We start from the raw sequence: 60,948 nt of genomic DNA on the forward strand, positions 1-60,948 counted from the left end.
CACTTTGGTGTTGGCGAAGTAATGTCGCAAGAAAGTGATTATTGTCTGTTGTAGACGTTGCGTAAGAGTGTCAAGAGGGCAAGCCTGCACAACATATCCATAGCTGAGCATGAGAGTAGCTCGGAGCAGGACCATTTCTGTGTCTGTGTACTGGCGGATCGGCATGGCATCCTACAACGAAAAAATAAATCACAGAAACAAAGAGAGCACACCAGAAAAGAAAAAGAAGTTTCCTACAAACCACACCTTTATGAAGCCAAAGAAGCCACTGCTTCTTTTTGCATGTTCCCATTTCGAAACGTTCTCTAGCTCAACAAGAACTAGATCAGTGTGGGTCGCTGCGCATGCTCCAACTCCCCTCGCACATCCTTGTCTCTCGGTGGGGATGTTGTGTTGCGTGGATCTACAACAATACAATTTTGTAAGAAAAATCGCTTCCTAACTCATCACAAAGCTTACTTGAACATCAACATTAGATGATCAACAACAAATGACTTGAGTGCTATTTTTGACAGTGCTGTACCAAGACATCGCAAAAGAAAAGCCTAAAGTGGTGTTACTTCAAGTCCGAACAGCAACCATGACATCACGAATACCTTCTCGTCGGGATAGTCCTTGTACAAATCCAGTTGTTTTCCCATGACCGCTGCCAAACTCATTCGCCACTCTCCATCTACCACCACGGACATACAAGCTGACAACAATTCTAGGCATGCCTCATGCCATCTGAAAAAACCGAATTGGTGCTATTTTCTGCGGAAAAATAGTGCCCAGTCTCTTTAGCAGCCTTCTTCTAAGCGGCTTGATCACTTTACTGATATTCTCTCAAAAGCAGAGTTTATAGGAGTTCCAATCTCGTTCCACGTACTCGTGCCAAAATGTGGGCAGGACATATAGTTAATAAAATTCCGAAGAAACTTTAAAGACAAAATGACCTCGCTATTCTTCGACCTCGTAGTTCTACGGCAGGTGAAGACTCGCCGGTTGGACTTGGAAGAGACCCACTGCACACTTCTAGAAGCAGCAATAAATTATTGAAAGATCGTTATAGTTTTTCCGCCCCAGTTTTACAAAAGCCGCTTCACCCTGCATCAAACTGGATTGAGCATTTATTTAGTGTATTTAGAGCATTTATTGAGAATTCTGTGTGTCTTACCATCCAGTAGTGAATCTATTCGCTCAGACCACTTCTCTAGCACCTCAGTGATAGCCGGATTGAACCAAGAACTTAACGCACGCATCAAGCCGTAGCCTTCTCTGAACAATCAATATCTGGGTATGAAACTAAAGACTTTATAAGCCATCCACGGATCCATAAAACACGAAGAACCTTGCTCTTCTCGCGAGAAGCCCATTCAGCGGCGCATTACACAGGCAAACGAATAGTCTAGCAAGTACAGCGTGGTTACCAGCAACTCGAGCTGAAGAGAGAAAATGAGAAATAACAAGCAAGATGAAGATCAAGCCAACAACAATGTCATATCCACTAACCGTTGTCAAACCCTGTTTCAAAATCTAGCTCTCTTCCAGCTTCCACCTCTCTTGCTACCAAAGTTCTGAGACATTTACAGATGTCTCCAACCACTGGAAAGTAGCGCTCCATGCATATAAACTCGAATAGATACGGCCATAGTAACTGAAACGAGGTTCAAGATGTCAGCAGTAATATTTAACTGTAAAATTCGATTTGAGAGCTACCTTATTTGCACATATGCAAGTGCTAGCAATGGTACTCAGCGCCTGACCACACTGAGTTCGTAACTGGTTGGATCCAGCCACATCAGCATCGACTCGACGTCCCTGCAAAGAAGGACCAATCACTCACTGTGAGCAGGGCGATTAATATCCACTGCAATAATCACGTTACCTGAGTTTCTTGTTCAGTAGGAAGCACAAGGTTACGAACTAAAAAAGCTATAACATGATCGCCACCCTCAGCATCCACATATGCATGATCGGACAATGCCACACATAATTGAACGACAGCACGTTTCACCTACAAAAAAAACTTCTATCTCAAATCATGTTCCGCTATCGAACCTTGTTACCAATGCTAGAGTCACAAAGGAAAACCTTTACCTTTGTAGTGGCCACATTTTCCGGAGCTAATAACTTTCTCAGACCCATCATTAATAACGACTTCTTGTCCTCCATGTACTGACCTAGAGGTTCGCCATAAGTAGTGTGAAAAAGAGTGAAATAACCTCACCCAGAAACAATATATGTTGGCCATGTTCGATGTTTTTGAAATAAGTTACCTGCAGAATTAAGAAGATGACGTAACACATTTATAGCACCCAATTTCTGCATGTCAACAACGCTTTGTATTTTGTGCAGCAGGTAGTATACAATCTTGTCAGCGAAACGTGAAGCTAAACCCAAACTAGTAACCGAAACGTGAAGCTAAACCCAAACTAGTAACACAAAACACATGTAAGTAGGAAATTCAAAAACTAGAAAAAACGAAAAAGAAAATGTAAAAAATGTACCTGCAACATGGAAACACCGGAATGCTTCGCTGTGATTCTTGATGGCCATAGGGGTTAAAGCTGTAGATGTATCATCAGGATCAAGGCACGCATTTGGAAAAAGTGCATTTAACACATCTTCAACATATGGCTCAAGAGGACACGCTTCGTTAGCACATGTCGCTTCGAGAAAACGACAAACTGCCTGAAGCAAACAAAGGGTTAACTATGTAGAAAAAAATGGTCGGAAAGGTCAAAAAATACCTTAGTGATGGTGTGCTGTTCCGTATATGCTTTCTTATACAATCCCAATATAGTGTTCACAAGTTTTTTGAGATCGTCCACTACTTTTTCAGGTCGAATCATCAAACATAGTTCGCCGATACATTCACCAGCTTCAGCACGCGTCTGAGAGGACACATTGGTCAAATATGCTCTAAGTAAACGAGGCCACTTAGCCATTGATGAGGTTTGTAACTTACTTTTGGATCCTTGCTGTACATCCAGTTGAAGACAACTTCATAAATGGCTTCAGCTTGGTCTGTGTATGTAGTTCTGCTCAACATTGTATGGCGATCTATTTCGTGGTCATGATTCGGAGAGGAATTGATAACTAAAATTAAGCTAACTAAACAGTTAAGTTGCATTCTCTTTACCAGAAAGAGGGACAATCGCAACAAAAAAAAAATGAAAAAAAAAAGTTTCTAGTGGAGTACGTGAAACAGTTGGTATCAGAATTGAATCTCTGTAATAAAAATACGGCACAGTACGTGGAAAATCCACCTTCTAAATCTTGCTCATCAGCTTCCTTTGGCCTCTCTGTTTCGCATTCACGAACAGCTTCACAAAAGGCGCAAATCGCACGAGTCCAAGCCGATCTTCAAAATCAAATAAATAATAAAGAGGAAAGGAGAGAATTCCAACGATAACAACTAAGGTACCTGAGAGAATCATTGCGAACATGGCTTAACAAAGGAACAGTTCTAGACAGAATATCAGTAAGGAATGGCACTAATCCAAATGCTTAAACGAATATATCAAATGTTCTAAAGAATATGAATTTAAAAGGACAATCTGCAAAACCCACGATTGTGTTCCGCTATAGTTGCCATTGTCAGGACAATATAGCGATGAGGACTTGTGGTTAATCCTGGCGGGAACTTCTGCAGAACGGCATCTAGTACATGAGTCACAAAACGAGGAGTCTTCGCTAATGTCACAAGAACGTTCTTCGCTGCATCAGCCCAATCCGTGTCAGCATCCTGAGTGTTATAAGGGATTCACGAAAACAAGCAGAAATCTTAGTGGAAATAATGGTATGATTTAGGAAACAGGGTGAAATGCTGATTACCTTACTAGTCATCGTCATTTCTTGTGTTGCAAGATTGATGATGAGAAGTACCAACTGTTCATCGAGTTCACTGACAATTTTCGCATCCGACACAACATTGTCAATCGCAATCAAAACAAATGCCTTACATGATGGTGATAACTAAACAGAGCTGAACTAAACAGATTTCAATAAAGAGGTACGAAATGGAAAAGGCTTGCTCAAATCCCTGCTACGGATGCAAGAACTACTTGAGGACCAAAGAGGATTAACTGACCTTAGGGTTTTGTAACAAATAGTGATGACAAGCGGTGAGTAGGGTGTTCGGTTGATGAATGCCAATGGACTTCAAAGCATCACTTACCTAAAGTTTGTTTATTCAGCAGTCAATGCGCATAAGTAAAAAGATTTAGGGAAAGAGGAATAGTTTCGTTTTCTTCTACAAACTTATATGGAGGCGGTAATTGAAAAGAGATTACAATTGGAGCGATAAGTGTTGGGAAGAAAGCGAAGTGATTTAGGGTTCGCAAGTTTCGTTTCCTCGCGGCATTTTTGGAAAATTTCACCTTTTCTGATAAACAAGTTTTTCAGCCTCTTTTTGTCTTCGTCCAGTTTTTGAACCTTAACTGAACTTCTAGCTCTCCAATCTTTAATTCAAATTTCTTAGTATGAAAAAAGTGTTGGATCCGCTTGTACAAAAGAAACACATTTCGCGAACATTCTAAAACCACAGCACAACGGTTCGACTAAGCGGAGGAGGGGACATTAGAGCGTTACCACTCCTTCGGACATTCCTCTCTATCAGTTTGGTCGAAAATAACTAGAGGAAGATCACTGTACACGTGTTAATGAGAATTTAATACCAAATGCTAGTACTCAGTATTTACATAGTGAGTGAAAGACGGCAAAACAAACTAATTTCGCAACTGCATACCTCATTTTTTATTTCATCAGATCCAAAATATGTGGAAGAGCAGTCCAACAGCGAGGAGATCAAGTCTAGAAAACCGAATTCAGAGGTTGCATGAGAACATCGATTGATTTCTCCATCCACCATTGTTGGAAGAGTGAGCAGGCAACGCTTACATGATACTTTTCGTACGCATTTGTCGCATTCGCACATATTCGCATGATTTGCGACGGAATAAATTTCAGTTTAGAAATCGATCGAGATGCTTCGTGTCACAAGAAGAAACTTATGCATACGAAAATATCAACACTGTGAAAAGACAAAAGGAGAATGTCTCTCGGCTGACTCACCTCCTAAGCTCTGCACTTGCGCAACCATAACAAAAATCCGCGTTGCGAGGATGAAACTTCGATAAACTGATCACATTGACAGATGTGAACCGTCACAATGGCTTTGTGCACACACCCACACACCTTGAAATGCAACGCAGGATGTACTTTAACAAGACTTACTGCAAAATTAAGGAGCAAAAACGCCAAAAGAACACGCATGGGAGCTGCGATGTGATAAGAAAAACTACCACCTTGATACAGCGCTAGCAGTGAGACAATCTACTGTGATGGAGAACATGGGAAATTTTCATGCTTACTCACACATCTTTGTATGAATACACGAAAAGATGACATCTATAACTGGAAGTGATTTGGATGAGTTTCCATACGAATAATTCCGAAACATAAAATAAAATAATATAAAATAAAGCGAGTACATGCGGTTCCAAGCGTATTTAGTTCATGAGTAAAAGAAAGAAAGAGAAGGCGAGAATCTAAAAGAGTCATGGAGGAAGTCCGCTCCCGGGTCGATCAAAAGGTAACAAAGCGGTGACCGAAAAAAAGAGAAATGTTTGCAAAAGCAAGAAGAGGATTAAAATCATCGGAAATCCTCGGCACCTGAGTCGAATCGTCAATCTATGTGGCGCAATAAGCATCAATATTTTCCAGGGTGACCTTTTTGTTGTGAGACCCTGTAGTAAGAGAATTCCACACAATCATACGCTCTGATGACATCTCCGCGCCCCATACTCAAAATTTCTCCTCCCAGTGTTTTGCTTTGAAATAGGTTTTCTCCTGAGTTTTGTTGAACAAAATTGTATACTTTCCTATATCAAGCACCAATTTTTGAGAATAAGCGCTCATGGAGTACCTAGTCGAAGTTCTCTTTAAAGGCTTATACTTAACGAACAGTAAATCTTGAGTTTTTCTACCCTCGGACTAAGCAGTAACTGAGGGTTTTATCTAATCTGTCTGGGAATCGATCATAGAAACGTTTCGATCTCTCATCTTTTTTTCAGATCAGTCGCTGTTGTTATTTGAGCGAACTCCAGGTTGTGAGGTTTGAAAAATCTAAAAAAGGGTAAAGTAATGACGCAATCTCTTGTGTATGAATCTACTTGGGATACGCCACCGCATTTTACTGCAGTTCGTACTTGTTGGGGTTTTGAAATGCGAGTTGGCCTATACAATGACTTGTGCGCCAGTCGATGATCAAGTCAGAGTTTTTATCCTCCCAGACAGATCAGGTGCCAATTTATCGACCACGGAGGGACGAAAGGCTTGATTGGGACCAGGGCGGTTTCGAACTATGGGCTGTGTGCCTACAGAGGAACTCTATCCGACTGTGCTGCACCCGCCGTTTTGAAAAATCTACTTAAATTGAACGGATGCCTTTTGTGATAACGAGGTAGAAATCCGCTGCAGCTGTGTTATGCTCCGAAAATTTGTAGTCCGAATAAAATCTAAAAACGAGGATCCTACCGCAATGGTGGTGCATGCGTCGCGCAACTGTTTGCCTCCTCAAGCAGACAATCTGGCGAAAAGGCCGAGAAATGAGGTTGCGCATTGGGCAAACAAGAAAACAAGCCGTATTCGTTTTTCCTGTTATACTAGGCTCTCCAGTCTTGAAACAAGGATCTCCTACACTCACTGAACGACTAGCTTAAAAAAGTATACGATTAGTGGATTTATTCTAACACTAGAAATACTCCCATGGCCTCCTAGTTATAGAATTCGTTACCGATTCGGGTAGAATGTATTTGAGAGGCATTCAACACTGCTCTAATCGATTGGTGCTTTGGTACGCAAAAAGAAACGTTCTTAGATCGCAAAAATCGTCCCTGAGCGTCGAATGCGGATTGCGGAGAAGCCATGTCTCAAGCTATTTTCGGTTTCTTTCAAATTACCACATGTTATGATTTAGCTATTTACTTCCAGTAGGCATGTTTGGAGAGTTAAGTGAAGTCAAAGCATTAGTATTTCCAGTTCTACCTCCCTTTATTCTCTTAGTACCTTTAGCCTACGTATCATGGGTCTTCAAAGCCGAGTGCTTAGGTTTTAACGCATCGACCGACCTGGCTATTCAATTCCAGTGATGAACTGTCGATTGATGAACTATCGCTTTCTCAAATGGTCAAATGAGAAAGACATATGACAGTTAAGAACGGTCCTTGTGCTTCAGAAATGTTCTTTTTCTCTTTTTTTTTCTCTTGGAATGCACCACTACGTTCACTTCAGTTCACAATTGTTTGGGGTTTACGAACGTGTAACTGGCCTATGCAGTGACTTGCTGGGGTTAGCCGATATTTGAACTCAGTGTTATTTATTATCTTCCCAGACAAGTCTGGTACCAATTTATCGACTCCGGAGAGATGAAAGGCTTAGTGAGCACTAGGGGGATTCGAACCTCCGATCGATCGTGCAGGAAGTAGAACCTCTAACTACTACGCTACACTCGCCCCACACTTTACCCATCGACTATCGTTATTCCCCAAGGACGTACAAGTTCTCAAACTGTCTTCTGTTATGTTACTATTTAGTTTTAGATGATCCCGATGAAAAGCACAACATCTACAGTAGCACTCTTTCCACGATCTTCTTTTCGGCATTTGAAGAGTTGCGTGATTGGAAAGCGCCTATCCCATTTCTGAGAACTGTATCAGTCTTCTGCTCGTTTATTACACATGTGTGCACTGGGGCAAACGCGGACCGGCTGTACGGTCGGCTGGTGATATATGAACGACACAGATAAACCATAGAAACTAGTAGTAACTACGGAACGTGTATAGTACATTGGAAAAAGTGCATCGTGTCAGTCAGTACCAACCGTTAATAGGAGTGGAAGTAGGATCTTCAGATGCTGAAGTCGGGAATTAAGTTCACAGGAAGCACCGGCAAGTCTGAAGCAGAAGTAAGAAGTCCTGGGGCATTACTTTATTGGCTTCAGTATTGCACTTTAAAAGTCTAAGTGACTGCGTCAGCGTTTCGGTCCGAGCACTTTTTTCTAGCACGTTTCGAAGCGTATTCGGATTATTTTCAGAGGTTAAGGAAACGAAATAATAAACGAAGCGAAATGGTTACTCCGATGAACTTCTTGCTAGCAGTGCTTTATCATTTGGTGTAATTTCGATAATATATTACATTACGAAGAAAGACACTAACGATAGCTTTTCAGAAGAAAAAAGTCTCCAAAGGACCAATCTCTTCTAGTGGAGCAAGGAAAACGGGGCCAAATCCGTTATTCATATGCAAATCCTCGATGAACCTTGAAATTTAAGGATCATTTTTCTCCCAAGCGTCCAAATTCGAAAACGTTTGATATACGACTATAGTCTAAACGGACACGCTCACACTATACATTTCAAAGCGTTGAGCATTTTCTCGAATTCCAACGATAGAATTGACGAGACTGTGCAAATTTGTATCTTCAGACACTTTAGATTAACACATACAAAAATGGAAAGTAACAAGCGGAAAAGAAATTCGGTACGTTGGAGGAGCCTCACTGAATAGGTTGCTGGTCAGTTTACAAATGCAGTCAATGTTGTCGACGATAGAGCCTGGGCTACTAATGATGTGGCAATAAAATCGATCTGCTGCAGCTCTATCGAATACTAATAGGGGTGTCCATTCGTGACGGCTACTTGTTTGTTCAGCACTTATTTATTTATTTGACAGCATAAATAATGCGAGACTGCTTGTCGATGCCGAATCCTTGTGATACAATTAGGATGGGGAACTCCTGCAGGTTGTAAAAATCCGAAGAAATTACGTATATCAACTTCCGCAAGATGTGATATGTCGTAATCTAGAACTTCAAACGAATATAAGTAATAGAATCTATTCTATTCATGAAAAGTACTGCATTACTGGTTACTTGGTTGGAAGGTGAAACTTGAACTTGGGATGATTTCAGAAACAAAAATGAACAACTGAAGGCAACGGATGTGCCCTATTCGTTGCTGGTACAGTTATACTATTAGTATGAAGACGAATTGTTTCTCATTTACATAGTTGAATTGTGAATTCCTACATTAACACAATCTTCCAAATAAAAAAAAAAACGCTTAGAAACCACTAAATTATTGATGTAATCCCACAGCACACTGCACCATAAATCAAAGATTTCTTGACACGACTTTAAAATGAAGCAAAAAATTGTCTAATGTAGAGAATGTTTGATGAGTAATATCTGTGTTCGATAAAATGAGATTTCAACACCGGTAAACGTACACATCAGCTCGATTGTGTCAATCACCTTTAGACCTCAGATTTCCTACTCGATCGTGCAAGCCCTCATCAGTGCGCTGCATTTTATTATTAGGTTGTTCGGATATAAACGATGCTTTCGACCTTCAACTCGATAACTTTCAAACATCACAAAATTTTTCATAACAAGTCTTTATTCCAAACTCTACTCTCTTCTCCACAACTATCAACAACGCTTCGCCATCGATCATGCAGGTTGTGGATGCCGTCCTCAAGGAATTTGGTTGGCTGTGAGTCGAAGTACGATGCGACCCAAGATCGGACTTCGTCGATATTGTTGGACTTTTTCTCCGACAATCCGTGATGCATCGATCGATGATCGAATACATGGTAATCCGAAGGAGCCAAGTCCGGACTATACGGCGGATGCGGCAGAACTTTCCAGCCCAACTCTTCGATTTTTTTTTTTTTGATTTACGGACAGCTTTATTTTCATCACTCAGCTTATGAGGAACCCATTTGCCGCACCGATATGTCAATTGTCGAATTCGAACATCCGAACTCTAGGGCAAGTTTTCTTGTAATTTGTGTCGAATCAGACTCGATCGCCTTCTTCAGTAATTCGTCGTCTACCACCTGAGGACGAAGTCGGTGTTCTTCGTCTTCTAAGCACTCATTTCCATTTTCAAAGCGTTGAAACCATTTGTAGCATTGACTTCGCGAAATCACATCTTCAATAAAATAAAAATAAAAAGAAATAAATAAGCAATAAATAAAAAATAAATGAAAAATTTTATGAAAAAAATATTACAGAAATCAAAAATAAACAAAAAAGAAAATAAAATATACAGGAAAACGCCAGGAACAAAATGGAACCAAAACTGTCCAAATTGCTGTTCGAAATTCGTAAAGTTTCGAAATTCTCGTTTATATCCGAACAACCTAATAGTATTTCCCAGGCATTTCTGAACCAAAATCAGTTTGACGTGATTTTTCAGGTCTATTATTCCCACCCGGTTATTCAATCAGTACTGATAGAACATTCACCTTCATAAGCGTTCTACTTGCCAAAAATCCGAAGATATTATATAGTATTTATATATCCACTAATGTGACCACCAATGATTACGTTATGCAACATTTTTTCCATGATGTCGACCAGGAATGGCAAAATGCGACGTTATACAAAATTCTAAGTATAACTTCCTCCCATACAAGAAAAGTCAGTGTTAAATCTCATAGCAAAATAAGAACCACATCAAATTCGTGTTGGTTAGCATACCCTAACTCCACCCTATGTGTTCATTAAACCAAAAGACTATCTATTCCGACCGCAAGCAAACAACAACAGCAGAAGTCTGCAGAAAAGTCAGCAGGAACACGCCGTTGTTCCACGGCGAATGATGGTGAAACTGCTATCAGCCGTTTCACAGAATAGAAATAATGAAAGAAAAAAAAACAAGAAAATAATATTTATTAAAATTAGAGAACGAGAATGAGGTTTGATTAGAGGACAGATCAAGGCTGAAATCGCAACATTATTAGAGTGGGTCGTGTAATCACAATCATTCAAACAGACGCTTAAAACTACGTTCACAAACACGTGCGGAAATGTCTCCAAAAATTATCGTGCATTAAAGAAGATGTATGAGGAGCAATTGACCTAAATTCCTATATCACACATGCTTTTTGGAAAGAAGTTCATCACTGTGGGCAATGGGGATAGCGTGAAGACGCACTCAGAAGCCCAAGAAACATAATCACATACATAGCAAACCATATTAATTCACAAATAAAAACGTGCAAGTGGTTAAGACCGAATTTCTACACTAGAAATCGTTCCGGTAAAATCCTAAAACAAAACAAAATGAAATAAGTTAAGGAGCAAGAGCCTACGAGCAATTTCACGACTTACGAGTTACATCGCAACAAATATGTCCACGCGTATTCTTTCATGAAACCATACTACCGTACCCAAGCTCAGATAGGTAAACATGTGAAGAATGAAATGAATGAATTAGATAAAGAAATAAAGGTGATAAATGTGGAAATAAATTAAGAATAAATTTCAAAAAGTATAAAATGATTAAAAAATGTATTCTTCATCTGATGACATCGTCATGTCGATAGCCCAACGGAATTTCTCCCGCAACGTCTTATTGAAAACCTGAAATTAAAATCTCTCGTATATAATTAATTGAACTCAGCTTGAAAAGGAGAGAAATTACAATCTAAACTGAGACCAACCTTCTCTATGGGAACGTCAAACTTCTTACACCAAGCAATAGAAATACGAGGATCGAGATAATTCAACTTTGAAGTCGACAGTGCGATTTGTTTATTTTCATCCTGAAAAAATTGGCATAGAAATCAAAAATTTCAGCAATAGCAACATGGTTCATGTCTGTTTAGTTACGCATAGAGGTAATGCGTACCCTATCCGTTCTAGCTATTTTCAGTTTCTTCAGTTGCTCTTTTAATCGGTCTACTTTTTTTTTGGCTTTCTCCTTCGCAGTCCCTCTTGCTTTTTCCATCTCTGCTTTAGCTTCTTTCAATTCCTGCTTCTTATCTTTGATCTGAAAAAATTCGTCACTAGATTTTTTGATTTCTGATCAAAGCTAAACTTCACCTAACAAATACGTAAAAAACCAGCCTTTTGCTCCAAATTTCCCATTGCCTTTTCGTGCCCCTTAGGAACAGCACGCTGATGGTTACACAGTATAGCAACCATACGGTTTGCTCTATTGTACGATAGCATTTTTTGATGGACGTTATCATCGGCTGGAAAAAGCTGTGATAACACAAAAGTTTGCAATTCGCACTAGAAAAAAGGCAAGTTCAGTGGTGGTGGTTTTCTGAATAGCGTAAAAATTCACCTTTAGTGAGTTTGGCTAATTGCTGTTGCAGGGTAATGGAAGCGTTGTATGTACGAAACACCTTCACAGTGAGGCCGTCCATGAGTGAACGTAAATGTTCGTTAAGTGAAGCTGTCTGCAACACAAAGCATCACATCATTCTCAAATTTAATTATTTGAATGACGCTAGGATAAACTTTGACACGATACTAACATCAAGCCTGTCGAATAGATCATCGCCGGGGTCCTTATTGTCCATGAATAGTTGTAGATTTTTGAACACTCTTTTTTCTACTGGCACTTGGTTGAAGTATCGTATAGAGTCCTTACCGAGGAAATCAAACTCTACGACATATCTGGAATCATATGTAATTTGTTAGTATAACTTTGTTGGTGCAATTACAGTGGTGCGAATTTATATGGGCTGAAAGTATATAGCTATCTTCACATTACAGAGAAGCCACCTGAGACCTCTATAGGGGTTCTAGTCTTATAACCTAATCATACGCTCATCAGAACGAGTTTTCCCTGATAATGAACTGGTAATAAGCAATATAAGCAAGAAAGAAAAGAGGAATGAAAGAGGAAAAATATTCCATATGAAGACTTACTCTTTGTCATCAAGCTTTTCATACAGCTTTATATGCTCACATCGGAGGGAGCAGCAACCCACAGTATCAGCTGCCTCGTCAACGTCTTTCTCATTACCAGCACGAAGAGCTAACTGAATGAAGCACAACATCAAGCGTTGAGAAAATGAGGTAAAACACAGGACCAAAAAATCAGTTGGAGCAATCGGACATAGATGAACTCAAAACGAAGAGAAAAAACCGACATAAGAATAATAGAAGCTCAACAGCCTGTAATTTTTGGTTTGCTTTCAGATAAGATAGGAGTTAAGGGTGGGCGGAGGGAACACGAACGGTGTGTATCAATCATAAAGCCAAAAAAAAAAGACGAGAAAAAACGACATTTCTACCTACATACGACCTTATTATATGCAACGAAACAAAAAAATGCGGTCGTTTGGGCATTGTTATATTCATTTAAGTGATTAACAATGAAGTTATGCACCTTGTCAATAAAATATAGCGCAACAGCTCTTTGTCGCACACGCATTTCTTTCGACTTCCAATCGGCTTGGTACACAGCCCGTATATCGTCGATCCTGGTTTTCAGCCGTCGTGCTGTCTCATACTTTTCGTAATCTTTTTCACCCTAAACAGAAAAAGTTCATATAAGGCACAGAATATCAGGACGAAAAAAAAACTTGCCTTCATTTTACTACTTGGATTCAACATAATATATTTGTTTTGTCCAAGTACATTCTCTGTCCATGATACCAACCACGTAACAGTGTTGTCATGTCGTACCTCCTTCCACTTATGCCCTTCAGGTGGTACTGGTATTTCGCTATCTCTACAAAGATGTTTGTGCAAAAAGTATTGAATGCATCCTATCTCATATAGTTGTTACATATAAACTTACTTGGAGCAATTGATGATAACATCTTCGGGCTGTATTCTCTTCTTTAACATACCCATTTTTGGATGACCACCCCGTCCACGGAAAAGCCCTAGCAAGAAGGAAATTGTCTGATAAACCATTATATAAAACCGATACCTACACTGCACCTACCAGGTGGCTCTATCCTGAAGTTACCAATTTTTTGTCTATGACCGTCTATTATAGCAACTCCGTATATTTTCGCTTCAGCTTCTTTGGCTTCCTAACAAGAAGATTTCCTTTTTTTTAATCAAAGCTAAAGCAGAAAAGTAGGGAACTAAGAAGGAAAATAACCTTGATCTTTTGTTTCTCTTCCTTGCTCATAGCCTTACGAATCTCAGACTGTTCTTTAAAGTATACATCCATTTGGCGGAAATCACATTTTTTGAGATCAGTAATGAGTTCGCGTTCAGCAGGTGTCATAACCTAAAACTATGCAAATTAAAGGAGAGACACGCCGGAAAAGGGGTATCTGCCACCTTCCGCCAGTCGTGGAAGAAATTTTTATTGAAGGACTCTTTAGTGGTGTATTCGTGATCCAGCATCTTTCCATAAAACGACGCAACTTCTTCAGCCTCGTCAGAAAGTTGAACAACCTGAAAAAACGCAATGTCTCCAAATTTACACGTATTTAAAATACAAGAAATCACAGCAAATTGATGCAAAACGCATACTTTGCCATCATACTTGAACTTCACGTGTTCTGGCAATCGAACATAAGCAGGAGCAAAAAGTGGTCCTTTGTGATGTAGACTATTCCACTTCACACCGGCTGGCTTTTTCTCTTCCTTCCACCTTTAAGATGTATTTTGTACAGTAGTCGGAGAGAAAATACATGATTTTACCTACCACTCCCAAATTTCTTCCTCTTCCTCTTGCTTCTTCTTTTTCTTTGGCGCATCGCCTGCTTCCTTTTTCACTTCCTTCTTTGTTTTCCTTGAAGATGTTGGAGTCTTCTTGTCCTTGGTTTCCTTTTCCTTCTTCTTTTTCTTCTAAAGCAATTTTCAAGCAATGACGAAATTCACAGCGAATGAATGGAAACAGCTGGTGAAAACAATCTACAGCACAGCAACTACAGTACCGAACACAACACGTTATTTAAAAAAAAAGATAAGTTAACAGCTTCACTATGGAATTTGAGCTAGCTTAAAGCCAGCGTTAGTCAAACCGAGCATACCTTATCGCTGCTAGAAACCGCATAATCGTCTTCACTATCACTATAATCTTTCTTCTTCCTTTTCTCTTTCTTCACATTCACTTCTTCATAGTCTGAATCGACTTCAACCTTGGACTTTTTCTTTGTCGAATGTGATGACGACTCTCTTCTGATTCTTTCGGCCCATGGGATATCATCTTCTTCGAAAACCTATTTAAACCCAAAGACAGGAGATATTCATTAATATGAGGGGAAAAAAACGAAGAAGGGTTCCTCCACGATGGACTTTGCATCCATACGGTAACAGCTAACACTACCGGGATGAATACTCATATTGCTACTCGATAAAAACTTATAAAACTAAACATGAGCATCTCATACAAGGTACAACAAACACACAAATCATGCCACGTAAAGGGAGCATTTCAACTCTCAATAAATCAAATCACTCATTTTGTACGTATTCCATACCATGCACCCAAAAAAACCATGCGTCTTAGTCAGCCGAACAATATATTCAGTTAAACTTACCTCTGGCTTATACTCGTCCTCGCTGTCACTGCTTGCCTTTCTCTTCTTTTCTTTCTTTTTCTCAGCAGATTTTCCGCTTTTCTCTTTGGCCATACGCTCCGCCCACGGAATATCATCGTCATCCGAGTACTCCTCCTTCACCTGCAGAGAAAAGCTATATGTCATATCAGACAGGGGACCAAGAAAAACATAAAATCAACAACCTTCTTCGGCGGTGGCGCATTCTCCTTTTTTCGATGCGTTGCTCCAGCTGCAGCAGCAGCTAAAGCAGCTTCAAAGGATCCCAGCGACGGCTAAAATATAGAAAATTTTTGTTTGTTAGTGGTAGTACGTTTGACTACTTGATGTATCAAGATCATTGTAATAACTTATTAACTACATTACAAAAACTCTCGTGAACAGTTGTCATAAAAATTGAATCAGCCAGTTCGCAGAGAGGAATCTAAATAGATAGGTAGGATGGTATTCGCAGGAGTAACAAAATTCCAAATTTGGACGGAATGAAAAAACCATCAACAATTCTCACTGAGACAAAAGTGAAGATCCTTTACTGCGTTTAGATGCTACATATCTTCACTGAATATTTATAGATTTCCTAAAAGGTGTTTCTATCTCTAGAAGGGAGAATCGGGTGATTTCGATACCGTAGTCAAGTACTCCCGTCGAGCATTTACATGCAGGTAGATAGGTCTGACCTTTGCGCAACCAGTCCTGTTTTTCATTAACCTGACTTAATCAGCAGGAATAATAGATCTAAGTTCAATAACGAGGATTTAAGCATCAATACAACTTGGTACTGTTGAGCTTTGTATTGTATCGCATGATTTCCTTCCGAATCTTATGTTGTTTATTCCAAAAATCGCTTTTAATTCAAAAACACCCTTATTATTTGATGTCATCAATTATCCCCGTTACAAAAGAAAAACGTATCCGCACAACTATCGAAATATCCTATCTGTCAGAAATAGATATGAAGGAGTAGGCTTTATCCTGCTTTTAATGAGCAGAATCCATCTTATTTTTGTACTTTGAACAGTGTTGACAAGGCACATTTCGTAAAAACTACTAGGGAGAAGAAAGTTCCTGAGTTGCACATGGAAGATAATTAACCTAACCAATACTATTGTTATGAATAGAACAAGCATCACCACACCATGGCAATGGAGGAACAAAATGAATTTGAGATCACCACTTCTTTTCGATTCAAAATAAGAGCCAAATGGAAGACAAAATAAAGGATGGGCAGATTAAAAGACGGGGGTAGTAGCTACTTATATCGATGGCTAGCTTTATTCTTTGCGCTAATGCCGCTGAGTAAATACGATGATATACTCTTATAGTGCAGAGTTCCATAACATAGTTGAAAAACGTGAATCCTCACCTCTTGTTTGACATCCCTTGGCTCATCAACATCCATCTCATAACTGCCGTTCGCGTGAGGTTGACTTTCGTAGCCACTAAAGAAATTTAGTCTGAACAAGGAGACAATTCGTCATTTTTGCACTAAAAAAATGGAACAAAACAGCGTTGATTTGGAAAAAAAGGTCAACAGTTAGGGAAGAAGAAGACGTCACATAAAAATCAACAAGTCAGAGATTAGACAAGTCACGCAATACAAAGGTGAAAACCAACCTATCACCGCCACACAAATCCGATCTGTTATGGCTATCTGTCAGTACGGTAGAAGAAACCACGTCAGCCATTCGGTTTGACTAAGCAGTTTAAGCTCGACGCAAACGCGAAGACTAAAAAAGTCGGCTATAAGATCTTACATAAGCGACACCAGCACTAATGCAACGAGTTCACAAAAAAATAGCGTATGACTCTCGAATAAGCAAATAAAGAAATAAACACAATTCTAACAACAACAAAAAAAACCAGGACAGCACTGCTTCATGTTTCTACGGACATTTCTAAAATCCCCCTGCATCACCAAGTTCGTTCATCTACCAGCGAAAATACGTAGAGCAAAAACGGAAGCAAATCAATTTGCTTTTGGAACTTGGGTGTTCCAAAAGGTAGAGTGTGAACTCGAAAGGTGTATCTACATTCTACTCTTAGAGTACTTTCAAATTCCAGCACATAGCATAACATTCATAATTCTAGTATACCTTCACCGATTTGAGCAACTACAGAACCTTACATAGGCAACTACAACCTGTTATCTAATTCTATCTCAGTTCCTGTATTCCTCAGCTCAAAAACAGAGGCAGCCAACATAACGCGAAATTAATCTTCTTTTAAATAATCAAATATTGAGCCTATAACGAAAATCTAACTATTTGATATGTGTGTGTGTTTTAATGTCACTCTATGTATGAAAGGAATGTCTATCGACTTACTAACCAATAAATGGACAACCGGTAAAACATCTGTCCCAAGCGCGGCTGCCAAAGGTTAGGTGTGAATCCGTTCCTAGCACGAAACCACATTTTAAAAGCTGGTTAGGCGCGTTTAATTTTATATGATTAAGACCTTTTTCTCATAATCAATAGACAAGCTGGATATCATTTCGTAAAACAAAGGTGCCGCACAAATGTCAACAATGTCGTACAAAAAAGACCTCACTGAGGTCAGCTTCCGTAAGTTTATGCAGCTAAAAGACTCAGAGGTCTAGTTCGTTCTAGTTCGCTACATCTTCATGCTGCACTCAGCATGGATACAAGTTTCGCATTGCATGATGAACCTGATCCCGCATCCAACAGTGGCCTAAAAACCTCGTCTTGCAAGTTCGAAACGAAGGTTTTTTCTAATGGTTTGCTGGATCTGGTCATTGCGGAAGTCCGCTGTACATCCTGTGGAATGGCGCATTTTTTTTTTTGTGAGTAGGTCTTGTTCTACTCAGCTGCTAAGCAAAAGTCATACTGACCGGGAAGATGCTCCATCCTAAAGTCAATGAAGAACTTCCCCTGACCTGGAGACGCGGTCATCCCGCCATAGTTTAGTTAGAGTGATCAAGTGGCTGCCTTACCACGTGATAAAGATAAGGACTGCTGATACATCGGTGACAAATTTACCTATCTTTGCCGGTATTTCGAGGGAATTTTCCCTGTAGACGGACGCAATGTGAATTTTTTAGGTGATGTTCACGATAGATAATCATTAAAATAATCAACAGTTATTTCTTGACAATCCACCACAAATCGGTGTGAAGGTTCGTTGTCGTCACGGCAAAAGTGAAGTCACGAGCGCCCCGATCGCCCTATTTGCTCGACAAGGCTGCGCGTGTTTATTCGTATGGAAATTCTCATCTAATAAGCATAACAAGTGTAGGAACATCCCGTCACAATGTTGGAAACGGTCCATCTTTTTGCGGAATATGCTGGAACGTCCGGAAACGGCAACTCAACTAATCGATAGTGCAATTCTAGTAACAGGCACCGGGCTTCCGTGAAATTTTGTGTCACTCCAGAATTGTGCAGTGACACATACCGCTCGGCTCCAGTCACCGGCACAAGGAGCGAGGAGCGCCACGGCGAGACACGCAGCGGAGGCGCGCCCAAGCTACAAAACGAGGAATACTCAGATCAATCGAACTAAGCTAAACAAGTAAACGATCGAGAGAGAAACACAGCCACAATGAATGACGAGGATGGAAGGAAAATATTGGGAGACGGACAGTCGAAATGGTCCAACGCACAAACCACAGATATAGTAATCAGCCGGGACTTAGCCTGTGAACGGGCAGCAACGCGACGCAGAGGCAAAGTCCGAGTGAACACCCGGACTTAGAAAAAAATGTGCGTCGCTGCGGACCGCGACGCAACGACGCGTGGAATGGACGGCGGCGCGGCCGCCGTATACTGTATCCGTGGACGAATTGGCTGGAAGCCATCGCTCCACCTCCGTCAGCTGTTGGCGCTACTGGGTGGGCGTGGATTTGCCGGCATTTCGCCTCCGGTTACAGCATCCGGCTTCTTTTTCCCAGAAATGGGGTTCTATATCTGAAGTGGAGGCGAGAAGCACTGGTTTCAGTTCACGTGCATGCCGATGTCGCTATTCTTTGCTGTTGATTCTCACTATATTCATTCGCTTTTTTCCCTAATAGAGTATCGATTCCCCCTTCACTTCACGGATACCGTTGCGTATTGAATTCTTGCCATCGTTGTTTCCCTACTGATTTCTCTCCACATCCGATGAAACTATTCTCGTAGGGTTCCCGGTATGCGTTGATTATCTGGCAGAAATTTGACGCGAAAGCATAGATTCCATTCATTTTGACGAAATTGAAAAAGAAAAAGAGAATCAGAAAACGGGATTGACATTTGGATGGGAGTTATAAGGTGCTTTGTAATGCAAGTAGAGGTTAGGTCCAATAACTTTTGTTAATCTCAGCTAAATAGTGTCTTATTCCAGTACTTGAAACTAGCCATCTGAATTTTATTACCATTTCTTACCTAAGTAATAATAGTGGTCAAGAAAGCTCAGTAGGGTAGATGAACTATTTGGACTGAATAAGGGATTTTCTACGGAGACGTAGTGGACTTCTGTAGTGGATACGTTCCTCCTGAAGTGACAGTCCGCATCCTACGTTTCTCTCGTCATCTTCCACTTAAGGGACTCCTGCCCGCATGGGAATCATCACTATTTAATTGTCATATATGAGTTTCACAACTTTTCAGGTTTACTACTGTAATTGTGTGTAGGTGTGTAGCATTGAAATGGAAATTAGTGGAACTAGAACGAAAAATCCATGTTTCATCAATAAGTGCTCACAACTTATGAGACTGCCTGCTAACCGGTTGGAGCGCTGCGAGGTGTATTGAAAAACGATTGCTTTTAGTGTACAACATGATAATATAACATAACATAATATTACAACGACAGAAAGATGATAACCTAGATTTCTTAACGAACCCCAAACACATGAGTGCATAGAATTTAAAGTCAAATATGTTTATAATGATTAGCCGAATAAAAAAAGAAGAAAGTGAAATTCAGTGTTTTGCACGCAGAAAGTATATTAAATACAACTGACTGGGTAACTGGGTCAGCATCGTAATGTAATGTTAGGGAGGGTTTAAACTTGAAAAACAAACGTAACCTGTCCCACTATTGCAAAACGTTGTGTAATACAAGGTCTGAACGCAGCATGATTGGGTTAGTGTCGTTGTTGAGTTTTTCCTTTTAATTACTGTTGCTTTAGGTGGTAAAGCCACTTGGAATCAGATGATAATTGTAGAATGAAGTCCGGGACATGATTCCTCTTATTATATGGTATGATCTGCGCATCAATGATCACCCCCGTTGGTCCGCTTAGTTCCGCTGATCTGGTCGTACTATAAGGTTATTGCGATCGTCGATCTAATTGCCTTTTGACTTCCAAAATCACACAGAACGCCTCATTTTGCGCTTTTTCTTTTGTACAATTGTGCACATAGATATACTCTCGGTATGAGCTTCGTAAATTCCTGTTGTCATTTGTCACTTGGTAGACGTTGGCCTTCACAACGGTTTGACATATTGTTCTGTTTGACAAACATATCCATAGAGGAAACGATCGTTCTAATGATTAACGAATATTTTGCAGAGAAAAAAGTGCTGATATGACGCCAGGTCCGCTTGCTGCCGATAAGCGCCTGCTCGCAAAACGAACCGTACGAAAAATAGCGAAGAAAGTCCGTTCATCAAGGAAGCCGCAATCTGCGAGACGTTGTATTGAAGAAGTGTGGCATATTCTGGAGAAGTGAGGTGATAAGATGTGTTTTCATTAGAAGTCATTATAAGACCAAATACAGTCTCCAACAATGTTTTTGTTCCTTCGTTCCTTCAGTTAGTTGGTGAGCATGATCATGCACGCCTGGGCCATGCTGCAACTGCGCCAGACGAACGACGAAACAAAAATTATGATGCAGAATGTATTTGTGTTTGGATTTATCCGAGTAGTTGTACTGGTTTTGTTCACACCATCTATAAATCTTCCTAATCATTTTTCGTCATACAAAACTTTCCAGTCCTAATTCTGACGATGTGTCGAAGATGTGCTCCAGACAACTTCTGCTTCTTCGTGTACAGTTAAAAGTATGAGTTCGGTTTCTTTTGTTTAGTTCCCTTCTTTTATTTTGAATTTTCGACACGTTTTCTTTCATCACCAATGCATTTAAGGATAAAGTACGAGGTTACTTCAATGGTGAGTGCTCTTTTGAAGACTTGGTGCAGCATACTGGACTAACGAGAGAAGCAGTCATGGTTACTCTGGGGAAGCACAATGCGTTCCACCGCGATACAGATGGTGCGAAGATCTGCTTTTTGCTGGATTTGATGACTAGAATTATGTGATAGCGAGCATTCTCCTGTTTTACAAAATTTCAATTTTTTTCTTCAGACCGAGTAAACGATGATAAACTTGGACAAGGCGTGACTTCTGTAGAGATTACTGATGATGGTCGAAAAGAATGCAATGCTACATTTGTCGTACCGAAGCTTGACATATCGGACGTCCGCAAAGATGCACCAAGTTCGGATGACGACGATACATCGTAGGAAAATTATTGCTTATGTTTGAACATTTATTTCGATTTTCTCTGCAGGAAAAGTGAAGTTGTCGTCGAGGAAGTTAACCATCACCCCGAACCCACCACTCCTTTACGGAGCTTGGTAGAGAGTTTGATTTATTGTTCTAGATTCCTAGAAGTCTATTAATCATATCTGTTGCTTAGCTTCAAGAACCAACTATTCATTCAAACCAAAGTCCTCGCGAGGTTACCGATAGTTCTGCAGAAATAAGTGATTTAGCGAAGCGAGTGGGTATTCCAGTCCAGAATTATTGATTACTGGTTGCTGATTTTTTAATCGAATCATAGGAAATTTATTCCAGTTGGGGGCTCGACTGTTTCAAGACACTTCCATGTTCGAACAGCTGCGGAAAGTTAAACGCGAGAAGTCGTTTGTTGAGCAGCTGCGTGAAATAGTTGCTTCTTCCACAATCACGGAATCGTCTGCTAAGCAACTCCAATTCATTCCTTCCACTCCAATTGGTTAGCATTTCACTGCATATTAACGTTTGCATTGAGCAGTTCCGTGCAAATGTCATATTTGATCTCCATTTTCAAGCAAAACGTCCAATTCCGATCACGATTGAGTGCAGAGAAATCGATGTCCAAACATCAATTCGAATTGGCGAACTCCCTGCAATTACGAAAGAAGTTAGTTGGAATTTTCGATAGGCATTATGGGTGCTTGAATTTGTCCTTTTTAGATGCGTGATACTGCCACGGACGTGCCATCACTTGACTATCTATCAATGTCGGAACTAGGTGGTTTGCGACAACTTCCAGATAATTTTATTATACAAGAGGACATCTCATCTTCGGCAATTAGTTCTGATCAAAGTGCTGGTCAAGTCCCTGGAAGTATGGTTGGGTATGATTTTTCTGTTTGGAAGTTTCCTTTCTTGAGAATCTTCTGCTTGTTTTTTTTTTCCGTACATCCCGGAAATTTCCTCACTGCTAAGTAAGAGTGCTTGCGATTTAGTCGAATTCGTACTACAATTGCTGTAAATCGCGATGGAAGTGTCCAGTTTACTCCAGCAAAAGCTGTGACAGTATCAGAGTTGAATGAGGACTCATTTCCGAGAAAGTGTGTTGATCGAGAGTTCACACAGTTTCCAGCACATCCCCCACAGAGTTCTTTCAGTACGTTTCATTACCTTTGCAGTGATTTAGGAGTTTCTTCCTAGTGCTCCGAAATTACTACAGTAGGGTCAAAACGGGAAGGACGGCCAAGTTGCGCTCGAAGCGATGGAGCGCAGAGGTTAGGATCAAGTGAGGACCCTTGCTACGACCGTTTATTGCCGTAGTTCTCTCTTTTCCCATCTCGAGTCCAACCGCTATCTCCACCGCGCCGCTAAGAGCGCAACCACGTATGCAACTGCACTGGGCTCTATGTCATTTTGACCCGATTGTACTTTGGTAGCAGTAAATATTATATTTGACATTACTTCCTTGAAGATGCAAGTGCTAGTCCACGCACTCCTCGCATCTCCGAGTCACCGTGGCGACCATCATCGCGACGCCTTCACCTTGAAGAGGTCGACATCTCCACAAGTCATGAATCTAACTCCATAGGTGTGTTTATTTTCGAACATTTCATACGATTAATGTAACATTAAAACCTCTTAAAACTACGTGATTTAGAGGTGGTCTCTGTGGCATCTGCTCATACCCCAGCAGCACAGCCAGAAACTAAGTCGAGCCAGTTAAGGAAGGTGCAAGAAATGGTCGTACACGGTGCAGTTAAAGATCCTCTTCTCCTTTGAAACTGGCGAAACACAATGCCAGTTATTGATGTTGTTCACTTATACCAGCTTTTAGATTTATCACTGGTGGATGTGTCCTCAAAGGGCAGTTCCGATTTGAGCCACCAAGATGAGGAACACACATACAATCAAGTTTCTCAAATTGTTAGCGAATAGCATCACTTTTTCTGGAAAATCTCTCTAGCAATGTCAGATCCGTCATATCCCGAGCACTCTACTTTTTCCACTGGTCATCGATCACATCCCGAAATTTGTTTATCTGGTGCATCCTTGACCTCGCAAAACTTTGGAAGGTCTCTTTAGTTCAATCGGTGAACTCCTCGGTTACTTATGTTTATGTTTAGTCTGAGAGTTGAGATCTCATTAAAGTGATTGATATGTTTGTATTTTCTTTCTTGTGAAATAAAAGGAATATCTTCGATTTGAATGTGTCCTTGTGGTGGATTCCTGTTAATATTGGTGTGATTTTTAGGTCACTAGATTTTTCTTTTTTTTCTGATATTTTTTCTCGTAAATATTTTCAAAAATAAAACAATCCTCACTGTTTGCTATCTTCAGTTTGCACCGATCATCTAATTTGATTTAATATTATCTGAAATTCCTTCTTTTCTTCATTAAGTTTCGGACTGCAACTCGCTTGGAGACTTCTACAAGAATGCTCGTTAACTTACAAAAAGATACCATCCGTCAAATACCCTTCAAATTTTCCTTCCTATGGTTTAAGGGGTCAAATCAAAACTAGAATGTCTCTATAGTCTTTCCTCACTTCAGAATTGCGTGCACTCGAGAGCCTTTTCTTTCGGGAGAAAACAATGATTTGTTCAGCATATCTTGACGTAGAGGGTGTATAAGAGAACGCATGAATTTGTGATCGCTATTTGTTTGTCATGTTCTTGACGTCGAGATTTGCAATGTCGTTGTTGTACAGCGCCGAGTGTCGGACGTAGTGCCTCGCCTGTACGGGGCGAGCAGGAGGTGGTTCCGGTTGCAAGAATGAGCGGCTGCTGTGGAATCGAGAAGTAAGTGCTTAATGAGATAAACAAAAGATGCTCCAATCACTTTTGGGACTACTCTACCTAACCTCGCCGAAAAGTAAAGTACCATTTTTCAATCTTTTGCGCTGTTTGCATCTTTAATGCTTCTTTGTGCCCTGTAGTTTCGTAACCACGAGTTAGCTTGCACAGTTATCAGAGAATACAATATACAAACAGGTGATACGTAGGGTTCCTGAGTTCCATGTGGATTCAAATGCAGTAGTGAATTCCCGTTGTAAAAAAGCAAAATGTTTGGTGGAAACAGGGCGGGACTTGTGTGACTTGTAAGCACTTCTTGCTCCTGTCTCGAGCTTATCATCGCCTGGGAGGTTTTATCGAGTCGATCTTTGTTAACGCTAGTATGATAAGGGTAGAAGTTGTGTTTTTCAATGATATGTCAGTCAAGCAGTGAAAGTTGGCACTTCTACTGTACTTTGCTGCACTTTTCCCCAACTATTTGTGTTTTGATTTCTGAATAATGGAAATTGGAGTCAGCTGGACACTTACTTCATTCTGCCGAAGATATAATATTGCCGCACCTGCGAAAGGGTGATTACTTCATACCACTTTGCAATTTCACGTTACACAAACGTTTTAAAATGCGTACGTTTCTTGATCTCAAATATGTATATTAAACATGATATGAGTATTGGCGATACAGCGAGTAAACGTCAGCTAAATTTTTAACAGGAAGATTTATATATGGACCATTATAATAATGGTCGTTTCCCCCAATCCTACATCATTACAAGTCTAAACTCTCACCGAGATAGCTATCCTGAGAGAAAAAAAACGCACATCATAAACGGTAATTTCAAAAGGAAAGGAAGTTGTATAATATGAGATACTGCCAGAATTTTCAAGCAGTGCATAGCTTAAAGCAAACGTTGCACTTATTTCAGCCCATCACTCTACAAGAATAGGAGAGCAGCGAAAGGCGAGGCCTACGAGCCAACAAAATATGAACATTGGGCGAACACTATTTCTCATGCTGTAGGTGATGTTTGATTTGCTACCTTGGAACTACTGTTTTACATGATCTTGATTTTGCTCAGGTTGGAATCGTACCCAGTGTGCTTGTCTTTCGGTATATGGTCTCTATTGCACATCGTGATTTACAATTTTATCTGATGATCATATACGGCTTGTTTACGACTTTATTATTCTCATCTTCCACTTGTTATCACGCGTGCGAATTAAAATACCGTCAAAAAAGAGCGTGAGTCAATGAATGCGCAGTTTGTTTTCTTTCCTAGTTTTCTTCATGTTCGTTTTAGACAGACACAGTTACGGTATTACCTGCATATATGCGATCGAGCCGCCATTTACTTGTTCATAGCAGCGTCATACACACCATGGCTAACATTACGACACTGTGGATATCCAGGACTGAATCTCAAATGGATGATTTGGGTCTTCGCTCTGCTGGGTATACTATACCAATATAATTTTCATGAGAAGTAAGTTTTCAAATACACCAACTCGTTTGATATTCGCTTTGATTTTCGTATCATTTCATGTTCACCAAAAAATGAGCATTATTTTCAAAGGTACAAAACACTAGAAACTATGCTTTATATACTAATCGCTGGTTGCCCCTCGGTAGCAATCTTCACTATGGTAGGTTTACGTAGCACCTTCATCTATTTTGATTCATTTGTCTTAATTTATATATGAGTGTGCCATTTATGATACAGTTCTGCCTATGTGAATTATTCCGCGCTGGGATAATGTCAATTTCAGTTTAGATAAAGATTTTCATTGGAGTATTAATGTCCAAATGTGCGATGCAATTGGAGTTTTCATCAATTTCAGCAAAGAAAATGTAACATTACTTAGCAACAACCTATTATACCACTGGAAAATGATTTTCCAGCGGCGTAGCGCAAAACCCTTTTTTTATCTACTCGTTTTAGGCGAGGGATTGCACACCTAGCGATGTCCCATCTCTATTTAGCCACACGCAATCCTAAAACGAAGTTGCAATTTGATACAACCATAGCGGCTATGCAGATGTGCATTTTCTTGTCACACCTAGAACTGTACGAGGAGAGCGCGCGTGTCGCTTTCGTGCCTTCATTCCTGTTGACGATTTTATTAATCTGAATTGTGCCATCTTTATTAAATTCAGAATGATCGCACTGGATTAGAATGGATGATTGTTGGTGGTGTTGTCTACATCGCTGGAGTAATATTCTTCAAAATGGATGGCATAATACCTTTTGCTCACGCAATTTGGCACATACATGTTTTGATAGGTATGAGTTATTTATTATTTATAGTTTAATGTCCTTCAATTTTATATCTCTGCTCTCTCACTTTCAGGTGCCTCGTGTCATACCTACGCTGTGTACTCGACTTTGCTTGGACCCGATCCAAATAATCCAGTTCCAGATATTTCTCACATTGAATTTTAACGTCAATTCATCTCACTCACAAACAAAGTCACGCAATGCATTTACGGTGCTCAGCAAGCTACTCAGCTTGCTTGTTTTAATAGGGTTATCATTTTCTTATTGTTAGCATAAGCACTCGAGCATTTAGAAATTTCACCGCTACCGTTTCCATTGGAAACCTACAGCATAATGTATAACCAAAGAAATTACATATTGTGATTCTTCGTATTATTTTACCCTCATGAGATCTGCCCTTTCCGAGATTAGTACTATTTTCTCTGGGTATCTTCTAGTTATTTTACTCATCAACTATTCTTGATTACGCCCTAATTGTTGAAACCCTTTATAATCAAATTTTTGTATTTCCAAAAAAAAAAGAAAGGTCTTCAACCTACGCGTATGATATTAAAACACTTGCCATCTCAGGCTTTCAAAATTGCACCATGACACCTGTGATCTGATGCCAAAAACCAATAATTCACAGTTTCTTAAGTCACATATAATGAACGTTTTGATTGTATACAGTGTTGTATGTAACATGATTCGATTATAATCACATGTTTTGAGAAAATAACGGATATAATCTATTCCGATCGAGGGCGGAATAGGTTATATCCGTACCCGTTGCTGATTATCTGCAGCAGAATAAGTGCCTACAGAAGAGACTGTCGATAGGCCAAACCAGGCTAGCTGTGATCACTAAGCCATGCCCATCCATCACCACATCACTGAGGTCATGTGCCGCGTCTGTGTTGCAATAATGTGATAGAGTTGACTTCTAGGAAGGTTCAAAAAAACAAAAAGGCGACAAAGTAGCCACGTAGAAAGTGGAAAATCGTAGAAAATGAAAATTCTAAAAATGAAGCAAAAACGTAGGAAACTTGCACAAAAACAAAACAACATCAGAAAACATAAATGGAGCTGAAAACATTCCAAAATAAAAGTTAAAAAGTGTAAAAACGAGAGCATGATCGTTGGAAGATGTAGATTTGTGATTGAAAAAACTATAGAAGATATAGATATATTTGTATTCATGCAGAGTATTTAATACAGGTAAGATACTGCAATAGTTTGTAAAAGTTCCGATTTGTTTGTTTTACACAAAAAAAAAACAGTATTATTTTCTATTTCTGGCATTTCGTGTGTAATAGTTCGACATATCTGTATGCGTAAGCGATCGATACTCCCTACAGAAGCAATGTCAGAGATAGTGTGCTCTTAGGAGGGGGTGCGTGTGAAGAGGGTCCCGGCGGAATTTCCAGCATGCTCCGGTCATGCCTCGTCAGGGCAATTAGCGATGGTGCGTGTCCTAAGGAGATTCACTTTCGTTGGCACCTAAATAACTGACTCTGCTTACCTACCGCTAATCATACGCTGCGTCACCGGCTAGGATATAATTCACTATCTGTTGAATTGTTCTGGAGAATCAGACACATTCACTGCAATTTTGTAACGTGAGGTGATCTCAATTTAGTAATCGTACCAGAAGCAAGAGAAATCCTCATGTGAAGTTTAAGTTAAGGATGTATCTAATAGCTTTAAATTACGTGCATAAAAATTTTCGTTAAAACGGAACATTCCAGCTCTCAAAAGTAATGAGAATTAACGTTATCCTGTAACTCCCAAGCTTTTTTGTAGCCTAACTTATTTCTGGACAGAGGGACCTTCTCTATCTCTGACTTCCGGGAACTCACAGGAAGAAAAAGAGTTCAAATTTGGTAAGATTTCTAGACTTTCTGAAGGTGATATAAAGACAAACTCACTTTCTCTGGTAGGAAGGACATCTATGGCGGTTGTCTGCGTCTTCATGAACGACTGGAGCGTGACCTCGTCGAGATAAGTTCGCGTATCCGCCGGCATATCCACTGGGCACCTTATGTCTCGAAGGCATTCGCGGAGAACCCGCACTTCGCAGGACCCTCTTTACTGTTCCCCGTGCAGCAGTTAGTAGCGTCAGCACAGCATTGCGCTGCGTTCGCCTTATGCCCTCATCGTCTAATGAGGTGCAAAACATTCCTCCGAAGGGGTGCGTGTAAAGAAGGTTCCGGCGGAATTTCCAGCATGCCCCGGTGCTGCCCTGCTGCACAGCGCTATGAAAGATCGCCATTCCCAGTGGTTTCCACGAAAGCCAGGTTTTCGTGGAGGCTGCGGGTACCTAACTCATTTCGATCTTAGTAAAGGATTCAGCAAAAGGGTCGTATGTTATTGCAATTTAATATAGTCGAGAAGTATGACCAAGCTGGAGTAAATGAAAGCTGCTGCAAAATAAGCAGAACGCGCCCGAGTACAGATCCGGTGTTATGAATTTGAACGATGAGCTCTATAATACTGCCAGCGATTCGGAATAGAATCGCGCTGCTGAGATTACATTTAATTTCATTTTATGATATGCTCACTTTAAGAAAGCAAAGGTACATATGCATCTGCTGTTGTATACTCATAATCACTGCTCTGCTGAATTACTAATTTTGTGAGCGAACACAGCATTACGTTTTTAATTATCGGGAAGCGAGACAAAGCATGCATATATGTGTTCGAAAACAATTTGATTCACGTACAGGTAGCATTTCTCGGACCATTAGGCAGTCTTAAGCCATAATTCACCAAGGCTGCGCAACTTTCGAGTCAACCCGTGAACTACAAGTGTAAATATATCTGAAAACTACACAATCTGCATATTCTGAATGACTCATGCAGATGACTAAACGTATGATTAATCTTTGCAGAGATCCGACTGATGGTAAGGACTGAGCTTTGGACATGTCATCCCGTCCCTACGTTAGTACTCATCAGGAAATTCGCTTAGTCATAGAACTATCTGCAGTGGGCGTGTGTCTTTACATAGAAGCGGCCGGTGACTCATATAATTGTTCATGAAGCCTCCGGAGTTAGCACTAGTTTCTAAGTGGTTTAAAGTGCTGTTATTTTAGAGTCGATGGTTACGGCTATGCTTTATCGAGCCAGTAACTTAGGTGTGTCAGAACAAGAGCTGTAGAACCGGGACGTGACTTGCCGCACAGAAGGCGAGAAGATTTTTAATTAGCCAGTTGTGAGATTAAGAGAGTAAAGAAGTACAAAATGCTACTCTTTCTCTTTCACGTCTTCGTTAAGAATCTGTCAATCATCTTTAAGTTCCCTACCCCTTAAGAGATTTTTAGTGTGAAATCCTCGGAAAATTTACAAAAAGAAGAAAATGAACGATGACTCAGATACCTCTTCTCGGGGTGTCTGAAGCTGATAGTCAATCTCCGGATGAACCTTAAAGGCATCACCTCACGAAGGGTGGTTCGGGTTTCAATTGCCTTATGTCTATGCAGGGTCGTAGTTGACGGAGAGGACGGTGGTTCCATCCATTTTTTTCTGACTGCCGTAAAAAACGGTCCGGAAGATGCGGCTTCGAGCGTTACGGGGCGCTATTTTCTACGAGTTCGAGGGCGCCAGCCTTGCGCACGCGCTGTATCTTCCGGCCCGTTTTTCACGGCAGTTAGGAAGAAATGGACGGAATCCCCTCCTCCTCATAATCTACGATCCCGTATAGGCATAACCCACCCCGCACCACCTCAGATTCGTAGGTGATCCCTCTAAATAGAGGTAAATACGTTTTAAAGAAGGAAAAAACTAGCCATATAACAGTTCGGACGTAAATGCAACTGGTATTCTACGCAGATTCGTACAAACAGCGAAATAAGACTAGAAAATAGGCGGTTTCAGTTCGGTGTGGTATGGCATTTGCAAAAATTATTTGTCATGGAAATTTCCTCTTAACAGAGATGATGCCGCAGATATAGCGAATATATTATTAGCTAATTACAAAGGAAAAAAGGATAAAGTGTCTGGCGTTAATCAATGCGTTTGGGATGCGCCACCACGTTTACTTCAATTTAAAGTTCGTTTGAGGTTTACGAATGCGCGTGCAGCGTCATAATGACTGACTGACCCCGACAAGTCCGGTACTAATTTATCGTAGGCATACGTATACTACGTAGACATTCGCAGAGAAAACGGTTTCATAAGTGACGACGCTCCTCTGCGACTACAATATAAAAATACGATGGGTTAGTCAGAAGAAAAACTGCAACCTAGCACTGAGACTTTTTAAAAGCAACCTAAAGATAGAAATATCCCTAGAGATTCACAGAATCTTAGTGCGAAGTATAGATAGTTTTAGCTGAATATCCTAGAGATCTAGGATGTCTTAGTAAAACTGCGGACAAGATGTTTTGCAGTTTTAAAGCATGAGAACCAAATTACCTGGAATAACTGTAGCATCCGACCAATAGAGCAGTGCAGAACGAAGACGTCGTGACAACCGTTAGGTAAACTATACCGTAGGTAAGACTTCTTACACTTGACTTCTTGATTGTACTTTGAAACGTTGCCTAGCGTGAGCGCAGTAGGAAGGGAGAGAACGCTAAGTTACATGCTGAATACAGATTGGAAGGAAGCGACGAGTGATGAAGGGAAAAGAGATTACTTCTGTGATGGATAGCGCAGCACCTAGAATAACGGTAGCCAGGTAACCGGATCGCAACTGCTCATAAAGAAGAAAAAAAAAAGACACTACACATTAAACACAACATTCCCGCGTTATGACTTCTTCAGCTTGTCATAGCTTAAGTGCAGCAAATTTCACATAAAACATTTTCTTGGTCGGATATCTACAGTGCAAACCATCTTTAGAGTTCTCTATCTCCTCTTGAAATTCCACATAACGTGCCATGCAATAAGCTTCTATTATGCTCATTCGAATAGTGCGAAATGAATTCAATCAGAAATTTAAAGAAGTTCCGAGTCTAGGATTAATGATCTACTCGGAATCGAAACCAGCGATGAAAATACCCACTTAACAAGTGAATGTTGTTAGAAACAACATCTCGCATCCCCAGTCGCGATCTTGCCGAACTCCAAATACAACTGAATACCCAGAAGAACCAAGGATGAGTCAATCACACGTAAAGCGAAGGTGTGGCCTCTGAATGACCGCAGTCGTCGCGTGTGTTTGCTATTGATCGACCGGCTGCGTACGGGGCGTTGAGGACCGAAGAACTGGTGTTACGTTCATCCGGAGATTCTCCCAGTAGTATACTACTAACTGATAAGGGCTACTGCTAATCACTACTGCTTTGTCTCTATGCCATGGCGCTTCCCCTTACAGCCCGTGAGCTGAGGGGCAGCGGAATTCAATTCACTTTTGAGGTGAGCGCACCACGTTTTATTGTAGCTCTGGGCAAATCCCATAAACAACGGTCACTTTTTGAATTTTTTCCATCATGATTCTCTGGATTTTTGAGTCGTATCTAAGCACTATAGAATCAGAATCACTCCGCCAGCCAGCTGCCTGTCACCGTCATTTTCAATTTTCTGTTACATGTGGTAGTTGACATATGACAATCGGTCCCTCTCATCACGGAACAACATCTGTCAATCAAGAAAACAGTCAAAGTTTATATTGGGGCAATTACCAATCCTTCGAATGCTCAGCCTGACCTATAAAATGGTTCTTTAGTTTAAGAATGATGTATTCAGTTTATGTACTATCATTTAATTTACTTTCTTCAGCTACTACCATTACATTGTTTTTGTTTCGCGCTCTTTCTCACTATCAAATCAAAGCTGCATATAATTTCTTGGATTATGGATATAACTTCAAGCAAAAGAAGATGTCCTCGCCTCCTTCGGCGTGAGACTTCACGACCTTACGATCTTAGAAAAATCTCGTACGAAATGTGATTTTTAAATTGCCTGATACAGCTAATTATCTAATTGTATAATTGTGTATACGTAATTGGACGTAAAGATCATAGCTCACTTGTATCCACTCAGTGCTATTGCGCATTTTGCTCAATTGCCTGAATTCATTGCCGTAATGTCAAACAAACGAATAGTGTCACATTGAGGGAATGAAATGAAGGAGCGTTATTCACTCAAATAATATGGGATGATAATCCAAATCGAAATTTTGTTTTAAAGTTCGATATCCATAATAAATGTTATATGTATGTGTTTGTTGATGGGCGAGGCTGCAAATGATGCGCGTCAACAATGCTGCCATCCGGTCGTTTTCTAGTCCTTTTCACGTGCAGTTAATTCATGCAATTTCCACTTCAAGCTCTACCCTGACAATTTAGGTGGAGACACTTGTAAACTGCTCTACTACAATATGCGGCTTTCTCAAAGCATTTCTCACGAAAATGTACTTATAGTAATCTTTAAAGAAACACCCAACAACAGAAATGCTGTCTAAAAAGAAAGAAAACAGCTGTCGAAAGCACCGCTGTAGCGTTTGCAAATGCCGATGTAGACAAATTACAGTAAAGTTGAAATATCTCTAATAAACGTGTGCAACACCGTAATTACAATTTTTTAGTATCTCGGCAGTGTTCCCGTGCTTGCCGCTCTTCATGACATGACGCCAGATTTGCGACCACTAGTTGTCAAGTACGCTTTTTTTTTCTCGCTTTATTTTACTTTCATCTTTTCCGTACTGTAAAAAAATGCGGTGGAAACACGATATATGCTCATAGCTATGACACTGGAACAGCTTAATGTAAGATAAGAGGTGTGAAAACATAACATGTTCCTTCTACATGCATAGCATAAGCACATAGTAGAAATTCCTCCAAAATTATAGGGAATGCATTAATATGATTGCTGGGGAACTTGGACTTATTCCTGTACAAGAGACAAACGCGATCATCAAGTTGGTGAGATTTTTCTTCTTCATTAGGCCCTCGACCTGAGGTAACTGAATATTATTGGAAGCTTTCAGTGTAGCTTTCCGTTTAGTTCGTGGGTTCTCCAGAAGTGGCAAATCATAGGATCGACTTGAACATTTCTACTAAGGCACTAACCATTATCTATGCTGACCCGAAAGACAAACAAAGATTGAATCGATTGATTGCTAGGCATAATATTGAACTCGTCTCTTTTGCTGCGCAAGGTTCGGAGGTGCGTATGCGGATTACCGTTTTCACTTCCATTCGTATTAAGTACTTAAACGTTGTAAGGGTTTAGGAAACAAACACCAGTGACATGTTTGGATACGTTGCAAAGAAGCGAAACGAAACGGATAGAAGATGCCATATATTTCGGTTTAAGGATGTACGTTCTTCTTTCGTGAAATTTCGTTCCCGTTACCATTTCCGGATTTTGCGACAACGTTGAAAAAAAGGCCTCATACTAAGTCATAGTATTCAGAGTTGGATTTTTTTTTCCAGGTCCAGAGAGTAATGCACACTATTGATGATGCAATTCGACTTGCCACTCTGGATATAGCCATGCCTCCACCTATACTGCCCACATCTGGCAAAGTTGAAGTGAAGGTTGGTAGTTACATAGATCAGCCTTGGTTTTATTGTTGTCCCTTCTCCAGTTGTTTTGTGCAGAATTTTACCCCACTATTGATAATAATTACTGCATTGGAGAACCCTCTTAAAAACTACTGGATTATGGGACATGACGGAATTACACGTTCTCTTGTGGCTTCGATGCACATGCGGCTTTTGCAGCATAAAAGTGAAATCCTTATAAGTAAGAAAAGTAAGAAAATAACTGCAATTCACTGCCATAAACATTTCTTCGCCGTGTTATATACGTATAGTAGAGCCAAAACGACATGAAGCACGGTGCAGTTGCGTAAGCGGCTGCGCTCGAACCGGAGCGCGGAATGTAGGATTGACGTAACACATTTGCGAACCGCGATGAGTGATGCTAGCAAGGATGGCTGCGCTCCACTGCACCCTTCGATCGCAACAGCGACTGAACCGTGCTTCATGTCGTTTTAACCCCACTACACAGTCTGCGTAAAACTTGTTTTAACGATCGACGCGACGCGTACTCAGTGCAGGCAGATTTTTTTCCTCTCCAAGGAAAAGAAGGAAAAACTACCCGAGCTCCTTTTTTCGCTTTTTATAGTTTTTCGTTATTCTTTTCGTATAGTACTGCCTGAATAGAACTACATAGTTTTAACAAACTCTTCTTTTTTCATTGTTTTCATCGTTTCCTTTGCTCCTATGACGCTCCTAAGATGTTGTTTTGTACTGATTCAATTTCTATCCAAATTTTCCTGTTATTTTGCATAATCAGCATCTTGCAGTCGCTTTTATAATAACATTTAAAATCCTATAGTGGAACAAGGCTAACTATGTAGAGCTACACAAAAAGTGGAGCGAAAATCCAATTCCTGCAAACTGAAGACTTTGAGAATATGCTCTGGAATCAGAAGAAACTAATGAACTATCGAAAAAGGTTTTCTTGGCATTACGGCTACAGAAGATACCAATCTTGCAAAAGTACACAAAAAGGGGGACAGAGGTCGTATCCTTCGAACAGATATGTTAGAGGCCTAGGAGCATGAAACCAATAAGGAGAAGATTCACCAACCTTATGTAATCCTTTCTAAATACTATTACACTGGAAAAAGAGAAAGAAATGAGCTCCGAGTAGTTTCTCCCATACTGTAGAGAAAGCTCAGTGGAGGACGCGTCGCGTCAATGTGTTACAACACATCTTACGCCGAGTATATTGTTTTTGTAACGTATAACTAGAAGTACAATTTTTGCCGGAGTGATAGGGAGGTGGAGAGGAAGAAAGAGGTAGGAGAGAAAACTTCCACCGTTGTTGTACGTCTGGAAACTCAGAATAACTTAATGCATGGATATGGTATGGTTATATAGCATGGTTGAAAGGCGGGTGCGCCACAGTCTGCAAGCAGTTCTGCTGTGACTGCACTATTATCGATGGTTCGATACCGCCCTAGTGCCAACTAAGCTTTCCTCCCCCTCATTTTCAATAAATTGGTACCAAACTTGTCTGCGAGGATAAAACCACTGACTTAATACTTCGGCTACTCTCCGCAAGTCATCGTAAGGCTACACGCGTATTAGTAAATTTGAAACGATTTCAAACTGAAATGAATGCGTTGGCGCATTCCAAGCGGTGTGATCAACATACTTTATCCTTTACGTTACATGCGAATCTATCGCATTTTCTTCTATTTGTTCCGGGAAAGTGCGACGTGTGAACAATTTTGCTGCGGAGAGATGTCCTATCGCAGCATCACTCATATTGACACAGTTGCGTTGATAATTACTCTACACGCAAATAATTTTTGGCATTGTATTTCGGAAATGATCAGTTAAAGGAGTCTTTGTGTGATTAAAGTACGTGCTCGAAGAGAGATCCTATTTCCTGCACACGGCATAGACGGTAAAATTCTGTCTTCTAAACTCATTACAATCTAGGCTGACCCTCAAGCAAACTCATTCATACAAGAACCTCGACGACAACCACTTGCACCATCTCCCCGACCAGCACATAAAAACCAAATTCCTGACAGACCGTCTCCAGAACTAGGTAAAACTTTTGTGACAAAATATACCAGAACATTTCCTGAGTGCGTCCTTTTAGGTGTTAGGGAAGACCCAAATGGATTGCTAGGACTCGATCTTCGCGACAAACCGTGGTTCCATGGTGAACTTGATCGAGCTGCTGCTGAATATTTGCTGCAAAAGGATGGTGACTTCTTAGTCAGGTTGGTAACAGCTTTATCACCTTCCTTATTTCATCTTCATTTTTCTATTTCCAGTAACGCCGTTTAGGCCGTTTAGTAGCTAGATGCATTTCATATTTTCAAGATTTCTTGTTGCTGCGCATTCCAAAGATTTAAAATCTGGCAACTTCGGCTTACAAGATAATTTTACTCTTATATTAAATAGAGTAGTGTGTCACACACAGGGATCATTTTAATTGCTGAGATCAAAGGCGGCATACCACGAATCTCACGTGTCGAGAGTATTCGCGGGAAAAGCTAGAGATGGGATTGAAGATTGCGAGATCCGAGGGTGATTCCGCTCATCTGTTCCAAATCGTCACTATAAAATCTTGACGAAGATTTACGTTCTAGCTTGTACACGGACCGCATCAACGTGCGAGCGGTCGAAGGTGAAAAGAAAGGTCTCCTCACCAGTCTATTCAAGTAAAACTAGTGAATACTGAGGGGATCGCAACGTGTGCATATAGGCGGGTTCTAACATACCTCGTGGGAACTAAAGCGGTTCCCACGCTGTTTTTACAACGATTGAGGAGACGTGAGCAGAACTACACCGTATCCCGCAATTTTTTTCTCTTCAGCGCCACGCTCACCGCGGCACAGTGATCTGAGTTTCAGCGAACTTAACTCATTAGAGATTAACACATTCATATCTCGGTGCCTGTGGTGAAAATTCATGGAACTATGAGCATGGTATGGAATACATTTCTCAGTGCATTGCACCTTACATGATTTCTTAATGCAGTTGTTTTTCCTTTATTTCTAGCTCCAAGCTTCTTTTAGATTTCTAGCTTCTGTCCCTTTCACTATTACACCTCATCTTCATTCCTTTTAATTGGTTTTTTTTCTTTTTTTTTTGTTACCCTTTAGTTGTACCTTTCCAGAACGAGTGCCAATTCTCCAGGGCAATTCATTCTGGACGGCATGGAGCAAGGAAAGCATCGTCATATCCTCCTCATAAATGATGGAGTGGTGCGTCTCAATTCTTGGAGCTGCTTATTTTCTCTTTCTAAATTGATGAACTGCCTGGTTTTCAGGTTCGAACTGTTACCACTACATTCCCTTCCGTGTCTGCATTGATTAATTATCACTATGGAAATCGTCTACCCATTTCCACTCAGGAATCCATCGTCTACTTAACTAACCCTATTCTCAAGTAGAGCAGAACATCAGAAATATTGCTTCAGAATCTTGGTGCTCACAAATCACATTCATACGTAGTACGCATCTTCTTTCAACATTTGTGTATTATTTCACGATTCCAACTAAATTCTATGTATGTATACAGCTGACTGATGAGATTAAGCATTTCACATTTGGTCTGTGCCGTTTTCGCTTCTTTGTATTATTTTGCTCAAGATGGGTGGACCATGGCTTGTACAGATTGCAGATTCCTTAAAATACATACTTTATATTCTATTTTTGTTGGGTAGACATAACGTGGAGTGTTCAGTGTGCATTACCCAGCCCACAAAATCTACTGCCTGCCCGAAGAGATTGAATTATGCTCTAAACAACAGAAAGCTGTCTGGCAATGATTCATCATCTTCTTCAGTTTCTTATCAAGCGTTTCCAGTAGAACAATAACGAATGCTTATGTAACATTAGTCTTTCATTCGTTTACTGGTTTCCTTTCTTTTCTCCGGTTGTATATTTAGTTATTTGCTCTTGCGTACCCCCTCATTCGCCAAACTCCATGTTTTTCTCTCGTTTCGTAGTTTGATCGCAATCCGAACAAACTTCGAATCAAGCTTTTCAATCCTCTCCTATGGCTTAGAACTCGAATGTGTTTTTCGAAGTAGTCGCAAGGACCTGGTAGAAGCCGTAGCTGAGTCTACGGCTGCTAGCTAGTCTTATAATCGTTAATGGTTTCGTTGATGCTGTTTTTGCCAGTAAGTTTCTAGATAGTTGAATCCGTCCATATTCATAATATTAGGAATGGGAAGGGAAATAGGAGACAGGCAGATGATGTAGCTGCGCGAATGAGTCGACCCTCGTTAGCTGACCTCCTAGATCATACAAATAGTCCTCAAGCAGAGACTAGCAATAAGTGATCGGTGTGGGCTGCCCGTGACTCTACTCTCCCACATGAAAAGCAGCAGCTTCATTTCCGACTCGTTGGCTCTGACGGAGTCACTGTTTGGATGACTTTGCACCGGATTCCTTCCCCTTGAACGTACATAGTCGGACTCGGTGTTCCGACCCCCTTCACTTTTGGACGGTTGGGAAAAAGACTCCCTTCACTTTTGGGCGGTTGGCGAAGGGCTTGCGCTGCACCTAATGAGCTAGACCCCCTTCACCTGAGGAGGGTCCGACTCCTCCCTATCGCACCTATGCCCATGAACATATTTCTTCACTTGTTGAAACCTCGATATACTCGCATACGAGAGCTTTCTTCTCTTGTAAACACTATGCAGCGCGAGAAACAAAGTGCAACGGACTCATCATAATTTCTTTAAGATCATTTTCAATAGCAGTAAGAATTATGGAGGGATCAATACTCGCGACCTAAGTTAATTTTTGCGAGAAAAACGACTTGTGCATGGAGATGCCTCAGCGCTTTGTTTGTTTGTGAGTTTTAGTGTGATATTCCTCCTACTGCTGTAATAAAAGTGGATTTTGGACAGCTAAAATGCGCTTCGTTTTTCCTTACTAAGACTGATCCCATCCAATTACTATTATATCCAGATTTAATCACGGGTTATGCGTGGTACCAACTATATGTTCAGTAGATGGGGAAGCCTGCAGTTAACTATGGTCGCAACGAGACCGAAACCATTTCTCAAGGCTTGCTGAAAAAGCGGAGTTGCTGTAATGTTCTGAACTCCAGAATAACAATACACACAACCCAGTTGAGAACAAACTTCCTCGTCCGGACACGTTCCCAACCATCTGCTCCCCTAGTCCTAATTCTTCTCTAATCCTTATTCCTTTCAATTTTGCGGAACAAAAATACATCGTACATATTTTGGCCTTAATCTTATACTGCATATACCAAAATCTATGAATTAAACCGAAGAGGCAGTGATAGAGCTAATAGAGCTAATAGTAAGAGGAGTACCCACGGTGAACAATTATATTCAAAAATAAAATGATTCAATGAGGAAAAACTGCGGAAAGTGCAGCATGGAAAACGTCAAAAATAGGACATACAGACGTAGGATCCTAAAAATTTCCAGTAACTGTAATCTCCATAGCGAGAAGAAACGCAGCGCACTGCCTGAAGTGTTTGCACTCAGCCATACGTACATGTATTCCTCCTTTGGACGGGAATGCATCAAATTACAAGTGAGAAACCTCACCATCGATGTTCCTCAGGCTCAAATTTTCTCAAATATATGCTCGCTTAACTGATGTTCCTATAGTTGTATTCATTTATTGATTCATGCTCACACTTCTATTGAACACAAGCTAAGAATTCAATGTGCTCGTCTTGCTCAAGAGGAGGTACGACTTTCGAATCCTTTCCAACCAGATGATGCTCGTGATTTGATGATTGCAGGCCACGATTAATAACACTATTGCAAAGTGCAGGTGAAGACTATGCCCTTTCTCTCAGTTTCCCTCAATTTGGAAATGAAGAGTTTGTTTGGAGAATAAACGTAGACCGCTCGATCAATTTCTTCATCTTCTTTCCAACCTTTTAGGACGCCACTAGAAGAAACTTCTTCAGTCATGCGCAAATTCATGTTCTAACACAGAAAGAACCTAGGAACAACCTATACCAAAAAGGTAAATCTCGGGTCACATTCCACCCTCGTCAATAAATCCTGCTCTTTGTTCTACTCTAATCATTCATCTTTTTTCGGTATTACCTTCCCACATACGTTTTGTTATGTTCCTGTTTTGATTGTCAGATACCCACTAGTTTTCTATGTTGTGATTGAGTAATAAATCTATTTGAAAAATTGTACGAAGAATATGATAATTGAATGGAGTCGTCTAAGGAGGAGCAGGAAAACAAAATAAAAGAAAGCCAGCTTCGTAATAACTCGAAAGATGAGAGTCGTGGAAAAGGGCGCCTTCGTTTCGTGACTTCACATTTTTCCAATCCCTTAAGCCCAACCAATAAACAAAGTCCTATTCCTTCCACCTTGTCTTACAGCTCAAGTAAATATTATAATTGAACAAATAACCTCACCTATATCGTCTTTTGTGAGTCTCTCCTGTTATTTTTTATTGCTAAAATGACCTTCCCCGAAGTTTTAGGAGATGTTAAATTTTTTCAACGGTCACCTGTTCGACAACAGCAGCCGAACCTTAGACGTGGCCAGATATCACCGGAGTGTCATCGTAGTAAAGAGGCGGTTTATCAGCTGACCTCAGTTGACCTCAGTTGTATTGTTGTTGCGATTTCCGCACTATATAAGCAGCGCACCAACTGATTTCAGCGAGTGAATTCAGTCAATATAAGGTTCCCGAAGTTGGCTTTGCTTACATGTTGTTCACTCAGCGAATTTCTATTCCACTCACTCAATCATTCTAAACAGGACCCTATTTGGCAATAACCGCGGAACCTCTACCTTAACTCGATATCCTAAAAATCTTGTTGCAGCGAAGATATTGTCGTAGCATTGTTATACCATTGCAGTAAAGAGCCAGCGCATCAGCTGACCTCAGTGTTGTTGTCGTTATTGATGTGCACCATGTAAGAGTACGCTACATCAGAGGCAGGCAGCAAGCCGATTGACCTGAGTGTTACGTCTTCCTGTCCTACTAGTACGCCGTTGTTATTCGGACCAAAGGTCCTATTGCTGATAAAGATCACCACTGAAGCAACCTATGTCCACACACGGCACTACATAGACCCAGAGTCCCACTCATGATAAAAAAAAACTGACACCAACCCAATGTATTTAAACATCACTATATTCACACACGGCACTATACACTAGAATCTGCTTCTGTCATGTTTGAGGTTTTTCTCAACTACTACGTGGGTTTTGAAATTTGAATTAAATATTTATCTTTGCTGATTTCGGCGAAGTATTTCACAGCGCATTTGAAGGACGACCAAAATGTTAGGTAATACGTCTTAGCGGCAAGACCGTTTAAAAAGGGGCCATTCTACTGATTTAATGCTATATATGTGAGAATCCTTTCTAAGTCCAAGAAGTTTGCAATAGTGTTGAATGCACGACTGTTCCTGACTACAGAACAATACTGGCTCTCGAGTACCAGACCATAATTTCGCACTTATACAGATGCGAGATTTGCGATAGTATTTGGTATATTGTCTCATACATCAGCATAACACTACTTCACATTACTCTCACGCTCAACTTACGTAATCGATCTCTGTGGACATGCGATTTTTCTGCCAAAGGAGCAGGTAATGGCTGCATTAGCTACTGTTACGTATCGAAGAAGTTACACTTGAATAGAATCCGTTGGAAATAGTACTCCAGCATTGCAACAAGGTCAAAACGATATGAAGCTGGACGCAGTTGCGTAAGTGACTGCGCTGGAAGCGGCGCAATGAAGTTGGAGGTTGGAATCGAGGTGGGACCATCGCGAAATCCCATCTGCTACGCTCCACCACACCGCTTCGAGCGCAGCCGTTTACGTAATTGCACAGTGTTTCGTTTCGTTTCGACCCGACTATACGTCACACTCTTACTGCTAACATCACTAACAGAGTGACGATTTATCTAATGTGAAAGGGGCTACTGCCCTTCAGGTCTTCAGGTTTTCACCCGACTAGATGCAACTGGCGATTAACAGTCCGGCGAAGCAGGTGACAACATAAATGAGAGCACGGAAGCTGCGAGACTACAGAATGATGCTCTTCTCCCTTCAATTTGACTTCTAAATTGGTTACCTTGAGGTCCACTTCCATACCGGGAATTACTGGAATTGAATAAGAGAGAACTAACTTCTAGAGGCCAATGACCTAAACTTTACCTTTGTTACTATTCATATCCTACCTTTCCCGCAAATCACATGGGGAAAATGCTGTTACACAACAACATCTTTTTCATCACCAAGAGATATCGACTTGAACTTCTCCTCTTCCTCCTTATCATCGTCTCAATCATCCTTCTCGTGGATGACAAGTACCGCTTTCCCGCCAGATGGTTGCTGTTTGTTGGCATATGTTGTTCGATTAGAGGCAGCATACCACGAATCTGAGGTAGTGCGGATTTCAGATGGAGTATCCGTATACGGGGTCATAGGTCATGGAGACCGGGATGGTTCCGTTCATCTCTCTCTGCATCACTGCAAACAGCCGCCTCCAGAATGCTGTTTTGTACGACGTCATCTATTGCAACGCTCCGCTCCTTGCGCCGCCTCCGCCCTCCGATTCGTCGAAAATCAATTAGGACTGCCCTGATAGGCAGTAAGGGAGCTACGCGTGCAAGGGTGGCGCGCTCCAATAGAAGGCATCGTGCAAAACAGCATTCAGGGGCCGGCTGCTTGCAGTGATTCAGGGAGAGATGAGCGGAACAACCCCGGTCTCCATAATCTACGACCCCGTATACGGATACTCCACCTGAAATCCGTATCACCCTAGATTCGTAGTATGTTGCGTTTAAAAGGTGTTAAACTTTATGGTACAGGATGCACTCGGGGTGGGACCTTCGCTAGCTCCAGTCGCACTATGGGGCTAAGCGAAATCTTACTGTGTCTCCTCGAGCGATAGCTTAGTCCCCATCAGACATCTGGTCGTTTTTACCCGACTGTACACAGTAACATTGTACTTGTTATGCGACCGCCGTTTAGAATGAATGACTTCGCAGAAGTTTTGTTTCAAGTGCCTCAAACAAAAGAAAAGAGGGAGAGCATATTGGAAGAAAACAAGCAAAAAAAAAAGAAGCCACAAGCAACTAAAATGACAGTTTGATCCAACGAAGAGACCGCGGCAAGAGGTTGTACTTTTCTCGACAAGTGACCTCTATATTAAAAACTGCACAGAAAAGCAAAATATTCTGATTGGCTGCAAGCTGTAAACACCCTAGCAGCTATCGGCGGGAATAAGAAACTTCTTTCTTCAAAAGACTCTTCAAAACTTCTTTTAGTTGGGCATGAGATGACCTTAGCGTGTGCTATCTGGTTCTGAATATATATATCGGTAGGTCCTTGGCGGCAAAACCTTTGGTTAGATGTACTAGTCGCCGTCGACGTGCGGTTAGCAATCAATAGTAACGCTCGCACTGTTCGCTGATTTTCTAGAAGTAAACATCTGGCCACATGACCGTCTTTCTTTCATTGTGTTGCAAGCTCGGTTGCGCAACTGTGACTAATTTTCTGTAAATGTTCGCATTCCAGTGTTCATAATGAATATTTTCCCATGCAAAAACCAAGAACAAGAATCTCATCACAACTTCTGCTTCATCAGTGCACCACTACCTGACGTGAGCTTTCACTTTCGCACAGCCATAGCTATTTAGATATAACCCTGTTTTCAGACTGATCTGGTTCCACATTCAAGCTCGCACTATAGCTATGAACTAGACACCAATGATCTTCAAGCAGAACTGCTAAAAGAAAAAACACTTCGAGAAAGCTTAGAGAAAGAACTTCAACAGCAGCAAGTAAATTGCAGCTTGTTTCCATCCAGAAAAAAAAGAACAGCGCTCGCTTAGATAGTGATTTTCATTTTTACAGAAGTTGGCGTTCGACTTGAGTGCCAGAGTGCACTACTCCTGCTTCATGATGTTCCAAATGCAAGAGGCATACAACAGGTTAAAAGTATGAACTGCAGTCATTATACCGAGTCCGAAAATAGCAGAAGCTTTTACGTCTTACAAATTGATAGTCCCTACCGCTGACAATTTCAGAGCTGCAAAGAAAACTTGATGATGGAAAACGCTCAATTGAAGGAAACAGTTGTGAAGTTGGAAAGGAAAAATGCACAATTAATTGGACAACAGAAGAAAAGCGAGGTATGATGTCTCGTTTTAAATCACGACATAGATTTTTCTTTCACTTAACTTGCAAGCAAATGATATTCGCCTGCTATTAACTGAGATTGATTACAGTCGATTGCGATAGAAAAGCCCATCAATACTTTTCAAAATAACAGTCAATTGACGGTCAGAAATGAAATAGTTATATTTTCAAATGCTCACCTTCATGTTTTATACGAAGATCGAGAAATTCCTTAAACGTACAGCAATACTACACCTGAAAATGAAAATATTTCAGTTAGCCATTCAATGCGTCAATGAGGAAGAGAACAACGAGGGTTTCGACGTAAACGAAATGGTGAGAAACTCTCAAATAAAGTGCGATAGTCTAGCGAATAGCTATAGTAGAGTCAAAAGGAAATGAAGCACAGTGCAGTTGCGTAAGTCGTTGCGCTCGAAACGACGCGGTCGAGATAGATTGGGATCGATGCTGGACCATCGTCATCCCATCGAGCGCAACGGCTTACGCAACTGCACCGTGCTTCATGCCGTTTTTCCTCGAGTCGAATTTACTATATTTCCTAGCGCTTCCTTGTTTTCAGTACGGCACCAAAAATGAACTGCTGTTAATGGCTCTCAATTACAACATAACAAGCAGACAATCGCCGAAAGAGCATGGGAATAATTCATGACGACTTGAATGCGCCAATATTGATGATCGATATGTGTATATTGTGGAAATGGAAATAAACATGAATGACAAAAAAACATAGTAGTTATCCCAGCGTATTAAAAGTCTATGCGTAATATAAATGGTATCCCTCGAAGACATTGTTTTCTTCGTTGCAATTTTAGAGCGGTATGGAAGTGGTTGGGGATAAGAAATCTAACAAAATACAAGAAATCTGGGGAAGATGTAAGTGGGGGGCACTCGGTGATATCCTTATTTCTTTTATTTTTTTCTCTTAGTAATATTAGCTGACATGTCATAGATCCTCTAAGACTAACGCTTAGGCCTTGGGGCCCCGATTGATCTAATTATTTAATTCGAGAAATAATGGCGCCACAGAGTGCTACCCCCCTCTCCCAACTACATTTTACCTGAAATCTAGCATCGGTCTTGTCAACTGAATGAATCATTGGTGGAAGGAATTTTACAAACAAGCACAATCGAGCCAAAGCAACATGATCCACGGCGAAGTTGCTCAAACGGCTGCTGGAATCGACGCGGAACTGCAGCGATGGTGCTAGGAAGGGTCCTCCCGCGATCCTGACCGGTACGCTCCACCGCGCCGCTTCGAGGGCATCTGCTTATGCAATTGCACCATGCTTCATGTCGTTTTTTCGTATTGTATCCTTCGAGAAGGCACATCTTCTTAAAAGAGACCAACTTTCGAAAAAAAAGGACTTTCCGCTTATCCTTAGTACTCAATGACAATGCGGGTATTCTGCATAGTTGAATTTCTAACTATTCAAATACTGGAACTCGAATACGCGGATAGTTCAAATAAAAATCGTATTGTTCGCATAATACCCGACTTGAACCAGACTCTCAGATCTTAGAATAACTGTGGGTTAGAACTAAGCTAGGAGTCCTACCACCCAAAATAGCAAACTCATATTATATTCGTCTATCCGTCTAGGGATATTGTCTACGCGTTGGGATAAGTTACAACCTTTGGGTCGATATCCGTATTTGTTATGTTGTAGTCGAGTTAAAACGACATGAAGCACGGTGCAGTTGCGCAAGCAGCTCCGCTTGAAGCGACGCGGTGGAGCGTAGCGGTCAGGGTAGAGACGGGACCTTTGCTAGCACCACTCATCGGTGCAGTTCGTGATGTTCCCCCGTCGATACTAGCCGCTAGGCTCAACCACACCGCTTCGAGCGCAGCCGCTTATGCAGCTGCGCCGTGCTTCATGTCGTTTTGACTCGACTATATATATTCGAATTCCGGATATTTTAGCCTCTTCAAATGCTCGAGATTTCAAACACCCCGTCATTCTGTAGATGCCAAACATCGATTACTTCCCGAATAATTGAACGATTCGAACAAAAGTCATTCGAGCTCCACCTTCGAACGCTTATCGTGCGTTTGATCAGGGTGCTAGCATCCCTGCCTATGCATAAACAACGCTACGCAGCTGCAATGCGAAGACAGCTTTTCTTGGACGCTCTTTCTTTGGTTGCATTTGATTGTTGCAACACTAGATAAGAATTCAAAGGCACATTTTAGTGTCTCGCATTGTCTGTGCATTACTGTCTGTTGTAATCATGCGACTGTTAGTTTCATTTTGCTGAAATTTTTGTTTTTGCGCAAATGAATTCGCTATCAGTAGGTATGCGGTTGATCGTTCATTATGTATCTTTTTTGGAGAAATTCGTATCGATCAAACATTGCCAAGTTTCCTCCCTTTTCTTTCCGTCACGCATTTAGAACCACCTGTCTGAGGAAACATTTGTCATTTGCTCAGCCGTATCCTTCGTATGCTTCGTTGCGCAACAAGGTGTAATATGCACCAGATACCATTGTTTATTGTCTTCAGCCTGGGCATATAAGGATGCTATGCATCAATCATTAGCCATCTCCAAGAAATCCTTTAGTAATCTCCTCCTCTTCCTCCTAATCTTCTTCTTCCTCACTTTCTGTTTGCCCTTGTCCCACTCCCTCTCTCTCACACACATACACATGTAGTCTACAAATAAATACTACCCGCTATCAACTGTTCACACTCCTTTTTCTTGTGCAGATTACGACTTAACTCCACTAACTCCACTCTTTCAAATTCTTTCAAATTCTCAATTAGAAATAATTCCACTACCATTGCTCATTCAAAACACCACTAGATAAAGCTATGTTTTTGTAAAAGGTCGAAAATTCAAAAAAAAGTTCCCCTCCAGAAAAGTTGTGTAACAATAAGAGAAGAGATGCTAAATAGCTCATGCGATAATTCCCTGAAATCAAACAACTGCAAAAATATATAGATTTCGACGTTGATGCTCCGATACTTCACTGGATTCACATTCTGTCAAAGTTTAAAGGCAGCAAACCACGAATCTGAGGTGGTGCGGATTTCAGGGGGAGTATTTTTACACGGGATAGTGGATTATGGAGAGAGGTGTGATTTCGTCCATTTCTTCCTAATTGCCGAAAAAAAACGGCCCGGAAGATGCGCGCGTGCACAAGACTGGCGCGCTCCAATCGAACTCCTTGTGGAAAATAGTGCGCCGGAACGCTCGATGCTGTATCTTATGGGCCGAGGAAGAAAGAAGAAATGGACGGAATAACCCTTCTCTCAATAATCTACGATCCCGTGTACGAATACTCTACCGGAAATCCGTACCACTCCAGATTCGTGGGGTGATGCCTTTAATCTAATCGCATTGGTATTGGCGCTGCGGTACAGTACGCGAAATCGCAGCGAAGTGCCAGCGATCTAGGGATTATCCGCCACGAAGCCTCGTATCTACACCGATTAAAAGCTGCGGGGGATGCGATGCGCCGTGACTCCGAAGGCGGTCCATACAGGAGTCAAGTGAAAACAACCATCGTTTTTCGAGCTAAATACATCGCAATCCGTCGTCAATTGATTTAATCCCTACAGATGCATTTTGTAATATGTCGTTGGGGAGTTCTCAGGGAATCCGCTTGCATGCATAGTCCAGTGATGTCTCCTCTACTTTCTCTGCTCCCCGCAAATTCTGTTTTGTCGTACATCATTCCCTAACTCACCAGATCAACAGAAATATAATTTCATGCGAATCCCATTCGTGGTTAGCTAAATAACTCCGTAATCGCACTAAGCTTTTATACTCTATATATTCAATTACACCCATCTGCTGGCTGCTCCTCGATATCTAGATCATACATTTAGAACAGGTACAGTAGAGTTAAAACCACATGAAGGACGGTAGAGCTGCATAAGCGGCGGCGCTCCAAGCGGTGCGGTCGAGCATAGCGGCTAGGATCGGGCGGGGACCCCGACCCCCTACGAAACTCCAACGTGATTCATGTCATTTTCACACGACTATAAGCCAGTAAGCTTTCCCAATATGCAGGGTAACTCAATGACAAATCCGATCGCCTTGTAGACAAAACTTATACGGAAACTTCTTGAGAGTGTTTGGATTCTAGTGGTGAACCAATCAATAAGAAGCAGGAATAGAACCATCATCATGTTGTTAGTGTTTGTCGCCAGCACAATAGCCGTGGAGTAGTACAACATCATCCTAACCGTTTCAGATAAATCCTCGAGTATCACCTCTCCATGCGTTGGTAATGAGCCAAATTTGTGAACGCAGGGGCCATGTTCAGAGTGAGACGGGGTATCAGCACATCTAGCCGCTAATAACCTGCGCCTCTGCAATAACATCGTGTACCACGCTTATGATATCCTCAAGGCAATAGACGCGTCTTCGGAGTGCGTCAGATACCGGAAGTATGATCAAAATGTGACATTAAGAGGAAAATTTATCACAGCATCCGCACAGTAGATTCCACGCATAGTATTCTCTTATGGAACGTGTTCTCGCTTTCTTCTTCCTAATTCGGCTAGTTACACGCTCACAGCTGAGGCCGCCAGTAGAGTAGCAGCACGAGAAGCACCTTTATACACGCTGGATTTTATTCATGTAGTGATATTTTCAGGCGAAGAGTAAAACAGCGTAGTAGTACGCAAAATTATTCTCTGTCCAGAAGCATGAGTTTGCCCTCTTTCTTGTCATATTATATAGTCGGGGCTGACCGCGGAGCGTAGTGGCTAGGATCTAGGTGGTACCATCGAAACTGCAGCGGTGCTACCAGAGGCCCCTCCTCGATTCTAACAGTCTCACTCCACCGCACCGCGTCGAGCACGGCTTACGCAGTTGCGTGCGCAACTTCTCTCGAGGCGCGTCGGTGGAGCGTAGCGACTATAAGCGTAAAAGCTAAAACCCCTGCTGGCACCACCCATCGCTGCAGTTTGCGACGGTCCCGACTCGGTCTCAACTGCTGCCCCACCGCGCCATTTCGAGCGCGTAGTGCATCGCAACTACACTCGTGATTGATGTCGTTTTGAATGTATACACTTATGCTGCTAAATCTGCTGCTGTGTTCACAGCGGCGCGGTCTGGTAGCTCGGCGTCAATTAGACTTTAAGGCAGCATACCACGAATATGACGTGGTGGGGGAATCAGCGGGAAAAGCTACAGATGGGGTTGTAGATTGCGGGATCCTGGGTGGTTCCGTTCATCCTTCCCTAGTCATCGTAAAAAGCAGGGCGGAGAACGTCTTTTTTTGGACGATTTCAGCTGCAGCGCGCCACCCTTATGCATGTATCACATACAAGCGCGGGCGGTCGAGAATCAGCTATTTATCTCATCAGCCTGTTGAAGTGAAACCAATTAACACGTTGGTGCGGGGATCAGAACGTGTTTGTAGAGGAGCGTTCTACCTCGTAGAAACTAATGCGGTAGAAACTAACGGTTCCCACTCCGTTTTTACCACGATTAGGGAGGGATGAGCAGAACCACCCCGAATCCCGCAACTTACAACCCTATCTCTGGCTTTTTCCGCGAATTCCCTCACCACATCAGATTCTTGGTATGCTGCCTTTAAAAGAATCACCCCACGAATCTGAGGTGGTACGGATTTCAGGTGGAGTGTTCGTATACGGGACAGTAGATTATGGAGGGGGAGGGGAGGGGGGGTGATTCCGTCCATTTCTTTCTAATCGCCGTAAAAAACGGTCCAGAAGATGCGGCGCGTGCACAAGGCTGGCGCGCTCCGATCGAACTCGTTGTAGAAAGTAGCGCACCGGGCGCCAGATCGTTCGAAGCCGTATCTTCCGGATCGTTTTTAACGGCAATTAGGAAGAAATGGACGGAATTACCTTTCTCTCCATACTCTACAATCCCGTATACGAATACTCCACCTGAAATCCGTACCACCTCAGATTCGTGGGGTGATACCTTTAATTGTGAACATTCAATAATTGCCAAACTCGCTGCTGCTTTCTGAACTTTCCTGGCAGCTTAACTTCACTAACGATGCGCTAATTAACCGTGAAGAAAGACGTTGAAATCTCTCTTCTTAAAAGGAAGTAACCTTTCTCAACGGAACCACTTGGGTTGTCCCTTCCTAAACGTTGGATCTTATTCACGTAGAACAATGAGATACTACGCATTATATTCAATTAATTATTCTACCCTTGGAAGCATAAATCTGTCCTCTTTCTTGTCGTATCATCCCAAACTATTTCCTGGTGAGTAGATGAGTTGGGACAAATCTGTGATTCTGGTTCCAGTCCGGCACGGTGTGTAGTACAGACCGTTCTCTACAACTGACCTGGGTGAACAACAGCATACCCGGAGATTGTAATCCACGAGATCCAGGAATGACATGAGCTTCATTGGCGGATTAGCGCCAGCTGACCAGATGGTCTCAATCTATGATTGATAGGAAACCTATGAGAAACCAATTGGCTTAGATGGCCTAGAGACGACAAATCATCCTAACCAAATCTTTCGGGCCCGCTGCTTTTCAGGTCAGGTGGAACGGACCCGATTGGACCTCTGTACAAAACACGTTGTACACTTAATCTCGAAACGAAATTATGCTGGAAAAAATGACCTTGCGTTAATAAGGGAACAAATTAGTGACCGCAAGTACCAAATTAGCAATAAGTGATACCTGCGGAGCGGCCAGTGGCTAGAAGTATTCGCTCTGCACCACAAGTACTTTCGAACAGATATGGAATGACCTCATTATGGGCTTGTCTTCGCCCTAAGTACTTATCGATTAGGTTTTGGCGGCAAAACCCAACACAAAAGGCATTCACCGCCAAATCTGCATGGTTACCGATCGAATGTTGCTTTCTTTGGTTTTACATGTTCTTTAACTAAGCATATATTACTTGTTACTGTTGTTTTACACATCCAACATCTTTCAAATCGCTACGAGAACTAACTCAAAGCAAGGAATCTTTAACAGACTTCCTTGTTCTAGTGTCCACAATGAGTACGTCCCCCTACAATCAACAACAACAACTACAAATTCCCGAGAATTTCCACTTTATGGCCACATCACTGCCTGAAGTCAGTTTTCTTCTGTGCTACTGTATGTATACATAGTTCAGATTGTGCAGTTTTAAATTTTTTTAGGCAGCTGTGGTTCCACACACGAGCTCACGATATGGTAATAGATTAGACAATCGTAAACTTCGGGCAGAATTGCTCAGAGAGAAAACGTTAAGGGAAAATGTTGAGAGGGAATTGGAGCTGCAGAAAGTAAGATATTCAAGTTTGAGTAGTCTCTAATACCTTCTTACTACGTCAAAGATTTGTTACTGTTTATAGAAAATGTTGTATTGTTTGAATTGTTTGTTATTAAAGTCCATTACAGAAGGTGGTATCGGATATGACTTATAAAATGCAATGCGCTTACTTCATGATGATGCAAATGCAGGAAGCATTTAGGTTAAATGTAAGTAGCTTGAACTTGTTGTGCAAACGTAATATTTTGGTAGTTCCTCGTTCACAGTTGAAGGAATTTTTTGAATAGTGATATACGTAGTTTCAGAACTGTAAGCAGAATCTGATGCTAGAAAACTCCAAACTGAAAGAACAAATTGCAAATTTGGAGAAAGAGAACGCACGACTATCAGAAGAGCTGGAGAAAAACGAGGTATGACATATTTATAGTCCCATCAATATTTATAACACAATTGCATTTCTATTCTTTTATTTACTTGCATATTTATTGTCTGTTCAATTTTGCTAATTGAGTTATACCATAATACCATTACCATTTGGTTGGCTCACTAATAGTGTGTAATAGTGTAGCCGGATCAAAGGGCATAAAGCTCTGTGCATTTGCTTGAGCAGCTGCGATCGAGGCGGCGCGATTAATCTAGTGGTTAGAATAGACGTGAAACCATCGAGGACTACAGCGATTGGTGCTAGGAAAGGCTCCTACCTCGATCCTAACCGCTACGCTCTACCACACCGCTTCGACCGCAGCAGATTACACGGCTGATACGAATAGATCTTCTTTAGGTTCGATCGGTGATATATATCTTCTGGTAGTGCCTTTGAAGTGGTCATCTGTCTATAGCATAAAATTGAAACAAAAATTTATCTCTAACTCTGGTCTCTCTCTAACTCTAATTTATCTCTAACGACTAGTTTACGTAGTCTGTCAATATATTCGAAATTTATTTTTCTACAGAAACATACAGAATGTGCTAATATGGAGGAAAACAAAGAAGTCTTCAATGTGAACGAGATGGTGAGGTTTAGTTGATGAGTTGTATCACGTGACGATCGATACAGCTTTGAACAATTCGTTTCTTCTTTAGTACAGCCCCAAGAACGAACTGCTGCTGATGGCCCTGAACTACGACATGACAAGCAGAAAATCTCCACAGGAATCCAAGTGCTTTTCCTGATTTTCATATCTGCTTATATTTCGATTAGTATTCACAACGAATGAATTGTAATTATTATATTTTGTTACTGAATGTAAATAAATACATCGTATGACTTGAGTAGCAGCATGTAGTATCAGCAGAAGAGGTAGTTCATTAAGAGCCATGAGCAGCTGCATTTAACAAATATGAGTGACTGTGCAGAATGGCGAAAATCGGAAGGAAAACGGATCTGAAGCCTGCCACGTCGAAACATTAGTGCCAGATTTCTCCGCCGTGAAAGAAGATTATATAACAGCTCATCTTCAGATATCGTAAACTACTACCATCATTGCTATTAGGACAACTATCCATTCCTTGTTCGAGTAAGGAAAAGCGTTGAGTAAGGTATTTGTTTTCCCACGTTATTCATGCTGCCTATTTGGCGCTGCCTATTTGGCACTGCTATGTGTCAGTGCTACATTTATGTAAATAGTGGAAGACTAATTAGACAAAGCTGCGATTGTTGACTGAAACCGACGATTCTCTGGAGGACTCTAATGAGGATAATGAGGCGACTAAGGAGATTAAGGAATGTCAAAGGGGTACGGCAGCGCTGTCGCAATTGATGTGAGGTGCCTAATTGCGTTTCGCTATGCCTGGGAGGGACCATGGAATAGCGCTTACTTCCGAAAGTTGCTCCCAAATTTCAGAACACTGTCTCTCGAACTCTTGAATTCTGGAAAATGGCTCCGGAACGTAAAACATCGGCTGTCCTATTTCGATTAATTATTGACTGTTAATTACAACTGTTTTAATTCTTTGAATGTTTGAATAAATACTCAATTCTTGTGCGATAAAATAAGAATTTTACTAAACAACTTATGGAACCCAAAATATGGTTATGAGACGTTGATATCACCTTCACATTTTCACATTCGTTATAATTCGGAGTATTTACCATTCTAGTACTAACTTTATCTTTCGCTCCCAACATTTTCCCTCAGATGTGACTAATTAGGTTAAAAGGAGAAAAAAGTGATGTAAAAACAATGGACAATGGTCAATCTTTTTCAAAGCAGTAACGTACAAAGTTATTCCTATCTCCCTGCCCAAAATCCTAGCGATCGAGAATGGTTTACGGTCGCCTTACGGGCATACTCTGATTTTCCAAGTAGAAGGACAAAATCCACTAGTTCCTAGAAGAATATGACAAAAGCAAGTAGTTCACGAGAGGGTCGTTAAACTATGGACAGTAGCAGGGGTTCATGTGACCTTTCCCAGTGTGTGGCTAGGATAGGAGAAAGGGACAGCTCCGCTCACCTTTGCGGTGCGAGTGGAACTAGCAAGGGTCCCCTCCGATCATAGTCGCACGCTGCACCACGCTATTTCTGACGCTCGTCTGGGCAAAAGCTCAACTGCATTGGGCTTAAGGTCGCTTCGACCAGGCTGTACTCCAGAGCAAATTCCAAAATAATCTGCTGATAAAAGAGCACAAGTGTATATTCAGACTTGTATATGTCACTTAAATACCTCGCATCACAAAATTGACATTGTATGGAAACCGTAGAGTTCGGGCTGGAGATTACGCAAACCAGCGTAGCTCCGCTCAAGTTCCCCTACTCATCGTAAAAAAAAATCGTGGAAGATGGCGTTTTTCCTCACGAAGTCAGTTGGAGCGCGCCACCCTTGTGCACGCGCCGCATCCAAGATCGAAAGGTGATGGTCAATCGGCCCTCCTCACCAGCCTACTCAAGTAAAAACAAGGAATAGGCTTCCGAGAGGACCAGAGCGGTTAAATGGGACGTGTTCTAACGTACCTTGTAAGAACAAACGCCTTTTTTGGGACGATTATGGTTGCTTCAACGGAGCCACGCTGGCTTCCGTAATATATAGTAAAATCAAGGCGACATGAAGCACGGCACAATTGCGTAAGCGGTTGCGTTTGAAGCGGTGCGGTGGAGCGAAGGAGTTAGGACCAAGTGAGAACCAGTGCTACCATCGGTCATTGCTGCAGCTCGCAATGGTTCCACTTCGATTAGAACCGCTACGCTCCACCGCATCGCTTCGAGCGCAACCGCTTACGCAACCGTGCACCGTGCTTCATGTCGTTTTGACCCGACTATACAACCCGGAGTTCACGGCTTCCCTGGTATTTCCGTACTTTATCAATGTCGTAATGCGCTGTCTTTAACGTCCTTTCCCTATTGGAAGCGAGAATAAGACAGTTGCTCCTGTGCAGAGAGTCTTCACCGTGATACAGAAACCACATCGGGACAAACTACAGAAATCGCCTATTGTAAACCCGAGGAGATATGAATAACAGATGCATTTGGTACAATTATGAGGGTCTTTCGCACATCATTGAATTCCTCAACACACACCTCAGAGAATAACCTGGCTGTAGCAATTCGTTGTTATATATTTCTATGAAGACAGAAACTTGTTCTACTCATGACCACACACAAAGTATGGGTGAAAATCATGAACCTCTATAGGCTTACTGCCAATGCGGCCAATTAGACAGCGGGAAGAGAGGCTTCCAGTGACACTCGAAGTTCATCGTTGGACCTAAGCATGGGGCCTACAACAGGCTCTATAATGTTTCGCGAAAACGATTTTTAGCCGGTCCTAAGCAGAACCGCTGTGGGTCCTGAACAGCGAGAGTCTCTTCTTCCCGTACACCTTTCTATTTGCAGGTCTAACCCAGAATTCAAAAACTAGAACTATATCAGATCGATCGTTGGTTCCATTTCGCCGTAGTGCCCCTCTGCCATTCTTAGAGCCAACCTAGCCTTTCATCCCTCTGGGGTCGATAAATTGGTGCTAGAGTTGTCTGGGAGGATAAAAACACTGACTTGATACAAGGGTTGGCCCCTGCAGGTCATTGTACAGGCTAGTTACGTAAACCCCAAATGATCCTGGACTGAAGAGAACTCGGTTGCGCATCCCAAGCGGGTTGATCAACGCCACATCTCGCTTTAGGCGTTACTGAAGGTTACTTCACCCTTACCGATATCAGAGAGATCGTGTGAAAGTTCGCTCTGAGGTCAGTCACTCCTCTTACGACAGAGTGAGTGCGATTCAAAGCAAGTAGATCACACTACACACAAGTGTTTTGATCACAAATCGATGATATTGTTTATTTTGAATTTCTATTAAGTTCTGGGGTAACTTGACGCCGTCTTTAGATATTGAATTCCTCTGCTAAAGGAATTTGTTTTTCAATGGAGAAACCAGTCTCATTCTTTAACTATGCCCAACTGTATCCACACATCCCTCCTGACGTAAGTTTCATGTTAATCAGCTCAAGTTCTGCGTTTTTTTTTTCAATTCCTTTTTGTGAGTCTTCTTACATAATTGAAAAACTTTTTTTTTTCTCAAAGATGGCGTATGTAAACAACGTCCTGGCAGCGCAGAATGATGCAATCTACCGAAAGCACTGGAGCTTTGTGAGTGGAGAAATTCCGTTGTAGAGGAGTTGCGTTTTTTTTTTCTCGAATAAATGGATATGTAGCACAGTTACAGGCAAATCTGCCTCTTCAACAACTTCGATTTGCTTCACGTGAGGATGCAGTTCTCCGTGATGAACTGCGACAAACTAGGAAGAAGTTGACGCAGATGGAGAGGAAGATTGAAGATCTTGAGGTCTGCCTCTTTTTTTGTGAGTTACTAGAATATGTGGCAAGAAGTCTCGATTTTCATGCGAAAACCTGAAAATGATTGCACCCACTTCTAGTAGTCCGATTTGTAATAGCCACGGATCCTTGTAACGGTTCAAATTGTTGGGAGTATGACTTTGCATGCAGTGTCGTTAGTAGTTAGTTTGGAACGAAAGGCAGAATGCGTAGAAATGGACGAGGACATATATTGTTTTTTTTCGTATATATTCTCTAAGGCTTCCGTTGTCACATTTGGATCTCTAGTTTATAGCCTAGTATGTTCCTCTATTACTAGCATGTACAGTAAATTATTCAGGGTCAACTGAATCCTCGTAAAAACAGGCAACCTTACTATGGGCAACCTGCTCCCGATGTTTCGGTGAGCTTAATATTTATAATTTATGTTAGCATACTTTGTTAGTCATTCGTTGTAATAATAAACTGCATATAGAAATTTAATTGTTGCGGAATTGCTTCTGGAAGTGGTAATCTGTAAGAGATGCAGACAATATTACTTTCAACATTCGCAGAATATGTGTCCTTATAACAGCATGGAAAATTTCATCGTCTAATTGTACAGTTAACATGGATTACCGACAATCACACATTAACCTTCCGTTATTTCAATTTTTTTCCTCCGAAAAATTAAAGCTATCAACACTACGTGTACACTTTTAGAGGATCCAACGAAGTGCTGAGACATCTGCTGAACCTGACCTCACATCATGGCTGGCGCAACAGGTTTTCATCCCTTCTTGTTAAATGATGCATGTTGAAGCTGAATCCACCTTTGCAGAGACAAAACTGTGAACTGTGGAATCAAAATTTTGCACTTAAAGAGTGTCTACGGAACATTGAAGTTGAAAACAATGTGTTGAGAGAGATGTGCCGACAGAAAGAGGTGAATATACAGTGGTTTTCAACCGAATTGAAAAAAGAACCTTCAGATATTTTTGCTTAGGTAAATATTTCGCTACTGGAAAAGAAGGCGCGAGAACTTAAAGCAGATCTTAACTTCTACAGCGATATGAATCGAAGCACGAAAGAAATTACGGAGGCGTTCAATTTCAAACCGTTTAAGGTACACAGCCTTCCGCTTGTTTCAGTTTTTAATATTTATTTGTTTATTTTTGAAATCAGTGTATAGCATTTATTCGCGTACCGTTGCCTATTTTTGATACAGTTATTCTAGTAGAAAAGGCACAGAACACAGTAGTGTACTGTTCGGTATCATTTAAACTCATTTAAACTCAGGTTACATTTGTATAAATATAAATATATATAAGCGTTACATGTGTTATGGTATTATGTTTCTTTCTAGGAAGAAGAAGTTGACTCATACAAATGCACGTGTGGCCAGTGCTGATGCTTCTTATTGTGGAAGAGTGCTGTTAGAACTTCGTGTTATTGTTGTCATTTTTATTATCTGGGTGATCTCTTTCATCACGGTGAGTACGAGAACTGTGAAGTCATGTGTTGAACTGTTTATTACTAATTGACTGGGTATTTTGTAATACTACGCAATAAAGAGGTTGCGCTCTGCATGTCCGTCTGTTTGTCAATAGTTAAAGGGAACTGCTGTAATATTTTTCGTTTATTTGGACCTATCCTGCAGGCGCATACTTCCAGAATTGCTGATTGAGAATTGATTAACCATTTCATTGGGGAATATTCTGAAATTACTCCGGTTAGGGAGGTTCTGTCGTTCTCCTGATGAAAATAATTGTGAACTCAAACGCCGTAGTTGAAATAGAGTTTTCTCCAAGTTGAGATGAAGCAATCGTACGTGGAATTTATCATTGAAAGCCTATAGATTGAAACTAACTTTTGGTTCAGTTTTTTCTCCTCAAAATTCGGCAGTGTGGGCCTAAAGGGATCGGAAAATGGTTTTTTTCGAAGATGATTTCGATGCGGTCGAATCCCACTGGAAATCATAATGCCAGTTTACTACGATGTTTACTCGAAACCAGAAGATGAACTGGAGTAAAACTAGCTTTGATGCCGCAGCTCTTAATAATGCAGACTTTATTAATCTTGACATCATTAAGAAATCGTACAGAGAGGTGCAGCTCTCTGCGTAACGCGATCTTATGCTTATTTTATTCTTTCGTCGACAATTACGCAGGTAGCCAGCTATGACACAAACCAAACAAAAGCTACTGCAATTAAGTGAATGCCTCAACATGTGACCAATGGTGGCGACAGCTCGGTTGGTGCTTTACGGATAAGCAAACAAACGTGTTGTTCCCAATTGTGCTGCACTTTTTGTTCATGTTCTTGAATTCTTATGTAGTAATGTTTTGCATTTTGTCAAGTATTTCGTGTTTGTCTTTTTATATGAGCTATTGAGAACTGCTTCCAGCGATGAAGGAAGGCATCGAAGTGTCTAGCAAGGAAAGACTAGAAGTAGAGATTTATGTCATTTTTGGAATTGCAGTCAAGCATAGAGGAGATAGATAGCAAGGTTGTGAAATTGCTCTGCTTCCTTGGAAATTGACCTCTTTCTCTTCTTTCAGGTTCAGAATACAAAAATAAAGGTAGTTCTTCTAAAACCGTCGCAAAAAGCTTCGCTAAAGTGACTGCAGAAAAATGTTCATGTACTTATGTTGGCGATTGTGGAAGGAGTAAAGAATCACCAATGAAGCAGCACTGTGACTACAGGATCATGCTACAATGACTACTAACTGCACTTATCCATGGAATTTCTCTACTTACTCCGGAAATGATTACGTCTACCGACTGACCGACATTGGTCGTAGCCAGAATTTGGTGGTCAATTGTCGACGCCATGTTTCTATAGCGACCCCTTACTCACCACCTTCGCCTGTGTGGTCAGCCGGGAATGCGGTCATCTGCTGTGAACGCTCGTTGATTGCTTCGCACCAGGATTATCGTAATTGCACCTGTTTCGGATCATATCGCGTGCTTTAACACACGGCACATTTGACATCCATACTCTTTCTTGTAAAAGTCATTTTGATTGGACCGGAAAATTTTCCTTGCTGGTGCTGGTTGAAGAAAAAATAAGTATTACTACTAGACAAATCAAATCAATTGACAATCAATTTGAAATTGATGGGTGGACAACTATTATTGTGTGTAGATAGCTGACTACATCTCTTTAAAGGAAATTTTTAACAAATTTCTTACCATTTTCTGTTTATTATTCTTTCACTTGATACTTTTTATTTTTCTCTTAAATGTAGATATATCAAATTTCTCATAATCCCTTTGAACTTTGTCGTCCTTTCAAATTTTTTCTTTCTCAACTCGCCATTCCGTTCCAGGAGACTTGCGCAGGGTGTATCCGGAAAGTAAACACACAAAGGAAGGCATTTCCATGAATAACCAAGGAAATAGGATATGGCATAGTCACAATTACCTCAGAAAACGAAAAGGATTGCTAAGCGCGTTTTCGCGTTCTAGATGTGTTCGTTACATTTCATTATCTCCATTCTTTAGTGGGTGCAACTCTTTGCTGATATAGGCCGCATGCCGCACTAATTTGTTAAATGAAAGCTCCTTGTGTGCGGATTATCTTTAAGACAACGGTACTCGACGGACAATTTGAATCCGATAGCAGCATATTCTGCGGAAATTTCTCTTTCACACATGCGTCGTGATGTTTTCATGTTATACTTTTTTCCGTAAATCTCACAAAGAGGGCTACTTTTGTTACCTATGTTTATTAAGAATTACTTTTATACTTATCCACGTATTGTTATTTACTGCAATTATCTTAGCACCTAGTATCTAAGTAATTGAGCATGCTATAGCTATTTAAATAATAACCAATGTAGAGGTTAGTTAACATTCCTTGTTCATTTCGTATTTTGATTTGATTTCTGCTGCATCACGAGCTGTGTGTCCATTTTTAGAACTAGAATAATAATTCTTTTCTTTGGAAGGGAAAGTAGTGGGCAACGACAGTCATGTAGGAGAAATGCTCAGGCATTTCTTACGTCCCATCTTCTGTTGTAGCACAGCATCTGGAATGTCTGAAACACTTATCGACAGATTTATGGTAGCTCTCTTTTCCTTATTTGCACAGGTAGACAACTCTCGATTACATTACAGAGTTGAATAGTCTACGGTGTAACTGTGAGGGATGAAATAAAATGACAAATGAACACACACTTCGCTATGAAATCAGATTAAGTTAACCTGATCGGTTAAGGCCTAAAGGTCGAAATCCTTGCACTCCAAAATCAATTATTTGTGTTAGTTTATGTGCCAACTTTCATTGCTGTGAGAATTTAACGAACGGCAAATGACAACCGGCCGGTCTTTCTCCTTCTCAATCTCATTTGAACAATCCGTCTATTCTTGGAATCATGTTGCTGTCTGTGCTGCGTTATCGGCGGAAGTTGTGAGTTCCTTTCGTACTAGGTACGTCAATCTCCGTCTCATTGCATAGAATTGCTTTGCTTAAATGTCACTTTGGTGTCCTTAATATTTCTACTTCAATGCCTGTCACGTTTTAAATAAGTTCCCATATTTTAAACATGTGCTTGAGCACA

The 60,948-nt window shown here is 41.1% G+C and overlaps 8 protein-coding genes across 11 annotated transcripts in view; 6 read left to right on the top strand and 2 right to left on the bottom strand.

Annotated features, from left to right (window-relative positions):
* Window positions 1–5,086, bottom strand: part of RB195_005201 (uncharacterized protein) — a gene marked incomplete at both ends in the record, with an annotated part of 17,475 nt that extends 12,389 nt beyond the window's left edge. For both annotated transcript variants that reach the window (XM_064177557.1, XM_064177556.1), the window contains 22 exons: window positions 4–171; window positions 247–403; window positions 460–545; window positions 597–726; window positions 936–1,014; window positions 1,157–1,257; window positions 1,331–1,421; window positions 1,492–1,636; window positions 1,699–1,800; window positions 1,868–1,996; window positions 2,080–2,162; window positions 2,259–2,372; window positions 2,490–2,673; window positions 2,733–2,876; window positions 2,951–3,081; window positions 3,252–3,346; window positions 3,410–3,491; window positions 3,556–3,730; window positions 3,820–3,960; window positions 4,076–4,162; window positions 4,733–4,797; window positions 5,059–5,086. In XM_064177557.1, coding sequence (XP_064034681.1) covers window positions 4–171; window positions 247–403; window positions 460–545; window positions 597–726; window positions 936–1,014; window positions 1,157–1,257; window positions 1,331–1,421; window positions 1,492–1,636; window positions 1,699–1,800; window positions 1,868–1,996; window positions 2,080–2,162; window positions 2,259–2,372; window positions 2,490–2,673; window positions 2,733–2,876; window positions 2,951–3,081; window positions 3,252–3,346; window positions 3,410–3,491; window positions 3,556–3,730; window positions 3,820–3,960; window positions 4,076–4,162; window positions 4,733–4,797; window positions 5,059–5,086 — 2,517 coding nt within the window. The remainder of the gene's footprint in view (window positions 1–3; window positions 172–246; window positions 404–459; window positions 546–596; window positions 727–935; window positions 1,015–1,156; window positions 1,258–1,330; window positions 1,422–1,491; window positions 1,637–1,698; window positions 1,801–1,867; window positions 1,997–2,079; window positions 2,163–2,258; window positions 2,373–2,489; window positions 2,674–2,732; window positions 2,877–2,950; window positions 3,082–3,251; window positions 3,347–3,409; window positions 3,492–3,555; window positions 3,731–3,819; window positions 3,961–4,075; window positions 4,163–4,732; window positions 4,798–5,058) is intronic.
* A 6,249-nt stretch (window positions 5,087–11,335) lies between these two features.
* Window positions 11,336–17,000, bottom strand: RB195_005202 (uncharacterized protein; the record flags this gene model as incomplete). The annotated part of the gene is made up of 20 exons (XM_064177558.1): window positions 11,336–11,416; window positions 11,497–11,598; window positions 11,685–11,825; window positions 11,903–12,030; window positions 12,126–12,240; window positions 12,319–12,460; window positions 12,716–12,828; window positions 13,179–13,322; window positions 13,379–13,523; window positions 13,593–13,680; window positions 13,743–13,833; window positions 13,905–14,036; window positions 14,090–14,206; window positions 14,285–14,405; window positions 14,460–14,602; window positions 14,788–14,976; window positions 15,298–15,438; window positions 15,501–15,590; window positions 16,679–16,754; window positions 16,930–17,000. The coding sequence occupies 20 exons, from the start codon at window positions 16,998–17,000 to the stop codon at window positions 11,336–11,338; spliced, it is 2,370 nt and encodes a 789-aa protein (XP_064034683.1).
* Window positions 17,001–20,691: 3,691 nt separating this feature from the next.
* Window positions 20,692–23,710, top strand: RB195_005203 (uncharacterized protein; the record flags this gene model as incomplete). The annotated part of the gene is made up of 14 exons (XM_064177559.1): window positions 20,692–20,750; window positions 20,828–20,983; window positions 21,252–21,318; window positions 21,403–21,529; window positions 21,623–21,776; window positions 21,828–21,894; window positions 21,957–22,040; window positions 22,115–22,274; window positions 22,351–22,442; window positions 22,496–22,659; window positions 22,771–22,931; window positions 23,247–23,363; window positions 23,433–23,525; window positions 23,610–23,710. The coding sequence occupies 14 exons, from the start codon at window positions 20,692–20,694 to the stop codon at window positions 23,708–23,710; spliced, it is 1,602 nt and encodes a 533-aa protein (XP_064034684.1).
* Window positions 23,711–24,547: 837 nt separating this feature from the next.
* On the top strand, window positions 24,548–27,005 carry RB195_005204 (uncharacterized protein; the record flags this gene model as incomplete). 2 transcript variants are annotated; one of them, XM_013435621.2, is made up of 7 exons in its annotated part: window positions 24,548–24,573; window positions 25,491–25,581; window positions 25,644–25,807; window positions 25,866–26,048; window positions 26,139–26,208; window positions 26,720–26,846; window positions 26,914–27,005. In XM_013435621.2, 7 exons carry the CDS (start codon window positions 24,548–24,550, stop codon window positions 27,003–27,005), a joined length of 753 nt encoding a protein of 250 aa, XP_013291075.2. The 2 variants fall into 2 exon arrangements, with proteins under 2 accessions (XP_013291075.2, XP_064034685.1); XM_064177560.1 differs by lacking the exon at window positions 24,548–24,573 and adding an exon at window positions 25,067–25,137.
* Window positions 27,006–32,120: 5,115 nt separating this feature from the next.
* On the top strand, window positions 32,121–40,230 carry RB195_005205 (uncharacterized protein; the record flags this gene model as incomplete). Of its 2 annotated transcripts, XM_064177561.1 has the most annotated exons (13): window positions 32,121–32,180; window positions 33,352–33,422; window positions 33,616–33,688; window positions 33,771–33,932; window positions 33,999–34,085; window positions 34,202–34,306; window positions 36,227–36,338; window positions 36,393–36,516; window positions 37,419–37,506; window positions 37,572–37,690; window positions 39,900–39,981; window positions 40,037–40,068; window positions 40,182–40,230. In XM_064177561.1, 13 exons carry the CDS (start codon window positions 32,121–32,123, stop codon window positions 40,228–40,230), a joined length of 1,164 nt encoding a protein of 387 aa, XP_064034686.1. The 2 variants fall into 2 exon arrangements, with proteins under 2 accessions (XP_064034686.1, XP_013291076.1); XM_013435622.2 differs by lacking the exons at window positions 39,900–39,981; window positions 40,037–40,068; window positions 40,182–40,230 and having other exon boundaries at window positions 37,572–37,694.
* Window positions 40,231–43,811: 3,581 nt separating this feature from the next.
* Window positions 43,812–45,076, top strand: RB195_005206 (uncharacterized protein; the record flags this gene model as incomplete). The annotated part of the gene is made up of 6 exons (XM_013435623.2): window positions 43,812–43,889; window positions 43,944–44,069; window positions 44,143–44,226; window positions 44,316–44,420; window positions 44,683–44,742; window positions 44,987–45,076. 6 exons carry the CDS (start codon window positions 43,812–43,814, stop codon window positions 45,074–45,076), a joined length of 543 nt encoding a protein of 180 aa, XP_013291077.1.
* A 6,299-nt stretch (window positions 45,077–51,375) lies between these two features.
* Window positions 51,376–52,808, top strand: RB195_005207 (uncharacterized protein; the record flags this gene model as incomplete). The annotated part of the gene is made up of 6 exons (XM_013435624.2): window positions 51,376–51,456; window positions 51,523–51,648; window positions 51,764–51,844; window positions 51,941–52,045; window positions 52,589–52,648; window positions 52,719–52,808. The coding sequence occupies 6 exons, from the start codon at window positions 51,376–51,378 to the stop codon at window positions 52,806–52,808; spliced, it is 543 nt and encodes a 180-aa protein (XP_013291078.2).
* Window positions 52,809–55,993: 3,185 nt separating this feature from the next.
* On the top strand, window positions 55,994–57,794 carry RB195_005208 (uncharacterized protein; the record flags this gene model as incomplete). The annotated part of the gene is made up of 8 exons (XM_064177562.1): window positions 55,994–56,053; window positions 56,153–56,218; window positions 56,295–56,414; window positions 56,745–56,807; window positions 57,107–57,169; window positions 57,225–57,329; window positions 57,390–57,509; window positions 57,750–57,794. The coding sequence occupies 8 exons, from the start codon at window positions 55,994–55,996 to the stop codon at window positions 57,792–57,794; spliced, it is 642 nt and encodes a 213-aa protein (XP_064034687.1).
* Between the last annotated feature and the right edge of the window lie 3,154 nt (window positions 57,795–60,948).

The sequence above is a fragment of the Necator americanus genome, chromosome I (genome assembly GCF_031761385.1).
Source record: "Necator americanus strain Aroian chromosome I, whole genome shotgun sequence".
Classification (NCBI taxonomy): Eukaryota; Metazoa; Nematoda; class Chromadorea; order Rhabditida; family Ancylostomatidae; genus Necator; species Necator americanus.